Source organism: Biomphalaria glabrata, chromosome 2, assembly GCF_947242115.1.
Source record: "Biomphalaria glabrata chromosome 2, xgBioGlab47.1, whole genome shotgun sequence".
NCBI classification, from domain to species: Eukaryota; Metazoa; Mollusca; class Gastropoda; family Planorbidae; genus Biomphalaria; species Biomphalaria glabrata.
The window spans coordinates 39805851-39877939 of record NC_074712.1 but is presented as its reverse complement, the minus strand read 5'-3'; the positions used below and the strand labels follow the sequence as shown (position 1 = coordinate 39877939).

Sequence of the window (72089 nt, the reverse complement as noted above, 5' to 3'; positions counted from 1 at the left end):
AGAATGAACTCTATAAAAGCCAATTTTTAACTCTAGATTAGTGTAGATTTAGATCTATGTCTACCTCAAGATCTACTTTATACTTTATACACATGAACATATAAAATTAAGTCTATTCATCTCAAATTTTAATCAAATATATGTAGGCCTACAAGCAAATGTTTTAATTTGAAAAAATGGATTTAAGCCTATTAGCTATTTTGATTTCATAGCTTCATTCACACTATTTGTACATTGACACATCCGTTTTACTTATTACATTATTATTTCGTTTAATTGTTTACAAAACACTCTCAGTGACTATATCGAAAGTAATGCGCAAATAAAGACCCGCGGGTCGCGGGTAACATATGTCTAGTTAATCTATATTATAAAGTAGAATGTGTGGTGTATGTATGTATGTATGTATGTATGTATGTATGTATGTATGTTACTTATAGACATCAAAACCGCTTGACCAATCTTGATAAAACTAGGCAGAAATGTTCCTTGGGTACCAACTTAGACCGTAGTGTATGTATTGCAGCCCTAAAACAAACTTAAGACCCTGAAAAAAAAAAAATTGTCCGACTCTATCAAAACTATAGTATTTTATGGATCTAGGCCCAGTCTACAATGTTGACATGAGAAAAGATAGAAAGGATTTAGATCTAGATCTAATTTTAAGAAATACACTTTGTGCAGATAGTTTTTTACTTTGACATATTAAAATACAAAAGAAGATTCATTGATTTCATTATATAATAAAATTAACCTTCAATTTTGTGTTTCAAAAGCATTTTTTACATAAATTAGTTCCTTATATCTGTGACTACAGATTTCCTGACGAACATTCTTTCATTAGACAATACAGTAATGAATCGCGTACTTAATATTAATTCGTTTAATTGTTTACTTTATAATCCCATCCCTAGATCTAAAACTCTAATTCAACTCTAAGATGATAAAACTTCTCTTCGCACAGATAATTTTATACTTTAACACATAAACATATTAATTAAAGTCCATTCATTTCATATTTTGATCAAATAAACATTCAAATTCGGTTTTCTAAAGCTAAATTCGTTTACGAAAGCTGCGAAGCCGAATTGAGATAGGCCTAGATCTATATTGATTCATAAATCGCGTACTAAAAATTATTTCGTTTAATTGTTCACTTTATAATCCCATTCATTGAACAAAGCTATCGCTCTTTTCGTTTTTAATAGATAAGAATGTATCGACTTCGGGTAAACCCATTTTCGCAAAACTAATTTTATTTTCGTAGCGAAAGAGAAATAACGTGAAAGGATCATTAGCTACGTTTAACATACATCTAAATCCAATCCACTAGATTATCCAAAAGCATTTTTTACATAAATTAGTTCCTGATATCTGTGACTACAGATTTCCTGGCGAACATTATTTCATTAGACATTACCAAATGGTTACACATTAACACATCTCTCTACCGAGTCTATTCCTAGGCCTAGGTCTAAAACTTTTATTGAACTCTAAGATGATAAAACTTCTTTTTGCCAAGATAGTTTTATGCTTTAACACATAAACATACTAATTATTGTCCATTCATTTCATATTTTAATCAAATTAACATTCAAATTTGTTTTTCTAAAGCATTTTTAATATATTCGTTCGCTGTTCGCTAAAGCTGCGTAGCCGTGTTGAGATAGGCCTATATTCATTCATGAAAAAAAGTTCACGCATGCGCAGCACAGAATGAACTCAATAGTCTATTAAAGCCAATTTTTAACTCTAGATTAGTGTAAATTTAGATCTATGTCTACCTCAAGATCTACTTTATACTTTATACACATGAACATACAAAATTTAGTCTATTCATCTCAAATTTTAATCAAATATATGTAGGCCTACAAGCAAATGTTTTAATTTTAAAAAAAAAATGGATTTAAGCCTATTAGCTATTCTGATTTGATAGCTTCATTCACACTATTTTTACATTGACACATTCGCTTTACTTATTACATTATTATTTCGTTTAATTGTTTACAAAACACTCTCAGTGACTATATCGACAGTAATGCGCAAATAAAGACCCGCGGGTCTCGGGTAAAATATGTCTAGTCTATCTATATTATAAAGTAGAATGTGAGGTGTATGTATGTATGTTACTTATAGACATCAAAACCGCTTGACCAATCTTGATAAAACTAGGCAGGAATGTTCCTTGGGTACTAACTTAGACCGTAGTGTATGTATTGTAGCCCTAAAACAAACTTAAGACCCTCAAAAAAAAAAAAAAAGGTGTCCGAATCTATTAAAGCTATAGTATTTATGGATCTAGGCCATGGTTAACAATGTTGACATGAGAAAAGATCGAAAGGATTTAGACCTAGATCTAATTTTAAGAAACACATTTTGCGCAGATAGTTTTTTACTTTGACACATGAAAATACAAAAGAAGATCCATTGATTTCATTATATAATAAAATTAACCTTCAATTTTGTGTTTCAAAAGCATTTTTTACATAAATTAGTTTCTGATATCTGTGACTAAAGATTTCCTGGCGAACATTCTTTCATTAGACAATACCAATTGGTTACACATTATCACATCTCTCTACTGAGTCTATTCCTAGGCCTAGGTCTAAAACTCTTTGTAATAAGAAATAAAGGAACACTGAAGAGTAACCTAAAACAAGGCTTTATTAAACTAGAACGACACATGAACTGACGAAAGAGACTTGGACAGTAGCACACTAAATCAATGTTGTGAACACATTCTCACGACGTTACACAAACATAAACAAATAGTAACTATTTCACCACATTCACCCCGCCTAGAATTAAAATAGCAAGTATAGTAATTAAGTAGGCCAATAGCATAAATAAAAAGAGAATGCCAGTGCATGTAATACAATAGATCAATAAACAGTGTCGAAATATTAATTTCTCTTGTAAACATTAATAAATGGTGATACAAAGAAACCTAAAAACCAGTATCTGTTGTATGACTTATAAACAATTACTAGTTTCTGTTTTAAGTATTAACAAATAGTGTAGTAAGTAGACATGTACGTAAGTAAGTGAAAAGTAAACTCTAGTATCAGTAGCAAGAGATAAAGAATGCCAGTTTATGTAGAACATAAGTAGTGCAATAGAGGAACAACTCTAGACTCTATAGTTTGGCCTGGTTCTTCTCTCTCTCTCAAGTTGTAACGGGGTTGACTATCCTGTTCTACAGTTTGGGAGTCACTAGTGAGTTCCTGAGCGTCAAGTGGGGTATTTTCAAGAGGAAGCGCTCGGAGGTCCTCAGAGCCTACCAGGGGTTCTTTCCTTTCTTGTATCACCGTAGGGGTGTTGGCTGGTACTTCCGTGTTTTGAGTTTCTGGAGGATATTCATTATCCTCACTCTGAGGGAAGAACGAAGGTTCACTTGTTGTTGTGGATGGGGAGGGGGTGGGAGCCAAGCGTCTTAGAGAGACCGTCTCCTCTTTACCGCTGGGCAACCGTACGACGGCATATTGGGAGTTACACATCAGCAATTCGACTTCCTCCGAGAGAGGATCATATTTTGAAGATCGGTTCTCTCTTCTCAGCAACACTCGACCTGGGCTAGATAGCCAAGTGGGGATAGATATCCCGAAGGAGGATTTCCGGTTGAACCGGAAAACTCTTTCATGTGGAGTTTCGTTTGTTGCCGTAGATAGTAATGATCTAATCGAGTATAGGGCCTGGTTCAAGACAAGCTCCCATCTTGAGATCGGGAGATCGAGGTCTTTCAGTGCTAAAGTAACAGCGTTCCATAGAGTTTTGTTTAGTCGTTCGATTTGTCCGTTGCCTGAAGGATTAAAAGCTGTTGTTCTACTTGTAGCTATTCCCCTCTCGTGCAGAAAGGATTGCACCTCCCTCGACATAAAGGACGTACCTCTGTCAGAATGGACGTACTCTAGCATCCCAACTAAGGAAAACAGCTGATTTAAACACTTTATGACAGTATCGGGACATGGGTAGGCAAATGGGAAGCGTGAGTACTCATCCACCATTGTTAATAAGTATTTGTTGTGAGTAGCAGATGGGAGTGGCCCCTTAAAATCAATGCTTACTCTCTGAAATGTTTGGGTAGCCTTGATGAGGGTGCCTGAAAACTGTTTGAAGAATCTAGGCTTCAGTTCAGCGCAAGTTTTACATTGGTTTACCACTTTGCGGACGTCCTCGCAGGAAAAAGGTAAGTTCTTAGTCCGAACGAAATGGAGGAGTCTCGTGACCCCTGGGTGACAGAGGTTGTTGTGTAACAGTTTGAGGTCTTCTCCAGTCATTGCTGACGCAAAGTGGTTCCTTGAAAAGGTATCCGCCGCAGCGTTTTGTTTCCCGGGTCGATATACGACGTCATATTGGAAACAACTAAGCTCCAGTCGCCATCTTTGAATCTTTTCGTTTTTGATCTTGCCCTTGTTCTGCTGGTCAAACATAAAAGACACTGAGCGTTGATCTGTAACCAATGTGAAGGGTCTACTGATAAGGTAATGTTGCCATTTTCTCAGTGCTTCTACGATAGCGTATGCTTCCTTTTCCACTGCTGAGTGTCTGCGTTCACTATTAGTGAGTGTTCTTGAAAAGAAGGCGACAGGACGGCCGTCTTGATTAAGAGTGGCGGCAATCGCGATGTCAGAGGCATCTGTTTCGACTGTTAGTGGTCGATTGTAGTCTATCGTCGACACAGCAGCGTTTTCAAGTTCGTGTTTTAGCTGTTTAAAAGCTTGTTGTACTTGTTCAGGGGGAGGAAAGGCTTTGTTGTTCACCAATAAATGGATCTTGTTGGAGAAATTAGGGATCCATTGAGAATAATAGGACAGTAGTCCAATCACCCGCTTTTGTGATTTCATGTCTTGTGGTGGAGGTAGGTTTCTCAATGCTTGAAATCTTTCGGGGTCTGGTCTTAATTGCCCTTGTGAGATTTCGTAGCCTAGGAGGCATACTTTATTAGTCGCAATAGCACTTTTATCATTGTTGAAGGTGATACCGTACTTTTTAGCGGCATTGAGAAATCTCTGTAGATTCTGGTCGTGGCTAATGGAGTCAAGTCCGCAGATGGTAACGTTATCCACGTAAGTGAACGTGTCCTGTAGCCCTGCCTCCTCAATTATTGTGTTGATCGTCCTTTGAAATGCGGCGACTCCGTTTGTCACTCCAAAAGGAATGCGGCAAAACTGATAAAGCTTTCCGCCAGCCTCGAACGCCGTGTACTGCTTTTCATCATCCCTGATAGGTATCTGGTGGTAAGCGCTTTTGAGGTCAAATGTACTGTAAATTGAGTATTTAGATATTTCCTGCACCAGTTCATCAACTTTTGGCACGGGATACGCGTCGAGGTAAGTGAATCGATTGATGGTTTGGCTATAGTCGATAACCATTCTCTTTTTGTGCCTTTCATTCGTTGTTACAATTATCTGGGCTCGCCACGGGGACGTGGAAGGCTCAATAATTTTGTCAGATATAAGTCTCTTGATTTCAGTTTGAATGAATTTGGAGTCAGGCATAGAATATTTTCTAGATTTAGTGGCTATGGGATGGCAGTTAGGAGCCAGGTTAGCGAAGAGGCGAGGGGCTTCAACTCATGCAGCTTTCAGCGTACAGACCTGGAGAGTGCTTCGTTTTCCTTCAAATGGGATCATCAGTTTTTCGTGCTGGCTGATGAAATCTAGCCCTAAGATTACATCAGATACTAGTCCATCTAGTAGTGAGAGCTTAACACTTTCATATTGTTCATCTTTGTACTTTATTTTAGCGAAAATATGGCCGTGAGTAGTGCGAGAAAGATGTGTAGAGGCCATGTAGATTCTGTTTCTGGACGTTTCTAATTTCCATTTGTACCTTTTAGCAATTGAAGAAGATATATAGCTTTCACTGCTCCCCGTATCTACGAGAGCCTTCAATGGTACTCCATTGACGAGTATTGAAATAGTAGATTTAGTAAGACCGGACGCTGGTGTCGATGCCCAGGAAGATCCAACGGTTGTAGTCCGAGACGTCTCATCATCTGCTTTCACTATGGCTGAGGTTATAGATTTGAGTGTCTGTCTGGTCGATCTACAGACTTTCTGGAAATGGCCCCTCTTACCGCACAGGTTGCATGTAGCGTCACGGGCCGGACATCTAAAGCGTTGATGTGGGCTGTTTCCACAAAAGAAACATCTTTTACTAGTCGCCGCACTCACCTCGTGTCCTACTTTTGTCGTTGGAGAAAGGCTCTCCTCGTCGGCGCTAGCTCCACAGGGAGTTTCAGAGTGGATGTTATACGCCATGGCATGGTTATGGGCATATTCAAGTTGTCTTGCCTCTTCATAGGCGCACTGTAGAGTTAGAGTAGGTTTCTCTAAGAGTCGCAGCCTTATGCTGTTTGAAGCCAGTCCAGTAATGAAGGCGTCTCTTACGAAGATATCTCTGTGTTCTTCAGCGGTGACAGCTTTGAAGTCACAGTCTTTGGCCATACTTTTAAGCTTAAGTAGGAAGGAGTCAACGGTTTGTCCGCTCTCTTGACGACAAAGAGTTATCATGTGCCGTGCAAAAATTTCGCTTTTAGGCTTCACGTAGACATTTTGTAGAACTTTGATTGATTCATCGAACGTGGTACACTCACTTATGTACTGAAATACGCTCGAAGAAACGTAGTTTTCCAGTAATTTCTTTTTGTCAATCTCGCAGTGAGAGACTGAGGAGATGAAATTTTCAAATGTTCTGAGCCAGTGCAGCCACTTCTCGGCAGCCGATGGCGAGCTAGGCTCTATGTCCAGCTCTTTTGGCCTAAATAGACGTTCCATTTGTATTACTACTTTTACTTACTGACTGAGAATAGTGTTGAACGAAAATCCAAAAAAGATACGTGAGGCACATAGATCCATGGAATTGAAAATTTCTAGTTTAATAAATTGTAATAAGAAATAAAGGAACACTGAAGAGTAACCTAAAACAAGGCTTTATTAAACTAGAACGACACATGAACTGACGAAAGAGACTTGGACAGTAGCACACTAAATCAATGTTGTGAACACATTCTCACGACGTTACACAAACATAAACAAATAGTAACTATTTCACCACACTCTTATTGAACTCTAAGATGATAAAATTTCTTTTCGCAAAGATAGTTTTGTGCTTTAACACATAAACATACTAATTATTGTCCATTCATTTGATATTTTAATCAATTTAACATTCAAATTTGTTTTTCTAAAGCATTTTTAATACATGTGTTCGCTGTTCGCTAAAGTTGCGTAGCCGTGTTGAGATAGGCCTATATTCATTCATGAAAAAAGGTCACGCATGCGCAACACAGAATGAACTCTATAAAAGCCAATTTTTAGCGGCTCCCGAAAGGGGAAAAGACGCTATTAGATTTGTGCGAAATGTCTGTCCGTCTGTCCGTCTGTCCGCCCGTCCTGTTTAGATCTCGTAAACTAGAAGAGATATTGAAAATCCGACTTCACAATATTTTAGACCATTCAAAGTTCTGATGCAACGGCTACTTTTTTTTCCTGAAAGCGAAAATTCTAATTTTTAAAATCAATTATGCAAGCAGTTTTTTATAAGAAAAAGCTAATTAGTATGCATTATATTTTAGACCTAATTTAAGACGAATAGTAATCTTATAAACATCATTTTCGTGAACATTTTTTTTCTATATAGCGGAAATTTATTTATTTATTTTGAGGATTCGAATATGAGATTGAGCCTTTTCAAAACAATTAACTTATTTAGTTCGAACCGAGTGTCCCGGGTTCGAATCCTGGTGAAGACTGGGATTTTCAACTTCTGAGTCTACCCAGCTCTAATGGGTACCTGACATTAGTTGGGGAAAAGCAAAGGCGGTTTGTCGTTGTGCTGGCACCCTCGTTAACCGTAGGCCACAAAAACAGAGGAACTTTACATCATCTGCCCTATAGACCACAAACTAGTTAGGCCAGGTTCACATCTAACTTTACATTCACTTTCACGTATCCACAAGATCTGTTAACCTTCTTTCTCCATTCTTTTCTCTCATTTGTCTTTTATATAATTTCATTCGGATGTTCTTTCTAAAAATATTGAAGCCTACCTGGGTGGACCACTGGTCGTGCGGTTTGCTCGTTGGACTGTCGTTTGGATTTATCGACGATCGAAGGTTCAAACCCTGCCTGCTCCCATCCCTCGTCGTCCTGCGGGAGGTTTGGACTAGGAAGTAAACTATCTTCAACTCTGAAGGATTATCCGAATTATGTAAAACATTTTACTTCGGGGGCCGATTTTGAGTTTGTGTTTCCACACAAACTGTCTTTTGTAACCTTGTTAACTCTAGATTAGTGAAGATTTAGATCTATGTGTACCTCAAGATCTACTTTATACGTTAACACATGAACATACAAAATTAAGTCTATTCATCTCAAATTTTAATCAAATATATTTAGGCCTAAAATAAAATATTTTAATTTGAAAAAAATGGATTTAAGCCTATTAGCTATTTTGATTTGATAGCTTCATTCGCACTATTTTTAAATTGACACATTCGCTTTACTTATTACATTATTATTTCGTTTAATTGTTTACAAAACACTCTCAGTGACTATATCGACAGTAATGCGCAAATAAAGACCCGCGGGTCGCGGGTAACATGTCTAGTTACAAATATATTATGCAGTTATAAATACCATGTCCATTTACAATTATTTCTGTTTACAAAGCTTATATCTACTCACTTTGTCTGTCTGGTACAAGACTTTGAACACGTTCTTTTTCCCTCCCATACCCATTCTTGGATCAATTTGAAACTTTGCACATTTATTCATTTGCGTAGCCGTAGACAATACATGAATCAATAACAAAAAGTGTGCTTATCAATATATTACTTGTAAGTTGTTAATGATTTTGTTGGATACCAATATATTAATTCAATCTTTCAGTATTCACAGATATGGTTAAATACGTCGGATTTTGTATCCCTTAAATAATTGTACGGTACACGTTATTTCTCACTCACCTATATATATTCTCTGGTCAGATTGAAACTTTATTGTATTTATTGTGCCTAATAAAACATGAATCACTTTTAAAGTCAACTAATTCATTATTATTATTATTTTATTATTATTGATAATAATTGTGTTTGATTTCTTCTCCTTGTTTTATATTTCTTAAAAGGATTTAAAAAAAAAATTTAGCTTGTTCCTATTGCTCCTCTTCTTATCTTATATAATACAGACGCTACTCCAAAAAAGAAGATGATTACGTCCTACGCGTAATGCATGCGGTCATGCATGTTGACCAATGACTTAAATTCTGCCAAGTCACTGTTTTTTTTTTTTTGGTTGGCTCAGACAACCCATTCCATGCTCTAATAGCACTAGGGAAGAAGGAGTATTTGTACAAATTCGTCTTTATCTTTGTGTCTTTCTGAGTATTTTATTAGATTTTGTTTTTGTATTTGAAGATTATGGTTTAGTGTTTTATGTATAATTGGTACTTTTTACTAGAGGTGTTACTCTAGTCAAATGTGAATATTCGTTTGTTATGAATCTCACTGCTCTATTTTGTGTCTGTTCCAGTTTCTTAATATTTTTTTGAGTTGAGGGGTCCCAGACAGAGGATGAATATTCTATTATTTGCCTAACCAGGGTTAAATAACATTTTAGTGTTATGTTCTTATTTGATTTATAGAAATTTCTTTTAATAAACCTTAATGCTTTGTTTGATTTATTGATTTATTGATAGTTTCATCAATATGGATATTCCATGAATAACCTCTCTCTCTCTCTCTCTCTCTCTCTCTCTCTCTCTCTCTCTCTCTCTCTCTCTCTCTCTCTCTCTCTCTTTTTTTGTTACATGAGTCATCGTTGTTGTTTTTTTTTTCTTTGTCACATATATAATATATATACTATATTTGGGATCACTAATTGAATTTTAAAAACTATGTAACCAAGAGAGACAATCCTACAATTTTAATATGTTCTTTCAAGGGTAATGTCCCTTGAGTTTCTCCCATCTGGAACAAATGCTCACTAGTGCGATGAGATTCATCTTGTTGATCGTTCCTCCGGACACGGCTTTGTTGGCTGCTGACACCATTGCTGGACGCCGAGATCGTGTACGTTATTTCGTCTCACGTCCGCGGAACGGCCATCCCATAATTTATGTAAGAGATCGCCTCATCACTTGTACAAGCGTGGATAGTGTTAGCAGCACAAGAGAAATGACTGATTGACTTCACATGTTTACTCGGTATGGTTGACTCAAGCTAATGATGTCTAGAGACACATCCGCAACTTGATGGTGTATCTGTTGTGGGAAGAAAGAGTTAAAGCTGTAACATGATATATTCGCGCTTGGTTCTTAGCATGAATATATAACATTATTATAGTATAACACTCTGTATACTCTACATGTTGATTGATGGAAAATAAATATAACTATCCAGAAACTGTGTGTCGGTGTTGGAAATAAATAAATAAGTAAAATATAAACTATAATACCGTAATAATAAAAATAAAACAAAGTTCATATTGAATGTAATCACATCTTTGATAGATATATGTAATACATTTTGAATAGGAAAGGAAGTCCAAATTTAAAATGTCCCCGGGTCCCTACTTTTAAAGGGGGGGGCTCCAAATGAGTGTCCGAAATGTGTTTTTAAATTAAATATTACGTCATTATCTCATGTCATGATGTCGAATGTCAAAAATTCAGAGGCCCCTAAAGAGGTGAAGCCCCCCCCCCCGGGCCCCCAAATCCCTAAATACGCAATTGATCTAGTCTAACAATAATACATTTATGTTTGTATTATTTGCTTTTGTTTATTCATTGTTTTCTTTAGCGCAACTTTCATGGTTATAGTATGCTCAGTTCGTTATGGTCAAATCACTAAATCACTTGCTAGAGGACCAGATATATTGTTGCTCAGTTCGTTATGGTCAAATCACTAAATCACTTCCTAGAGGACCAGATATATTGTTGCTCAAATCGTTATGGTCATATCACTTCCTAGAGGACCAGATATATTGTTGCCCAGTTTCTTATGGTCCAATCACTTGCTAGAGGACCAGATATACTGTTGCTCAGTTCGTTATGGTTCAATCACTTGCTAGAGGACCAGATATACTGTTGCTCAGTTCGTTATGGTCCAATCACTTGCTAGAGGACCAAATATATTGTTGCTCAGTTCGTTTTGGTCCAATCACTTGCTAGAGGACCAGATATATTGTTGCTCAGTTCGTTTTGGTCCAATCGCTTGCTAGAGGACCAGATATATTGTTGCTCAGTTCGTTTTGGTCCAATCACTTGATGGAGGACCAGATATATTGTTGCTCAGTTCGTTATGGTCCAATCACTTGATAGAGGACCAGATATACTGTTGCTCAGTTCGTTATGGTCCAATCACTTGATAGAGGACCAGATATACTGTTGCTCAGTTTGCTCAGTTCGTTATGGTTCAATCACTTGATAGAGGACCAGATATACTGTTGCTCAGTTCGTTATGGTCCAATCACTTGATAGAGGACCAGATATATTGTTGCACAGTTCGTTATGGTCCAATCACTTGATAGAGGACCAGATATATTGTTGCACAGTTCGTTATGGTCCAATCACTTGATAGAGGACCAGATATATTGTTGCACAGTTCGTTATGGTTCAATCACTTAATAGAGGACCAGTTATACTGTTGCACAGTTCGTTATGGTCCAATCACTTGATAGAGGACCAGATATATTGTTGCTCAGTTCGTTATGGTCCAATCACTTGCTAGAGGACCAGATATATTGTTGCACAGTTCGTTATGGTCCAATCACTTGCTAGAGGACCAGATATACTGTTGCTCAGTTCGTTATGGTTCAATCACTTGCTAGAGGACCAGATATATTTTGCTCAGTTCTTTATGGTTAAATCACTTGCTAGTGGACCAGATATACTGTTGCTCAGTTCTTTATGGTTCAATCACTTGCTAGTGGACCAGATATACTGTTGCTCAGTTCGTTATGGTTCAATCACTTGATAGAGGACCAGATATATTGTTGCACAGTTCGTTATGGTCCAATCACTTGATAGAGGACCAGATATATTGTTGCACAGTTCGTTATGGTCCAATCACTTGCTAGAGGACCAGATATATTGTTGCTCAGTTCGTTATGGTTCAATCACTTGATGGAGGACCAGATATACTGTTGCTCAGTTCGTTATGGTTCAATCACTTGCTAGTGGACCAGATATACTGTTGCTCAGTTCGTTATGGTCCAATCACTTGATAGAGGACCAGATATACTGTTGCTCAGTTCGTTATGGTTCAATCACTTGATGGAGGACCAGATATACTGTTGCTCAGTTCGTTATGGTTCAATCACTTGCTAGAGGACCAGATATATTGTTGCTCAGTTCGTTATGGTCCAATCACTTGCTAGAGGATCAGATATACTGTTGCTCAGTTCGTTATGGTCCAATCACTTGCTAGAGGACCAGATATACTGTTGCTCAGTTCGTTATGGTTCAATCACTTGCTAGAGGACCAGATATATTGTTGCTCAGTTCGTTATGGTCCAATCACTTGCTAGAGGACCAGATATATTGTTGCTCAGTTCGTTATGGTTCAATCACTTGATGGAGGACCAGATATACTGTTGCTCAGTTCGTTATGGTTCAATCACTTGCTAGAGGACCAGATATATTGTTGCTCAGTTCTTTATGGTTCAATCACTTGCTAGTGGACCAGATATACTGTTGCTCAGTTCTTTATGGTTCAATCACTTGCTAGTGGACCAGATATACTGTTGCTCAGTTCGTTATGGTTCAATCACTTGATAGAGGACCAGATATATTGTTGCTCAGTTCGTTATGGTCCAATCACTTGATAGAGGACCAGATATACTGTTGCTCAGTTCGTTATGGTCCAATCACTTGATAGAGGACTAGATATATTGTTGCTCAGTTCGTTATGGTTCAATCACTTGATGGAGGACCAGATATACTGTTGCTCAGTTCGTTTTGGTCCAATCACTTGCTAGAGGACCAGATATATTGTTGCACAGTTCGTTATGGTCCAATCACTTGCTAGAGGACCAGATATACTGTTGCACAGTTCGTTATGGTTCAATCACTTGATAGAGGACCAGATATACTGTTGCTCAGTTCGTTATGGTTCAATCACTTGCTAGAGGACCAGATATACTGTTGCTCAGTTCGTTATGGTCCAATCACTTGATAGAGGACCAGATATATTGTTGCTCAGTTCGTTATGGTTCAATCACTTGATGGAGGACCAGATATACTGTTGCTCAGTTCGTTATGGTCCAATCACTTGCTAGAGGACCAGATATACTGTTGCTCAGTTCGTTATGGTTCAATCACTTGCTAGAGGACCAGATATATTGTTGCTCAGTTCTTTATGGTTCAATCACTTGCTAGTGGACCAGATATACTGTTGCTCAGTTCGTTATGGTCCAATCACTTGATAGAGGACCAGATATACTGTTGCTCAGTTCGTTATGGTTCAATCACTTGATGGAGGACCAGATATACTGTTGCTCAGTTCGTTATGGTTCAATCACTTGCTAGAGGACCAGATATATTGTTGCTCAGTTCGTTATGGTCCAATCACTTGCTAGAGGACCAGATATACTGTTGCTCAGTTTGTTATGGTTCAATCACTTGCTAGAGGACCAGATATATTTTTGCTCAGTTCGTTATGGTCCAATCACTTGCTAGAGGACCAGATATACTGTTGCTCAGTTCGTTATGGTTCAATCACTTGCTAGAGGACCAGATATACTGTTGCTCAGTTCGTTATGGTTCAATCACTTGCTAGAGGACCAGATATACTATTGCTCAGTTCTTTATGGTTCAATCACTTGCTAGAGGACCAGATATATTGTTGCTCAGTTCGTTATGGTCCAATCACTTGATAGAGGACCAGATATACTGTTGCTCAGTTCGTTATGGTTCAATCACTTGCTAGAGGACCAGATATACTGTTGCACAGTTCGTTATGGTTCAATCACTTGATAGAGGACCAGATATACTGTTGCTCAGTTCGTTATGGTTCAATCACTTGCTAGAGGACCAGATATACTGTTGCTCAGTTCATTATGGTTCAATCACTTGCTAGAGGACCAGATATACTGTTGCTCAGTTCGTTATGGTTCAATCACTTGCTAGAGGACCAGATATACTATTGCTCAGTTCTTTATGGTTCAATCACTTGCTAGAGGACCAGATATATTGTTGCCCAATTCGTTATGGTTCAATAACTTGCTAGAGGACCAGATATACTGTTGCTCGGTTCGTTATGGTCTATATATATGGATCTTTATGTCTCGGATGCGCCCCATGTACCTACTTACAAATGGGATAAGAAATGGCCTTTATCATGTTATTTCTGAGTATTTTATTCGGTTGTTCTTGCCTACTACAAATAGATTCCAGATTGGAGTGAGACAGCCAAAGGGAGAGAACAAGGGAAGTAGAGAAGGTAAAGTTGTATAGGCTGTATATCTATGTAGTTCCTTAACCTTAAGTCCTAAAGTTCGTTATAGTTCTATAGGTCTACAATTTTTAAATGTGAATAGATTATCGCATGGTTGGGTCTCAACCTCCACCCTCCCCACAAAATGAAATCGGGGGGGGGGGTGCGGAATGTAGTGAATGATTTTTTGCTTTGATTTTGTTTATTTTAGATGAGATTTTAATATTAAATCATCACCTACGCCAGCACTGCCAATGCGGTTTTGAGTTTTAAAAAAAAAAACCTACCATGGGGTTTTGAGGTTCTATAAAACAAAAAAAAAAACAACACTAAATTCCAAGAGAAAGATTTTGATTTTAAACCCCCCTCCAAAATTTTAGTTACGATAAACCCCCCTCTTAAATATAAGACTAAAGCATACATCAGTCACCAGAATCTATGAGCGTAGCCAAGAGAGATTTTTTGTTTAAAACCCCCCATCCAGCGTTGTTTTAACCTAAAAAATACCTCATCAATATGAAAAAAAGCAAATTACACACTCAAAATTTTATGAGCGTAGCCAAAAGTTGTTTTGAGTTCAACCCCCTCCTCCTTTACATTTAAAACCCCTTCAGATGATTATGAGTTTAGTTTGGAGGTTGAAAACCCCTCTCTTCACTATTATTCTACTACAGTCACCAAATTCTATGAGCGTAGATAAGGGGTTTTGAATTTGTGCCAGTGACAGGTTTTTGTGGAGGCAGCTTGTCGCCCAATGCGCCGAACGGCAGGAGGATCTAAGTCCTAAGTAAGAATAGCAGATATAAGGTTTTTGAACTAAAATATTTCATAGCAGGATAATACCTCATAATATGCATTTTTTGTCTTTAAATACCAGAAAGAGTGCTTGGCTAGCAAGAGTGGGGGGTCTACTATTTTCCCACTAGAAACTATTATAATACAATAAACGTCTACCGAAAGAATGAAGGGTCAGAATGTAATAAAGATCTATGTATACACACGCACGCATATATATGGGAGTGGGGGGGGGGAGAAAAAATCCCCCCATTCCTGGCTACGCCCATGGATTATCGTTTACTTGTTATAAAGTTAATCCGATCTAGATCACAAACCTATATTTGTGGGTCTGTGGTCTACAATAATCTAGAGCTACTTAATTAAAAAACAAAAAAGACGAATAAAAAGATATTTTAAAGCTGTATACTTCCGGTCAAAAATCCGGACGAAATTTAAAACTCGGATTGTTTAGCTAGATCTATTTAGGGCTTTGTTATTGTTGTTTAGTATTGTTTACCATTTAGAATCTAGATCTATATACTATATAGATCTATAATATAGACTAGATATAAAGCCTTTTTGTTGCCTTGTAATCTAGATCTATATTCTCCACTATGGACCATAATATTGATTTGCGTTTAAATAAAGATGTGTTAATGCTATTAGAAAACGCTCGGTTAGAAACGTATGAAAAATGGCCTAACGACAAAACTTGGTATTGCACACCTGAAAAGGTTAGACTCGGCTTAGTCACCCTAAAATATAGATCCAGATTTACATCTTTCTTAGAACTAAATAGACCTTAAGATATAGACTCTGGATCTAGATGTCTAAATGATTATTATATACAAATCTAGATCTATATCTAGAGACTCCCTAGGCCTAGAAATGCCTAGATCTAACTAGATCTAGACAGATCTAGGATCTAGATTAAAAAAAAAAGATTCCAAGGGCCTAATCTTAAATCTAGGACTAGATCTAGTGACTAGTCTAGTCTCTATCTAGATTCTAGATCTACTCAAGTTCAAGATTCTAGATCAGAGTCTAGACTAGAATAAGATTCTGGTCACACTAGATCACTAGATTGACTAGAATTATTAATTAAGAATATTAGAGTAAAGGATGGTTGTCGGCCACCCGGGTTTCGTCTCGCATATCGGACACCTCGATGTATTATTATTAAATCTTCTTTATTTGAATGTTTACTACCCAACTTCCGCATAAATATTGCGCATGGACTATTTTGTCACACTTCCGACACGTACAGCTCCCTTTTATATTGAGAGAAAGTAATTTTATCTGGGGTCAAAGTAGACTACTGTAAAACTTAGCTTTTTTTCTCCCAAGGGGAAGAACGAGATAGGGTCTGGAGCTAAGACGATTTTTAAGCCCCTAGATGCATTACCCAATTAAAACCCAGATATAATGCTTCTAAATAGGCACTAGAAACAGATAAATTGTACAACCCAGACTCTCCTTTCCCACTTAACATGTAAATAGGGGGTGGCCAACAAGTTTTACCTTTCTGAATAAGAAAACATATCGTCATATGACGCTAGTCATCAAAGGGAAATAACTTGACACAGTACTTATGGGGAAATAAACAAATTGTTATTGTTTTTTTTTTAAACATTTACAAGAATAATTTTGTTGTTTGTTAAAATAATATAGTACAAAATGTATATGTTATGTATGTGTTCTTGTGTGTGTTTGTTACATGTTTCACAAAAAAAAAATTCGTAACATATTTATAAAAAAAAAGTTAATGTGGTGTATGCAAAACGTATAACCATTTATTTTAAACCATTTAATATGCAACAAATATGTACAAATGTTATAGCACTTAGGTGCACATAGGTATACAATAATAAATTGGCATCAATGGGCAGCTGAAAAAAAAGTCACAATAGCAATATCATTGTAGACCTCGAGCCTACAATTATTGACCGACCAGGTGCGCTAAATGGCCGTTGTGTGAAACATCAACATTCTAAGAGATTGTCAAAATCAAAAGAGAGTATACTACATGAAGTCTCTCTCTCCCCCCCCCCCCTTTTTCCACGTCTCTTAAGCATACCATTACACGCTCTAAAAAAAAAAAAAAAGCAGGTGAGAGAGAGAGCAGGAGACTAGCAATTATCTGACTGGTACCATAAAGGCTAAGGTGAGACAGGCACGCACTGCGCTAGTGGAGCTGTGCTACGGGAAAAAAAAAGTGCCCCGTAGGTAGACTAGAGAGAATACTCCTCCTCTTCTCCCCCCCCCCCCCCCCCAACAGAGGCGATCTTTTCCCCTAGCGCGACCAGCCAAGCTAGGCCCAAAGTAGTGGCCGTGGTGTGACGTCAGTTACAAGCCGAGAATGAAAGCGTGGAGCGTGGGAAAAGTGATAATATGGCTTGTGTCGTTGCGCTAATGTACAGAATAATCAAATTAAGGATGAAATGTCTTAATAATAACATGTTTAATATATAGAAGACATCTATTTCCTTTGAAGTGTCCGATAAATCTCCAAACCGGCCAACAACTTTTACAGAGACAAAAATCATGACGAAAACTTTTACGCATCAGAAAACCCAACCTACCCCTCTTCGCGTCAGATCTAATTTTAACTATGCGTAGTGATACATTACAAAATAGCTATTTTTATAGACAAAAGGATGACGAATTCATTGACACCATCAGTTTATTCATAGGTTAGACCATTACGGAGTTATGAATTTTGAAACTTAAAAATGGCCGGAGAATGGCTTAGCGTGTCCGACAACCATCCTTTACTCTATAAATTTATAATTCAATATATAATCTAGATCTAGATTCTAGAGATATATAATTATAATATAATATTTATTAATATATTAGAATCTATATTTATATTAAATACTATAATAAGATCTGAATATTTTAAAGATAAAGTAATCTAAATCTATGACTCTAGCCCACAAGCCATTATTATACTTTAACTTTATATTTTATAAATTAGGTCTAGAATAGATCTAGAATTTAGTTAGTCTGGTCAGAAGTCTGAGATGAGAAGATATTCTAATAGAAAATTATATAATTAATAAGATTTAACAGATCAGATAGATCTAGAATAATTCTAGATATTTGTAGCTAGATCTAGGGAGGGGAAAAAAAGGCAGATAGTTTAGAGATTGCTTTTTTTGTGTTTCTTCACACAGGTTGCTCTTGAAAATAGATTATAAAATATTAAATACTTTATTAATGAAAGGGGTTATTTTAAAGAAGTGTTATTGACTACTTAAGTCAATCGCCTTTAGATCATCTATACAATGCTTAATAAGGATTTTTTTTTAAGTTATTACATTTTTTTAAATTTATTATGAAAAATACCCTTTTTTATTTTTACCAATACAGAGGCAAGAAAAATCTTCAAACATTAACTTTTTTCCCTGTTAGAATATCATGCCTGGCCATAATTCTAACAAGTTTTATCACAACATCTATTGCAGTTTAATATTCTGCAAATATTATATAGTTTTTTTTTTATAATAAACAAGCTCACAGGAGTCTAAACGTGTATTGAAAAAAAAAATGTTTGTTTGGATCACAATTTAAAAATATTTTATTTTCTGCCATCACTATACGCGCCATTTTGGCCACACCACTCTGACATTTCTTGTAGCTCAGCACCTGATAATTTGTTAATTTCCTTTAATAACTAAACTAGTAAAGATAAAATCACAGCGTTTTGAGCTAAAAAATTTACTACTAACACTAGATCTATTAAATTTCTTATTTTACGAAACTCAGCTTCGAACTTTTGATTGGGGGGGGGGGGTCTTACCTAGCCTAGCTAGTGACAAAATCTCCTCTCAATCATTTCATTAGGCTCAATGTTTATTTTTTTTAGGTAAAAATCCCTTCATAACTTTTTAACTGTTAAACATACAGTCATAATTAATAAAGCTATTTAATAAAGTACTTTAATGATGTACTAACAAAAAATTGTTTTTCATATCCCAAATATGATTTAAAAAACTAGAGATTTAAACAAAGAGGATTTGGATCTAGTAGGCTCGCACTTAGAAATTCCATTGACTAGTGTGATTTGCATAACTGCTTAATTTGTTAATAAATGTTGATTTTAAATCTCTTTAGATGCTGCACTATTATAACTAGACATATAAAAAGTTTTTTTATTCATAATAAAACAAGTCCCTTAAAATCGATTTTTTTTTTTTCAATTCAATATTTATAAGTAGAAAACATCTTTGGATAAATTATCATTATTAGCTAGATTGAAATATGAATTATGCCAATATATAGATCTTTTCTTTAAATGAGAACTTAAAAATGGTCTATTAGGGCAGTTAAAGTTTTGCAGGCCTTGACACACCATGTATTACATTAAAGCTCTTATATTTATTTCAGCTTGCCAAAAGTGGCTTCTTCTTCAATCCAAGTTCTGATTCTCCTGACAATGTTTGTTGTGCATTCTGTCGTAAAGAATTGGATTGCTGGGATCCTGACGATGAACCATTGTAAGAACTATTTAGGCTTTGGATTTATAAAAAAATCTGTGCAGCATAAAATATATATATATAAATGTCAGATTTTCTGACTTGTAAGATACCATTTGTTTATTTTAAGCCTAGATATACCAGTATATTATAATTTATATGAATAACAAAAGTTCATGAACGAAGCTGGATTTTCAGAATCCTTCCCTCTTCCCTCACACAACCGTTTGACTTTATGACATGTATTCAAGTTATAATTTTATGTGACAAAGAAATTTCTTTTTGAAGGCAAATTTTGTTAACATTTCTTGCTCTACTAATACTAAACAACCGTTGCTAAATCACATTATTTGAATTTTTTGTTTTAATTATTGCATGAAAGTCGATGATTGAAAAAAATAAAACTATTTTAGTGATGCTTTTTTATTTTTTTGATTTTTCCAGGGCTGAACATAAAAAACATTCGCCAAAGTGCCTATTTCTTACATTGAGTTGTCCAGTTGAGAACCTTACAGCTGTGGAGTTTCTAAAGCTTGTTAAAGATGTTACAGTTTTCAGGGCTGTAAGTCACTTGTCCAAGCTCACTGTTTCAACAGTTTTCAATTGACTTTTAAAACTGTTTTGCTATTTATTTCTAGACATACAAAATATCCTCAGCCCACCAATTTTCTGAGTTTGGAAATAGAATTAACTTCACCATATCTGATTCACTGTTGTATCCATGTGCTGTTATTTCATACATGTTGAATTCAATAATTCTTAGACAGTAACAATAGCTACATTGGTTTATATAGCACAAGTTTAAGTTTTTCTCTTCTTTCCTTTATTGAAAATCTGTTACTGCAAGGTTATGGATAATTCTAATACAATGTTAGAACAATTTTGTGTGACCTAATGCTCCCCCCTCCTGGATATTAGCCACCAAATTTGTGGTGTTCAGGAATCTTTCAATGCATTGCTATCAATTTCTTGCATTGCTTGGTATTTTATGTCTTGTATAAGTGTGCCTATAGAGGGACTAAGTCGAGCCAACTAACTCCTCTTCTTTTCCAATACTTTCTCAGAGACATGCACACAACAGATAATATGCACTGTGTTTTACAAATACTAAACTTTTCATAACTATTAATAATGGAAATTATTTTAAGAGTAAGCTGTTATTTCCATTGTTTAAGTTTGTTAAACTCTAATAATTCGAAGTCATATTCTGTTCCCTATCATTTTTTACTAAGTGGAGTACTGTGTATTTTACAAGATTTATTAAAAAAAAAATGTTTATTTTGATTTAAATTTAAAAGACAAAGATTAATCATTATTATTTTTTTAATGTAACTAATATTCTTGCCTGAATACATATATATTGCTTTTAAATAAATTATTATCACAAGTAAAAAATATTTCACTTGTATTTCTAAACATTTGGCCAACCTTAATGCTTGTAGTGATATTATTAATATTATTAGCAATAGCTTTTAAATGTCGCTTGCACTTACAGGATGCATTCAAAGTTTTAAAATGAAATTGTGTATTTCATCAAAGATGTTGTTTTTTTTATTAATTAACACATTTCTTTCATTGAGTCAGAATGTTAAAACACAACTGACTAAGCGTGGGTAGCAAGGTAAATTACCAGGAATTGAGGAAGTAAGCACCTATAAAGAATACCAATCTGTCATACATTTTTACATTTTCAGAGAATTCATTATTAAAAGAGTTATTTCATCATCATGTATCAAGTGTTGATGTTATTGTTTTTTCCACATGAGACCACTATATTCCTCACTCTTGACTTTATCTCCGTCTTAGATGTTGTACCGTATGTTAGGTGTGACAAAATTTCTTTGTCACTTAGATACTATACATTACCATTGCAGAACTATGTAGATATTTGTTGGGGAAAAAAATAGCAATAATAGAATTTTTTTATTTATTTATTTACAGAGTTATTTTTTTGACAAGGCCATATCTACGTTTGAAAGTCAGGCAGCTGATACACGACAAGAAATAATTAAACATATAAGCAAGTGATAGGAAGTTCTTGTCTTTTCTTCAACTTTTGTTTGCTGAGATTGGATGCTTGTGACTGTGCACTTTTTCTGGAACTTAAAATTTCAAAATTTGTTTGTACCACTTTTCAAATGTATTTATTCTGACTCAACATTGTATATTAACTCTTTGTCAACTGCAAATTTTTATTTGAGACATTATTGTTTGGACTTCAATGGACAAATATCAAAATTAAATAAACATAGTTTGTAAATATTCCATTGCTATAGGAGCTATGCATAAATTTAAGAGGTATTTAGTTATTTCAGAATGATGTTCATGCTATGTATTTCTCTTTAAATTAAATAACTCGATTGTTTTAGATTCTTTGTTAATTTGTACAAAATTTGTTTCCAACAAAACAGAAAAGACCAATATAGAAAACTTTAAACATCAGAGCAGATGAAAAATACTGTTTTTAAAATTTCTAGTGATTGATTTGAAATTTCAAGCCTTGAGAAATAGAACTTCACTCTAATTTGCACCTAATGTGAGTGGATGCAGACCTCACTTTTTTGTTAAGCAACATTCATTACAGATCACTTCTAGGAAAGAATAGATTATTACAACCCCAGGAGTATTTTTAAATATCGTTTAACCAACTTGATGACTTGTACTGTTAATTTCTAATTGATTTTTAAGGCCTTCAGTTTAACAGATGTGTAACACAAACTCACTTTTTACATATTTTGTTGTTTACCTTTTGAAATCTTAACTCAAAATTTGGAACATGAACTGAAAGGAAAGTTGAAAACAGACATAATACTGTTATGTTAAGTTATCAAAGATTTCTAACCCTTAGGTCTAAATTCATTTTTTTAGTAATATAATAATACTAGACATATGTTACCCGCGACCCGCGGGTCTTTATTTGCGCATTACTTTCGATATAGTCACTGAGAGTGTTTTGTAAACAATTATACGAAATAATAATGTAATAAGTAAAGCGAATGTGTCAATGTAAAAATTGTGTGAATGGAGCTATCAAATCAAAATAGCTAATAGACTTAAATCCATTTTTTTTCAAATTAAAACATTTGCTTGTAGGCCTACATATATTTGATTAAAATTTGAGATGAATAGACTAAATTTTGTATGTTCATGTGTATAAAGTATAAAGTAGATCTTGAGGTAGACGTAGATCTAAATCTACACTAATCTATAGTTCTGTCCTGCGCATGCGTGACCTTTTTTTCATGAATGAATATAGGCCTATCTCAACACGGCTACGCAGCTTTAGCGAACAGCGAACGAATGTATTAAAAATGCTTTAGAAAAACAAATTTGAATGTTAATTTGATTAAAATATCAAATGAATGGACAATAATTAGTATGTTTATGTGTTAAAGCATAAAACTATCTTTGCGAAAAGAAGTTTTATCATCTTAGAGTTCAGTAAGAGTTTTAGACCTAGGCCTAGGAATAGACTCAGACCTCAGAAGAGAGATGTGTTAATGTGTAACCATTTGGTAATGTCTAATGAAAGAATGTTCGCCAGGAAATCTGTAGATATCAGGAACTAATTTATGTAAAAAATGCTTTTGAATAATCTAGTGGATTGGATTTATATGTATGTTAAACTTAGCTAATGATCCTTTCACGTTATTTCTCTTTCGCTACGAAAATAAAATTAGGTTTGCGAAAATGGGTTTACCCGAAGTCGATACATTCTTATCTATTAAAAACGTGTTAATGTGTAACCATTTGGTAATGTCTAATGAAAGAATGTTCGCCAGGAAATCTGTAGATATCAGGAACTAATTTATGTAAAAAATGCTTTTGAATAATCTAGTGGATTGGATTTATATGTATGTTAAACTTAGCTAATGATCCTTTCACGTTATTTCTCTTTCGCTACGAAAATAAAATTAGGTTTGCGAAAATGGGTTTACCCGAAGTCGATACATTCTTATCTATTAAAAACGAAAAGAGCGATAGCTTTGTTAAATGAATGGGATTATAAAGTGAACAATTAAACGAAATTATATTTAGTACGCGATTCATGAATGAATATAGATCTAGGCCTATCTCAACTCGGCTTCGCATCTGTCGTAAACGAATGTAGCTTTAGAAAACCAAATTTGAATGTTTATTTGATCAAAATATGAAATGAATGGACTTTAATTAATATGTATATGTGTTAAAGTATAAAACTATCCGTGCGAAGAGAAGTTTTATCATCTTAGAGTTGAATTAGAGTTTTAGATCTAGGGATGGGATTATAAAGTAAACAATTAAACGAATTAATATTTAGTACGCGATTCATTACGGAATTGTCTAATGAAAGAATGTTCGTCAGGAAATCTGTAATCACAGATATAAGTTTGTTTTAGGGCTACAATACATACACTACGGTCTAAGTTGGTACCCAAGGAACATTCCTGCCTAGTTTTATCAAGATTGGTCAAGCGGTTTTGATGTCTATAAGTAACATACATACCCCTCACATTCTACTTTATAATATAATATAATGTAGTTTTCTTTTTTTTATTTTAAATCTTTTAATGTGTGATGTGTCTCTGTTGTGATGTTGGGAAGATGTTAGTAATTGGTTGTGAATGATGCAATATAGGTGGTACTGTCATCATTGGTGCTAGTTAGACAACTCCAGAACGTGATCCTGGAAGGTTGTGTTATTGTAGTGAGTTAAGAGTTTGTTAAAAAATATTATTACTAAAGTCTAGTACATATATATTTTAAAAAGTTATATTTAGTATTGTTCACAAAGAAGTTACTCAAGTAATTTCAAGTTTAATTATTTAAGATATAAAACGCCTACAGCATTTTAGTTGTCTACCAGCAGTTTGCTGCTACAAGTCAATGACCGACAATAACACTCTCCCTGATAACCCATTCTACTCCAGGTCTACTTGGACTTTAGTTCACTGAGCAGACTTAAGCATGAAAGTTACAACAATTGAAAACAAAAAAAAAAAAGTTAAATCTTTTATAAAGAAGCAAATAATTGAAAAAGAAGGCACAATTTTTACAGTACACATACAAGCTCTAATGATTTGTTTTATTAAAAATAGTTTCTATGTCTTAAAATAGTCACTCCATGGTTTAACACATGGGAGAAATAGATGACTAACATTATCTGCCCAAGAGATGGCAAGGTCTGAAAGGGAAACTTTACTTACATGGGAGACAATCATTATTCAAATAAAATTTTGAACATTTTTCTGATGCTCTGTTTCATAGAAAATAGTCCAAGCCTGACATTCACCAATCTTTCAACACACTGCTGCTTTGGTATTGGTGGAAATGTTATATTAAATCATGTATAGGCTTGAGAGGGTGAGGTACAAAGACAGGCTGACATCTTTTCCTAGTACCACTAGATGATATGCTCTTGTTTCGGTTACTACAAATTTTATTAGTGTCTGTCTCACAAATTAGAACCCACCTAGGCTACTCTCTTTCGTTGTGACTTGACCCATTCTCTGAACAGACAACACCAGACCTCTGACCAACACTTTTTCGCTGTTGACTTTGAGAATGTATCCAACACAGAGAAAATACCAGTACACAAACAAAACATTTAAATGCCAAAGGAAATAACTGAAGTGTACCATTATTATTTAGTTATCTTCATTGTTGAGTTGTCTTTCTTATAAAATTAATCCAATTCCAATGTAGTTTTTGCAGGCAATATGCTGCATTTGTTTACTTAAGTTGTACTTTTAACTTTTTCCAAACTTGTCACAAGTTTCACTTCACGAGCATTCCATGCTCAGTTTAGAATAATAAAATATTAACAGAGTTTTTGATGTGAAAGTTTACATTTAATTACAGTTCAATAATTGAAAAGAAAACACTGAAAATGTATTACATTTTTTAGCAATTTATTTCTTTATATTTGATGTAAAAATAATTTCATTATCATAATAAAATATCAATGGAATGTTACAGATATGGAATGGTATAATACACTGAAGGCTTAAACAGTAATTCTAACAATGTTCACTTACAAGTTTCTCTACTTCACAATTAAGAGGATAATTAACAAAATAATCATCCAATCAATAACAAAATTATAGATCAGGTTCTTCATTGTCTTCTGAAGGTAACAATTGTACTTAGAAGATATTTATTTTACATTATATGCAAATACAAAGCTAAGATCCTTTTTGAATATAAATTTGCAAAATATTAATGCAGTAACTTAGTAATGATGAAACTTGTCACACAAAGAGGCACTTTTAAAAAGACCCATGTAACCCACTAACTAATCTATGATTGCAAAGTTCATCTTTAAAAATGTCAATACATAATTTCTCATATGTATTTAGTTAGATGTTAGAGCCACCCACATGAGTTTATGAAAACCTTTTTACAAAAATCTGGAACACTATGGGCTGTACAGATTTAGCAGCATGATTTGATGCCCACATTACAAGTTTTTTTTTTTTTTTTAAATAGTTCTTTGATTGATTTACATATTAAATTTATATACAGAGAATGTCTATAAAAGTTGACAACTGTCTAACATACAGTCAGTAGAAGAAAAAAAAACTGTACAAAGCTGCAAATGATTCTTTTTTAGATGTCAGATTCATCTCTGGATCTGTCCATGATATTTCGAACATCTCTGAGGCTAAAGGGAAAAAAAAAAAAGAAGATTTAAATAAATAAAACAAATGACTAAAAAGTTCAAGAAAATTTAACACAAAAATGTGGGAAATAAATCTTGTTGAGTTTGTAGAAAAGTTGAATAGAAGACTTGAGACAACAGGGCAATAAGTACAAATTCACATATGATTTAGATTCAAGTCAACTCAAATAAACTAATGTGAGACTGTTATTAGCCTTAACCGACTTTTGGGATTGGGGTCAACTCGATCCAATACAACTATGGAATAGTTCAAACTTCCTTTTTTAAAATTTTGTTTTAAACATGATTTATCAGCATACAATAAGCCTACTTGATTTAAAAATTCAGAAACATGCTTACAAATATAAATAGCTGTTAGAGTAGCTGTAGAGTGAGTTCTGATAGACCTCTACCATGGATTGAGATGTATAAGAGATTTGACAGCGCAATAAACAAACTGAACTTTTCATATTATTATAAAAATATTTTCTATGTATTCATATATATATATATATACAACTCTTCACTTTTGGAAGATAATAAATAGCATTTAACTATTTTAATACAGTACAAAATCGGATTTTTAATCAAGCACATTTAATATTTAGGATATGATCATGCATGAATGCAACATTTTTAAAATCTGCTTTAAGTTTGATGAAGGCATTTTTTAAATTAAAATTTTAAAAGCAGCTTCAGTTTTTTTTAAATTTTAAATAAAAAAAATAAATTATAAAATTAAATACTTTTTCTTTTTAAAACAAAGCTGACATTATGTGAAATTGTATCAATTAGTTTGGATAAGTCATGCAATTTAATTTGTAATAGACTAACGGAAAAAAAATCTGTTCGATTAGAAACATGTTTACCAATTGTTTTTGTTTAGCACAATGTCATGCTTTTAGCTTTCTCAATGCGCTATAATCATATTACTTTCTCAATGCGCTATGATCATATCACTTTCTCAACGGGCTATGATCCTATCACTTTCTCAATGCGGTATGATCCTATCACTTTCTCAATGCGCTATAATCATATTACTTTCTCAATGCGCTATGATCATATCACTTTCTCAACGGGCTATGATCCTATCACTTTCTCAATGCGGTATGATCCTATCACTTTCTCAATGCGCTATGATCCTATCACTTTCTCAATGCGCTATAATCATATTACTTTCTCAATGCGCTATGATCATATCACTTTCTCAACGGGCTATGATCCTATCACTTTCTCAATGCGCAGACCTGCCTACCAAAAAAAGTCCAAATGCGTAACACTTACGGTCAAAATGCGTATTTTGGCACCAGAATGCGTAACACTTACGTGATCCTCTATTTTGTCATATATATATATATATATATATATAGATAGATATATATATAATATATATATAATATTAGATGTGATGATTAGATCTACAATCTAAATCTAGATCAATAGAGATGATATCTAGACTAGATCTGGATCTATGTCTATATAATGAATATAATCTACTCTAGATCTAGATCTGGGCTCAAAAGTGTTACCGATGCCGTGGATCCGCTAGATCCAAACTTTCGTAGGCCTACCTTCATACTTGATCTATTCTATACTAAGACTAAGAATCTAGTCTAGATCTAGACTAGATGGTAGTAGATGTTATCGATCTAGATCTAGTCAATCTAAATTCTAAATCATACTAGATCTATAACTTGTTTGTAGGGTAATGTAGAGAATCATAACGTAATGACTAGCTAGACTCGAGCTACATCTATTCCTGTATAACAAGTTATCTAGATTCTAGATCTAGAATCCAGATCTAGATCTAGACTAGATATCTACAGTCTACAGTGTCACTCAATGTGTTTTGAATCGATAGCTCTTCGATTTTTTTTTCTATACAAATGAATACGAGAAATTTCTACTCATGAACTTAGCCTACAAAAAAAAAGTCACGTTGGTGTATCAGCTGACGGTACCAACCTGGTACCAGCCCGCCACTCCCTCACTCACGCGTTCTTCATTTCTAGACATCTAATTGCTATTAAGTACCAATCAACGTATAGATCTGGGCACATTGTGTTCACCCCACCTTTTCTGTTTCGCCCCTCTTCCCACAGGTGGGCTTAGCGTGACCTCCGTGACCGCTTGTTAGCTAGTCTAGAGAGGAGAAAAAAAAAAGCATACGAAATGCGTAACGCGACGGGTTAAATGCGTATTTGCGTACTGGCGGTCATTTTTGGGAGATTTTGCGTAACGAATACGCATTTTGCGTAACGGTAGGCAGGTCTGTCAATGCGGTATGATCCTATCACTTTCTCAATGCGCTATGATCCTATCACTTTCTCAATGCGCTATGATCATACCATTTGGGATACAGGAGAGGGAGAGAAAGAAATGGATATCTTGGTGAAGGTTACAGTGGAAGTATAAAGGAACTTATTCAACTTATACCACCACATGTCAAATACAATTTCTTTCCATTGATCTATACCAAACAAAATAATTAATTACCAATAATTAATAAACTTATTGGTTTATTTTGTTATTGATTCTTGTTTTTGTCAGGTACATGAAATAATGTGTACAACAATTGTACCAGACAGACAAGAGTTGATATAAGCTTTGAAAAACAAATAAAAACAACTTTATAAAAAGCTTTAGCTCCTAAAACAAAATGGTAAAAGCAGCTTACTTCTCATCAGGAATCTTTTCCACACCATCAAATCTTGGCACACCTCTTGGTCTACGTGTTTCATCTAGTGGTATCCTGGCTGCACCACCTGGTGGAGGTGGACCTCTATGACCATTAGGTGGGGGTCTTAGACGATCATTAGGACTGAAATGGTAAAATACATTTTATTAAATTGTTTCAACAAATTTCTGAAAGCAGCACAATAAGCCTAGATAATGTTCTTAACTCTCTTGTATGCTAACAACAGAAAATTAGGAATCTTTCAAAATGGAAATAGATCAATTAGTTCATGCTAATAAGCAATATGAATGATATTTATTTTATAAAAAAAAAACTTTTACCCTGGTCCCCCTCTTTCTTCATAATCAGGTGGTGGCCCACGTCTACCCTCTGGTGGTGGTCCACGTCTACCCTCTGGTGGAGGTCCACGTCTTCCTTCTGGTGGTGGACCACGCCTACCCTCAGGAGGTGGCCCTCGTCTGCCATCAGGTGGAGGTCCACGCCTGCCATCAGGAGGAGGTCCTCTTCTTCCATCTGGTGGAGGTCCACGGCGGCCATCTGGAGGTGGCCCTCTTCTCTGACCATCTGGGGGTGGTCCCCTTCTCTGACCTTCAGGGTGATAAGGCTTATTTGAATCAAGTGGGCTCTTGTCATAAGCATGGTTATCTCTGCCATCTCTAGGTCGTACTCTGCGGGCATCTTTGCTAGACTAGACCAGAAGGACATTTGATAAAAAAATTCATAAAAGAAAATAATTTCTTACTTAAAAATTGAAAGTATCAAGAAGTTCAATGCATCTTACCTGTGAATAAGCTTCAGATCTTGGTTTTACATTCTTGTGTGGAGTAGTGCCAGATTTGAGATTTTCCCTTTATGGAGAAATTCAAATATTTTAATTGAAGATAACCAAAAACAACATTAACCAAAGAACATAGTTAAAGTACCAATTTGATCTAAATATTACCATATAACAATGTTATTGAAAGGCTTACTTCAACTCAATCTCCAAAGCCAGCTCACTTTTATGAATACACTGTGCACCCCAGTCACCAAGTGGACGAAACTGTTTAAAAACAATAAGCTTTAACATATACACTTAAAAAACAAATTTAAAATAGAATCCTTATGAAAGATCAAATTTGTATATATTTTAGATTTAAAAAAAAAAAAAAAAAAAAAAAAAAAAAAGAGTTTTTTTAGTCTGTGATTTTTATTAGTACAATAAATGTATAATACAGTGACTTAAAGAAAGCATAAATAAACTAGTATGGCATGGCCGAGTGCAGCTTATTAGGTAAGTTACTCAAAAATAAACTATGACATGAATAAGGCTGGCAGATCCAGGGGAAGGGTGGTAAAGGTGGTAGCTTCAAATCCTTTGGGGGGGGGGGGGGGGGAGAGAGAGAAAAGGCATATTTCTGGGCAGAACTTGCACAATTTGTGAATGTAATTTGTTAATAATTTTTTGAACATATATATTACGATACTTGAATGAGCATTTCTTTTTACCATGACAGTAACACTAGCTTATGGGCAGTATTTCCCAAACTGTGTTCCGCAGAACCCTAGTGTTCTGCAAGATCTGAAAAGGCGTTCCCCTAACTACTGGAATAATTAACTTTGACATGAATTAACCCTCTAAAAAAAATAAACAAAGCAATCTGCTAAATACTCAGAATGTGCAAAGTGTTCTGTTAAGGAAAAAGTATGGGAAACAATGTGGCAGGGATGGGAGCATACATTAATCAACCCACTAATTTTACCCAGAGAAAAAAAAAAAAGACTGTGGGTGCTATTTTTGTAAATAAATGTAGCTAAAAACCATTTTTAGATTGTGTCGTGTTCCCCTTTTTTTATATCTAGGGTGGAGTATATTTTTTTATGTATGTGTATAAATTTATATATAATATGTATGTATTTGTGTGTGTATGCATTTTTATGTAGGGTTATGGTTTACTGGGCTTAGGCTACTAAAGAGTTTTAAAAAAATGGCCCCACAAACTCAAAAGCTCTGGATTAGCTCCTGATGGGTAATAAAATACAATTTTCAAAGAATAGGAACATATTTTTGCACACATCTCTGTCTCTCTTTAGAAAGCTTCATCATCATCATCATCAAACTCCATTAGAGTGAGGGCTTGAGAGGCTCAAATCCTCTCTTGCAAAAGCCCTGGACAGAAACCCTGCTGTCTTGCGTAGTGCATGAATGTCGCCATACAGGTCGAGAATTTTGGGTTTCCCAGACCTGTCGAGACGGAGATCAGCAAGTCTAGGGCAGTCAAACAGAATACGAGGCACGGTTTCCTCTTCTTCCCTGCAGCGAGGGCACCGTGAATCGAAATTTGGCCATAGCCGCGAGAAATATGAGCCAACAGGACAGTGGCCTGTCCTGCACTGTGCTATAATAGCTTGCTCAGGCCTGGACAGCCTCCACCACGGGGAAGTGCGGTCAGGGCGCCTCATGCGCTCCCAGACTCCACAGGCTTTTTGGGACTTGTCCCAGCACTCAAACCACTTTTCCATTTCTGTTTTTTGTATTATAGCCAGGGCTTGATGAAAGCTTACAGCCTTTAGAAAGCATAGAACAGTCTACTTAAAAGTTTACTTGGGAGAAAATGAATTTGAGCATTTTATTGCTATTTTACAATATATGATGTAAAACAAAAAGCAATAACATTATGACAGTATAGGCCTACACCAAGAGAAGAATTGTAGCTTCATTAAATGACTGGCTTATAGTGTTGCATGAGAGTAATAAAATAATTTCCATCCTGATAAATGTTTAATATAAGTTATCTTACAAGACCTAAATAACTAAAATTGAGACTAGTTGACTTACATATAACTGTGATCTGTATCTATTACTTCTACGTTTAGCCAGCAGCATCATGTATGAAGCTCCAGCCATGCATAGTAAAAATAAAATGAAAAAGAAAGGTCCAAGGAATTGAGCACCCCAGTCCCACAGGTAGACATGGCGCATACGAAGAGCTACCAGAAGTATCCCAATGAAGATACTGAAAAAAGCACAAACAAACAAGAAGATGCCTGCTCTGTATGGAAGTCTCCCTGGACCTAGGCTAACCTGCAAAGGAAAATTACATTTTACTTTGGAATCACAATAGATGTGTGTTGATATTCAAATTGTTACAGTATAGTATATAAGTAAAATTAACAAAAAATAATCATTATGAAATACCATTGTGACTCATGTCATGCTTTCTGTGAAGCAAAGGCATCTACAAATTCACATAGATATAGGTCAATGCTGTCTAGTATTTTTGACTCCTCAAGAACAGCAAGATAACATGGCAGTGGCATAATATTTAATTTTAAAAAATAATTTAGGACATTCATTTGGACCATCCCCTCAATAGGGGGTCAGGGGGACTTTCAAATCTGGACATCTCTCCACCACCCTAACTACGTCATTGGTGCCAGGTTGGAGAAGAAAGTCCAGAGTTTATATATGTACCACAAGTTCTCAGGAGTCTCAGGTTACTTTTCTAATCCACTTGACTAGTAAATAACTTGCTAATTAAAAATAGATTTAGTCTAGAGACTCTTTTAAACTGTATTTAAAATACAGACTTATGAAGAGCTGGATCTATTAAATTATTATTCCAAAATTAGTAAAATCTAATTAGATATATGATTTAATATGATTTATATCTTTAGTCTAGATACAGTCTAGACTAGTAGTCTTTACTTTATTGTCTTTATTATATTATCATTTCATGATCATGAATCAATGCCAGCACACCATAAATTATAAATAAATAATAAAATTATTAACCCATTAAAATGATTAACAATATTATATCAATACCTATAACTGAATGTAATTCAACTTATAAGAAAGAACTTATGAGAGTATTTACAGTAAGTTGAGAAAGGTCTCGAGTGACTTACTGAATTTAGGTCATTACGAATACCGCTTTGGACCCACGCGTGATATGTGTCGATTGTTGCCTTATCCAAATCGACCTCCTTCATTTTGGGCTACTAATTCAACAACACAAAGAAAACTGCTATTGTCTTCAATCCTAAAGTTTAACTCATTTTATCAGTGGGTCTTTATGTTCAGCAAGCAACGAAAACAAATTATACGGCCACCATTTCCTGGTTCCAGTCGTTCCCTCACCTGTACGACTGCGCATGTGCATTTTGTCAACTTCCGTTTCTTTTCTTACCTTTTGAAACTATCACTAACCTACATTTGTAAAAGTCAACTAATAGGGCGCGATACTTGGACAAGGCGATTCTAGAACTTTTAATTAAGATTTAAGAGGGCAACTTTTAATGAGCTAATTATAGATAAACGGGATCGGATTTAGATTTAAGAGGCCCTAAGCTATTTTAGTTAAAAGGGCCCCTTATCCAGATATCAAATGCTAGAATTAAATATGAATTTAGGATACTAGGACCTATAAGAGGGTTTAACTTAAATACAATTAAAAAGTATATAGATTGTCTAATAATAAATCTTTACAAGAAACTAGACATATGTTACCCGCGACCCGCGGGTCTTTATTTGCGCATTACTTTCGATATAGTCACTGAGAGTGTTTTGTAAACAATTATACGAAATAATAATGTAATAAGTAAAGCGAATGTGTCAATGTAAAAATTGTGTGAATGGAGCTATCAAATCAAAATAGCTAATAGACTTAAATCCATTTTTTTTCAAATTAAAACATTTGCTTGTAGGCCTACATATATTTGATTAAAATTTGAGATGAATAGACTAAATTTTGTATGTTCATGTGTATAAAGTATAAAGTAGATCTTGAGGTAGACGTAGATCTAAATCTACACTAATCTATAGTTCTGTCCTGCGCATGCGTGACCTTTTTTTCATGAATGAATATAGGCCTATCTCAACACGGCTACGCAGCTTTAGCGAACAGCGAACGAATGTATTAAAAATGCTTTAGAAAAACAAATTTGAATGTTAATTTGATTAAAATATCAAATGAATGGACAATAATTAGTATGTTTATGTGTTAAAGCATAAAACTATCTTTGCGAAAAGAAGTTTTATCATCTTAGAGTTCAGTAAGAGTTTTAGACCTAGGCCTAGGAATAGACTCAGACCTCAGAAGAGAGATGTGTTAATGTGTAACCATTTGGTAATGTCTAATGAAAGAATGTTCGCCAGGAAATCTGTAGATATCAGGAACTAATTTATGTAAAAAATGCTTTTGAATAATCTAGTGGATTGGATTTATATGTATGTTAAACTTAGCTAATGATCCTTTCACGTTATTTCTCTTTCGCTACGAAAATAAAATTAGGTTTGCGAAAATGGGTTTACCCGAAGTCGATACATTCTTATCTATTAAAAACGTGTTAATGTGTAACCATTTGGTAATGTCTAATGAAAGAATGTTCGCCAGGAAATCTGTAGATATCAGGAACTAATTTATGTAAAAAATGCTTTTGAATAATCTAGTGGATTGGATTTATATGTATGTTAAACTTAGCTAATGATCCTTTCACGTTATTTCTCTTTCGCTACGAAAATAAAATTAGGTTTGCGAAAATGGGTTTACCCGAAGTCGATACATTCTTATCTATTAAAAACGAAAAGAGCGATAGCTTTGTTAAATGAATGGGATTGTAAAGTGAACAATTAAACGAAATTATATTTAGTACGCGATTCATGAATGAATATAGATCTAGGCCTATCTCAACTCGGCTTCGCATCTGTCGTAAACGAATGTAGCTTTAGAAAACCAAATTTGAATGTTTATTTGATCAAAATATGAAATGAATGGACTTTAATTAATATGTATATGTGTTAAAGTATAAAACTATCCGTGCGAAGAGAAGTTTTATCATCTTAGAGTTGAATTAGAGTTTTAGATCTAGGGATGGGATTATAAAGTAAACAATTAAACGAATTAATATTTAGTACGCGATTCATTACGGAATTGTCTAATGAAAGAATGTTCGTCAGGAAATCTGTAATCACAGATATAAGTTTGTTTTAGGGCTACAATACATACACTACGGTCTAAGTTGGTACCCAAGGAACATTCCTGCCTAGTTTTATCAAGATTGGTCAAGCGGTTTTGATGTCTATAAGTAACATACATACATACATACCCCTCACATTCTACTTTATAATATAGATGGTATATTTAAAAAACATCTCTGTACCTAGTTGACTGCAGTCAATCAATGCGCTGCACTACCAACAAGAGTCAGAGAATGGCCAGCACATGTTTGTAACATGTTGTAGGCCTATATGTTTCGGATGTTCATTCAGAGTTGAACATCATCCATTATCTAGTCCAAACCTCCCGCAGGACCACGGGGGATGGCAGCGGGCAGGACATTAACCCTGGATAATCGAGACAACCTAATGACAGTCCAGCACGCATATTACACGACCAGGCAGCCATATATATATAGCCTAATGCTTTTTGTGACGTTACGCACGGTTAAATAGCTCTATGCCAAATTAATTGAGACTTTCAAACTTGTCCAAGAACATTGTTCTAGTCCTGTCATTTATCATGTATCTGTTCTTCATGATTTCGAAGTATCTATGCCTAGGTGTCGCGCCAATCACAAAATCTATCGCTGATATTAGTGCTTAAAAAAATTTGAAAAGAGTTCAAACATGAAATACGAGCACGGCGAATGCGTCAGAATTTTTAAGTTGCTTAAGCCATGGAACTATACTAACTATACTAATGGAACAACAGCTCCTAGTTTTTACTAGGGGAGTGCCGTCGCGCATCATTTTCACGCATGGTGCAATATGGAGAAATTCAGGAGGATGCAAAAGAAGAAATTTACTCCTCCAGTCACATGGACTGACCTTCAATGAGAGTAAAACTTTCCTACGCTTTATTTTATTAGATCTCTAAAAACTTCATCCATTTTCTCACAATGTTTTGTGATTTATAAAATTTTCCTGAATAAAAGATCGTCACAAAAGTTATTTTTTTAAGGCCACCCCATTAAAATAGCTGTTTTCAGTACTTTCATATTTGGGTATTTTACACAAAATCTGGATTTTTTTATGTACATGAAATCATTATCATCTGTCCCGCGTAACTAAATCCTCCACTTTTCCCGGTCACCAATGTTCTTAACAAGAGAGAGAGGCTGGTCCATTATTTGCGTAGTCCAGCCAGCTTTTCTTCTGACAAACCTTTTTTCGTTTATTCTCTTAAAGGATATTTTTTTTAAAGTTAGTCTTACAAAATACAATTCCAAACCAACTCATGCAGTTATCGTCTTTTCACAGTATTGAGGAGTCATCCTTTTTGCCAGCCAGAGTGTTAATTGGCAAAAGTAAAAAATTCATTATTTTAATTTTTTTAGTAAATATTCACAACTATATCTTTTATATAATAATATATATTTTTTAATAATAATATCTTTTATATATACATGCTTTAATAGATCTAATAAATGATTAACGCGGCCCTACCAATATGGGTATATTAATACTTAAATCTGGGTATTTTAAATTTCGAATGCGCATTTTTTAAAAACCGAACTTATCTATAGATCTCTTATATCTAGAATAATCTAGATCTACAACACCCTGACTTAGACTTAGACTATGGTTCTAGATCTATTTAAAGATATTTTTTAAAAAATAACTCAATAGATCTAATAAAGTCATGATTTCCACTCTATTTTCTCTACATCTAGACCACACATGAGATCAATATGAATGTTTATAGATCTAGTGACTCTCTAGTCTACGTCTATCTAGAACTCTAGATTCTAGATCTATCGATCATCTAGATCTATAGACTATAGACTCATTAGACTGTATTATACTTATACTGTAACTGTATTAATTAGTGTATAGTGACGGTAATTATAGTCACTATAATCAATAGTGTATTGCCTGTAGATCTAGTACCTGTACTAATATTAGTAGATGTAGATCTATAATAATAATTTAATACTTTTTAATAGTAGAAAGTAGATTTATAATCTATCAATTCTATCTAATCTAGATCTAAATCTAGACTTCACTTTCACATCACATGATTATTGATACAGACAGTGAATGAAACGAATGCAGTGATTATATTATATAGTTTATACTGATTATACTTATAGCTCTACCAGTTGATTATCATCATCATCATAGATAATAATCTAGACTAGTATTCTAGATCTATAAATAATCATAGTCACCGTGATAGTGCCCTTTTTAGTCAATGTAGTCAAGTCAAGATAGTGAAACATAAACTCGAAGGTTTAATACAATACAGTATAAGTAGAGTCTATGAGTTAGTATAAGATCTAATTATTTTGTTTCTTTGTATGTCAATGTCTCTATTAAAATAATTAATATCATCAGCCATATCATTTTAAATATTAAAATAGTAGAGTAGACATAGATTTCTATATTATAAATAGATAGATTAGATCTATAAAATATAATTTTACAAACTTTAGAAATGATTGATTTTATTTTTAATTGATCAGCCTTCTAGACTAGATAGAATCTAGCATCTCTAGCTAGACTCTAACTTGTAGTTTGTAGATCTTGGAATTGGATCGAAATTCACCTTCCTAAATTGTCTCTAAAGTCTGTAGCTGATTTGAGAGGCCCAACGAGGCAAGAGTCTATTCTATTACTATTAGTACTCTGTCTCTTGATCTATCAAGTAGGCCTACTTAGCTTGTGCATTAGCCTTAGCCATCTAGTGTAGTCAAATCTTGACAACTAGTCTTCTAGATTTTAGATCTAAGCTTCTAGAATAATTAGATCTAGATCCAGTTTAGATTTAGAATATAAAAGTATTTTACTAGCTAAAATACTAAATCTACTGATCTAAATTCTAGATAGATATACAATATATAGATCCAGTTTAGATTTGGAATATAAAAATATTTACTAGCTAAAATTCTAAATCTACTGATCTATACTTAATATTTTAGATATTATATGACATCTACAAAAATTATTATTATTAAGATATAGTTATAGGATCTAGACTAGTTATTTATGTACATAAAATATATAAATAAAAGATAAAATTTATGCAGGCCTAGATCCCATAAATTTATAATTGATCCAGATCTATCAGTAAAAGTTACCTTCGATGGGAAGTTTTACCCAATCTAATCTATACAAGACAATTTATAATCCATGCCTCGCCTACCCTACACCCCATACATTAAATTCTTAATTAAATTCTTCCCTAGTGCTATTAGAGCATGGAATGGGTTGCCTGAGCTAGCCAGGAAAACCAGTGACTTGGCTGAATTTAAGTCATTGGTTAATATGCATGACTAAATGCATGACGCGTAGGACGTAATCATCTTCTTTTTTGAAGTAACATCTGTATTATATAAGATAAGATAATAGTTCCCATGCCATGCCCAGACCCATGAGTTCATGAAATAATAAATGATGTGGTGTCAAGTTGGATCTATCCCCTGAAATTCAGCACTTTAATATAAAACTCACACATCTAGTTAATTATTTGCTATGACACTCTGATCAACTTGGACTTGTGTGATACATATATGTTTCTTATCAGATTTAATGAATGAAGTTTTGGTGCATTTTAAGGCTACAAAAGTATCATCAGGTGCATTCTAACCATTGGTATTTTTCCTGGCAACATTTCTATTCTAGTCTGTGATAAATTATAAATTTAAAAAAATGTTAGTAATGTTTCAGTTATTAACAAGTAGAACCATGCCAACCAGTTCTGATGATGTACCAGAATGGCTCAAGGATCATACTTATACTATTTCTACTCTCTGGGCAGACATTAATAATATTGGAATCCATTCAACATTTATTGTAAGTACTACTATACAATTTTTATTTTAGTTATCTAAAAGATGTTTTATGAAGTGTGATTTTCATGGTCAAGCAACATCCAAATATCGGGGATGGAATTTAACATTTTTCTCTAGTTTTTTTTTTTAATAACACTCTTAAGCAAATTCATCTTTCATGAATGCCTAATATACTTGGCTGTTGCGCAGGCCATTCCTTTACAATAAACTGTTAGATGAAATTAGGCAAAATTATGTCTGATAATTTGTATGTTTGATACAACAATGTATTCAATTTAATAATATTATTTTTTAATTTTAATGTTTTCAAAAGAAATTAGCCATTATGCCTAATTGTATAATTACAGTTATGTTTGGAAATGCAAGAAAAAGGCATGCATTCCTGACAAGTCAATAATTGGTTGCACCTCTTAAAGGTAAGGTACTGCAATTTTTCCCTATGCACTTTTCTCATAAGCTGAAGTACTTGTATTTTTGAAAAACTAGTTTTCCATGAAAATGTAAATCATAATATATGTTATAGTTGCTATTAGATGAGTGCAATGTCCATCAAATTAACTGAATATCTGCCTTCACCTTTAGTAATAATTCATAACTATTAAGGTCAGGGCCATGTCTACACATTAACACAGTAGCTCCTTTTAGGTACAGACTATTTTAAGAATGGCAAAATTATATAAGTATACTTAATAACATATATACGTTTAGCATGGTCAACACATATGTCACACATATTTTTATTTTTTTAAAATCCTTTTATTTATTTTTATAACTAGATAACTTTCTGTTATGAGAAAAGATGAGATTCTTGGACTCCTGCATAGCACCACCAGAAAGGAAAATCCCATCATGTTGCAAAATAAAAGTCTTGGACCAATTTTAATTTAAGATATATATATTATACTGTAAGCTCTATACATATTTATGTATATCCTGTCATTCAGCCAACAGGTTTGGATTTAGTATTTCTTTAAATCTGTTTGATATTGTACTTGAAAACTATTAATCTGAGCCACATTAAAACAATAGGGAGTGCAGTGAATGAGTGGTAAAGCACTTGGCTTCTGAACTGAGGGTTCCTGGGTTCGATTAAGACTGGGATTTTCAATTTCAGAATTCAAAAGGCTAGGGATACATGGCAATAGTAAGGAATAAGTAAAGGCAGTTTGGGGATCCATGGCTGAATGGTTAAGTCATGGGTTTGAATCTCTGTGAAGACTCAGATTAAATTTTTTTTTTAGATTTTTGGGTGCCCCTGAGTCCACCTAACTCTAATGGGTAGCTGACTTTCGTTTTGGAAAGTAAAGATGATTGGTTGTTGTGCTGGCCACATGATGCACTGGCCAAAGAATCAAATGACCTTAACATCATCTGCCCTATAGATTGTGACGTCTGAAATGGGATTTTTTTTCAAAAGGTGGTTGGTTGTTGTGCTGGGTACATGACACCCTCGCTAACCATGGGGCACAGAAACTGATAAACTTTATATCATCTGCCCCATAGATTGCAAGATATGTAAGGGAAATTTTACTTTTTTAAAATTAAAATTAGAATCTATCAAAAGTAAACATAAAACATGGTGCATTCTCTTTAAAACTAAAACCTGGTGCGAAGGTTTAAAATGTTGGCAAAAAAAAGCAATATCATATATTCTTAATTCCCTTTGCAAAACTTACTGAGAAGAATATGCATGTTGTTCCCTCATAAGTTTCTTGACAGAGGAAATCTTGTTTATATTAGATTTGAATTAAGCAAATTAAGAAAAATATTATAATCATTATTTCAAATGGTTGTATCTAAACCTTTTATGAATTATTTTTCAGTTATAAGTATATTGAGATTAATGGATAATCATGAAATTGTTATATAATTGCTGCTATCATTCCATTGACTAAAGAACTATTATTTTTTATTTTTTTTTAAATTAATTTCAAAATGATTTTTTTCAAGCATAGAGTTCACATAGATCTTGAGTGAATTTTTTTTTTTTATTTGACTAATGCTTCAATTTTATTGTATTATATTAGTTGTTAATTTTTATTACCCAGAATATTTAAAAAATGAGTACACTATTTTCATGTAATAATGTAACTTGGTATTCACACAATGCTCAAAATACACTATAATCTTTAGGCCATACAGATTTGTATAAATTAACTTGTTTAAATACATTGTAAATGTATATTGTTTGGATAAGAATAAAGTTTTTCTGTAGACAATTATTTTTCAAGATTTGTTGATGCTCCTGCTTAATCAATTATATATACAGGTCATTAGTTTTAACACGTCTGATAATAAATGACAGTACAAGTTAGTGAATGAAAATTTGTCATTATTTCAGCTGCTTTAGTCCTACATCAATGTGAGGTACCAGTACTTTGATTGTGTCATATAACAATTTAAAGCAACATTTTGAAATGAATAGTCTGTAGAATTGACAGTAAATACATTTAAGTGATGGGCTGTGATCTGCGTGAATAGGGAGCTGATCATGTATTGAATTTGTGTTTTTGATCTTTACTTCAAGTAAATGTTAATGAGCAATTAATTTTTAATGAATAAATAATTTAAAAATAAATACAAAAGAACCATAAACATCTACTTTAGTTTAATAATTTTTTTTCATCAGAACAGAATTTCCAACTTTGCATTCTTAAAATAAAATATAATTTATTTAGAGTAGAGTCAGAACACAAAATCATAGTTTTAAAATATTAAGTAAATTAAGCTAAGCTGTGATCTCTTATAAACATTTGTATATAGACTATACACAATTTAATTATTATTTTTCATCAAATTGCAGGAACTAGTAAAACCATAGTCAATGAAATAGTAATACTAGTAAATGAGATAAAAGTAAACTAAATATCATCAATGCTATTGAAGCCACACTTGTTTTCTTTTTATCTTGTTTGGTGGACTGCAATTAAAGTTGCTATTAATTTTACTGATCGTCTTAGCTGAAGTGCCAGTGTCGTCTCTTTGAAACCTAAGCTTATTTTCTTGGTAACTGGAAGTCCAGATATTTGGAGTTTCATTTTAAGCACCTATACTTTCCGAAATGGCATTCCGATAGGCTAAACCATTTGCCTAACATGTCATATGCACGTAAAGAGGTACCACAGAAATGCTTAGGCGCCAACTTACTTTAACTGACATAGAATAAGAGAGCACCTGGTTGCATACAGCTTCAGAACGAGACAGCTGGAGGTCACTTACAAAGGTGTGGTATACACCAATGAAAATTAATTGCCGAGGGTAGATGGCAAAAAAAAAAAAAAACATTCTACCACAGGTGGACAATGGTTATGCCTGTGCTCAATGTGGCATAATATGTAGGTCACAGCTGGGGCTGAGTAGCCTCTGGAAACATAGCATTCCTCATAAGTCTTAGGAATCAAAGACAAGCCTATCATTTTTGTAGCATAGTTTGTAGCTTCTGTAAATGCATGAAATGCCGACACAAGTCCTCTGTGAGTTTGATGGATTATAAACACCTTACTTCTTTGCCTTATATTAAATGGTCCTTCTCTCTGTTCCTCTAGGTACTTGCATTTATCTAAATATCATTGATATATCGTAACATGTCATCAAAATAAAAGCTAGAATCTCTGCAACTCGTGTACAAGTCAGAAGTCATCAATAACACTTGCCATTTAAAAAATAACAATTTAGATTAGTCAAATTAGTGACTGATTATTCGATTCATTTAGGCCTATAAATTTTTTATTTGAATATATAATGATCCTTTACACTTTGTGACTTTACTAGTATACTTTGGAGTAGACTTGTTGAGCTAAAGTAGGAAGTACACATTGAGTTTTACTGTGATCTACTAGATCTAGATCCAGATCTATATATATTATTATATTATATAGAAGTAGAGAGAGTATCTCATCAATAGTATCTGTCATATCGTGATCAGTAGGCGGCTGCAGGTTTATAGATCTATTCCATGACAAAAACCCTGGCTAGATTTAGATCTACTGGTCTAGACATCTAGATCTAACTAGAATTAAACTAGAAAACTGAATTAGAGAAGTAGCTTTCTGGATCTAGAACCATAATCTATATTATTAATATTAGATCTAGTTGCGTCGAACGCTTAATTTTTGGTTGTTGTTTTTAATAAATGCACATAAAATACATTGTATTTTGGCAATCAAAATACCCAGTTGGTAGTCAAGTAATTCTAATAATTAATTAATGAATGACTATCAGTATTTGTTTTAGATCTATCATATTCATATGACTATGACTTATTATTTATACTTATTTTGTATCATTCGTCCAAGAAAATCTAGCTCTAGATCTATTTCATTTTAGATTAGGCTATAGTTGTTTTTTTTTTTGTCATTTTATTTAGGCTACAATATTACCGAGATGAACTTTTTCTTTGTTTCCCACGAGACGTGTATGCCTATAGCCTAGTCCTTTCTATAATAATAATAATAAAAAAAAACGATTAGAAATGCGTAGCTTGGAGTGTCAAAACTGTATTAGACCTCCTATTTTTATTTCGTGCAATTTAGTATATCGTAACAAATACGCATTTAGAGGAACGGTAGACAGGTCTTCATCCAGATTTAGTGTAAATAAACCAAACACAGAAACACTGAAAGATTGTATTTTCGGAATTTAGATTCTATTTTTTTGAAAAAATGTGGCATTTTATAGGGTGGTCGAAAAAAATAACTTTTGTGACGATCTCTTATTCGGGAAAATTTTATCTATTATATCAGATAGTCAGAAAATGGATGAAGTTTTTACACATCTAATCAAATAGAGCGTATGAAAGTTTTACACCCATTGCAAGGGACTGACGGAGTAAATCTCTTCTTTGGCATCATCATGGATTTCTCCACATTGCACCATGCGCAAAAATGATGCGCGACGGCACTTCGACTCTCTTTGGCTTTGTAAAAAACTCGAAGCTGGTGTTCCATTAGTATAGTTCCATGCTTAAGCTAGCAAGTCTTGAAAAGAATAGTGCACTCCAAGCCTCTCTCGAATCACGTGTTAAGCAAATGAAAAGTTTTTGTTCTATTTGAGACATGAAATTTTTATTTTATATTATATATTTTTGATGCATCTATCGTCTGAAAATTGCTGCACTTCTGTGCGTGTGAGCAACTCGGTAGCTTCCTAACACAGACGCCATACTTTTTTTTCAGAATAAACACGTTGGCGTGTTATCATGGGCCAAACAAAACAAGATCTGTCTACTTTTCCTAAAGTTTCTACGTTCAAAGACCAGACTTCTTCCACTTCCCCCATTTCATTAACGCACCTACTTTGGCACGGTACCATTTGTGTTGTCAGGACCGGTCTTAGGCATAGGCAAACTAGATTGCCGCCAAGGGCCTCCGATTGGTGGGGCTCTGGCACTGGACTCAAAGAATTATTTTTTTATATAAGAAAAAATTGCGAAACATGAATTAAATCTCAAACAAAACTCTATTATATGTCTCTATATTATATCTACTAGCCTAGCTCCAAGTCTCTATTATGATTCAATGTTTATCCACGAAGGTTTAGATCACCTTGTTAGACTATATATGTTAGTAGACCATTGTTTAGATCACCTTGTTAGACTATATATGTTAGTAGACCATTGTTTAGATCACCTTGTTAGACTATATCTGTTAGTAGACCATTGTTTAGATCACCTTGTTAGACTATATCTGTTAGAAGACCATTGTTTAGATCACCTTGTTAGACTATATCTGTTAGAAGACCATTGTTTAGATCTACTTGTTAGACTATATCTGTTAGAAGACCATTGTTTAGATCACCTTGTTAGACTATATCTGTTAGAAGACCATTGTTTAGATCTACTTGTTAGACTATATCTGTTAGAAGACCATTGTTTAGATCTGGTTGTTAGACTATATCTGTTAGAAGACCATTGTTTAGATCTCCTTGTTAGACTATCTGTTAGAAGACCATTGTTTAGATCTGGTTGTTATATAGACTATATCTGTTAGAAGCCCTATAAACAAAGCCCCATCGAAACCATTCCGGCGCGGTGTGGGGTAATAAGGTTTCATTGGGTAGATTGACCTACTTACAATCGCCCCTATAAAAACGTTAACGGATCGGTGTGGGATTTTAGTTATTGGGCCGTTAACGTCTTTCCGCTTTCGTGCCGGTGTGGGATTTCCCCAATCACGCCAGAACCAACATGATGAAATCTTTATTATAACATAAAAAACAATATTACGATGTTTTAAAATGTAGTATTAATCGTCTTAAAGCTAAATGTTGCTTTGAATCCTTTTTGTAAGTAATATTAAGATTTAAAAAAAAATTAATTAGGGTTCTATTGGGGAAATCCCTAACTGGAATAGTGAAGTTTTACCCGTATGGGCCCAATGCAGACTTTTCGTAATCAAATAGTGTATGTGTGTGTGTGTCTGGTTTTTTAATGTGCACACTAAAAAAATATATCTATATCTAGTAATATTTAATCACACATAGAATCTAAAGTTAAAGGAGAACATATTTGTTTTTTTGTTTGTTTTTTTTTATATTTAGATTTTTTAAAAAAAGTTTTATACATTTTAACATTTTTTTCGACCAATGAAAAAGAAGCATTTATTTCTTTTAAGCTCGCGATATTCGGCACAAACTGGATTATTCAGTCTTCACTCTAGAGCGTACACACGTGGATCAAATTAGAGTTAGCTAGATCTAGATCTAAATCTGTTAAGTTATTAGTTATACTACAAGTTATAGAGCTATAGTCACTCTAGTCTAGGTCTAGTCAATCTAGACTTTCATTAATATAATTAATATAAATTCAATTGGAATAGTCGTAACTTATAAGTTAAAGTCTTAAGCCTATCATAAGTACAGATCATCATCAGATGACGAATCTCTAAGTACTCTAACACTACAAACAGATCTAATCTAGATAGTAGATTAGGTCTAGACTTAGAATAGATTTATAGATATATCTAGATAATCTAGAATGCTAAGAATCTAGATCTAGAGATTCTATAGATCTCTCTAGACTAGTTTTATTATAATATCTAATAGTAGTAATAGGCTACTAGATCTAGTACGATATAATATTATTAATATATATATTATATCTAGACTTGAGACCTATTAAATCTAGATCTAGACGACTTAGACTTAACTTAAGTGATTAACATTCATGCGTTATGACTAGATTTACTGATTTACTATTTAGAATAGATTCTAGATCTAGATTCTAGAATCTACCATGAAATGGCTAATGCATCTGCAGCATAGAATTAGATTTAGTTAAGGACTTACTAGATCTTAAATCTAAATTCTAAATCTACTACCTTTTAACTTTTAGGGCAGAATATTAGATCTAGTCTATATGCCTATCTAGTTACGTAACTGTAAACTAATACTTAGACTTAGGACTTTGGACACTTTGGTATATTAATAATATTAATATAATAATTATTATACTCATAGTACTCATACTCATATATAGATTTTAGTTCTATTCTAATTCAAATATTATGAGGTTAGAAAAAATTGACCTAGATTTATAAGATATACTAAGACTTAGTAAACTTAGATCTAGATCTAATAAAAGATAGTCTAGAATAGTCTAGATTCTAAAATCTAGTTGTTATTAGAAAATTTAGTAGATATAGAATAATATTTAATTAATATATTGTTAATACATGCAGACTAATCTTTAATTTTTTCATACTATAGGCGATAGGTCATTTAGATTAAATAATTCTAGATCTAGTAACTAGTTATAGTCATAGACCTATAGTATAGACTATAATCTTATAATATAGATATTTACTTTGTAGAGACTTATGTACAATATTAGGCCTACACTCCAGATCTTAAAAATTTAGTCTAGAGTTTAGAATGTTTAAATTTATACAAATAAATAAAATCAAACGTTTATATTGGTTTTAAAATCAGATATTGAGATATGTCTAGAAAAATATGTATATATATAGTATATCTATATTAGGGGCCTATATATAATAGACTAACGGCTAACCCTATAGCTGCTATAGACTATAGCCCTATATTGACATTGTTTTTGTTTTTTTTTTAAATGTTCCTTCAGAGTTGAAGATATCTACTTGGTAGTCTAAACCTCAAAGGAGCTTAGGGAAGTGATGGCAGTTGCAGGGTATGAACCAGACGACCATGCAGAGACCAACGAGGTGACCAAACAGTCCATCGTGCATACCACATAACCAGGTCCAGGTAGCGTTACATCTTTATTCATCAATACTCAATATATGTTAGATTTTATTTTTTGTAAATTTTAAAGACTCTAGGCTCTATGTAATAGAATTAAATAGATCTATACAGATCTAGAAATTCTAGATCTATAAACTAGACATAGATCTAGATTATATTTAGATCTAGCTAGAATATCTAGAGGTCTTAATACTAATTATTATATTATACATTTTTCTACAATTTGATCTAGGATTCATTCTATAGGCTTAGCTAAGGCTTAGGCTTTTTAAAATTTCATTGTGTGGATACTGTTAAAGAAAAAATACAGAGTCTCATCATTAGGCTATAGCAACAGTTTTTCTTATACACCATACCATAAACATTTCAGGATTTGTCTTTATTGTAATTTTTTTTTTTTTTTTTTTTTTAGAATGCCAGTTTTCTTTAAGGGCAGCTGACAATAAGAATTGTCTATGTATGCACTACAGATGCTGTTCAATATCTTTTCATGAGGAAGCCTGCTCAAAAAGGTACGAAGAATAAATTTTTCTTTAAGATTACTGATCAGTGACACACACACACACACACACCCAAACCAAATGAAAATTTTAATGAGATCAAATCGATTAAATAAAAAAAATGTAAAATAAATGTTAATCTTGTGAAACAATGTTCGAGAGAAATATCTTCAGCTTTTAGTAATTTCACTGAGATTTAAGTTCATTATTAATTTGCATAAAAAATTATAATGAACATTTATACAATGAAAATAGGGCCTACATAGAATTGTTTTTGACCTAATGTCATTATATAGCAACAATCCTTCTTGTATACCTTACCTTAAACATTTTGTGTTTTGCCTCTATTGTAATATTTTTTTTTTTTTGCATTCTTTAAACATTTTTTATGTTTTTATTTATTTATTTTTTTTTAACAGATCGCCACATTTTCTTTAGGGGAATTTTAAGTTGACATTAATCTTTTAGGTTAATAATAACCTATGCATGCAGCACAGATGCTGTTCATCATCTTTTCATAAGCAAGCCTGCTCAAGAAGGTAAGAATTAAATTTTGCTTTTAGATTACTGATCAGCAATCTGAAAGTAAATTGTTAATGGGATGGAATTTATTAAATGTAAATAAAGAAATGCTATCCTAATTTTGAAATATGCTGGTTGTGTTTTTTTTTTTTTAAGTTTCACTGTGATAATTGTTTATTTTAATTCTAGAATAACTTTTCAGCCAACTTATTTTTAAAATTACCATAGAACTCTAATTACAACAGAATATAGTTGTATTAGTAAGAGCCTGTGATAAAGTTAATATAAATAAATTGGACAAAATATAATATTGAATGAATTGAAGCTTAGCTCGATCTAGTCTGCCATTGCACTTTTAGCATAGTCAAATACCAGTGCCACATTTGCTGACACCAATTCATAACATTTAATTTAAGGAGAAGATTGAACTCCAAATTTTGAAATACCATTAATTTTTGTGTTGCTTAATAGGCTTTAGAAGCAACCTAATTTTTGAGCACCGTTTATCATCAAGGGCTGGAATAATAACCGTTAAATAGTATGTCCACATAGATAAATGTAAGGTCTTCTGATGTTTAATTGATAGATTCTTTTTATTATTAATACAGCTTGAAGGTAGTTTTATTACATGACTATAATATTTATTTGTTTGTTTGTTTGTTCCAGCTGCTGCATGGAAGTCAAAATATGAATTATTGCCACCAGTCTTGAAGTCAGCTTGTAAAGAATGCTAAGAATTGAATGAAAATGCTGTCTTGATATCTTGTTTGTGCTGTTATATTTGTCTTTTGTGTTGGTTAATTATTCCATGAATAAAAAAAAAAAAAGTTAATTGTGTAAGTTTGATTTAAGAATAAATGATCAGAGCATGCAAGTCTTATATAGTACGTTACCAAAAATTGTATTGTTTGATAGTGTTCAAACCCAAAAATGTAATTTAACTTGTCCATTACTTTATAAATATGTTGACATTATAGCTAGATGTATATAGAAATCATGCACTGATTCAATTATTATAATTTCCAAACAATTATGTCAAATAATTCTATTGCTAGATCTAAATCATCAGTGTGAAAGTAGACCTATGTAAAAGGTTAAAAATCTCATACTAAACCATTGAGCTGCATTTGAACAAAAAGGGCATTATAAACAAAAAATCACTAATGAATTTGTTTTAAACTACAGTATTGAAAAACATTAAAGATTATTCCTAATTAAGCCATAATAAAATTTAATGACTGAACCATCGGAGACAGTATTTGCATGATAATACCTAGTTGAGCCCTAATAAATATTTCAGTTACTAAACCATTAGGGCCAGCATCGGACCGATAATGGCACAATAAGGGTTATCCCTAATTGAACCCTAATTAATATTTCAATTACTAAACCATTAGGGCCAGCATTGGACCGATAATGGCACAATAAGGGATATCCCTAATTGAACCCTAATAAATATTTCAGTTACTAAACCATTAGGGCCAGCATCGGACCGATATTGGCACAATAAGGGTTATCCCTAATTGAACCCTAATTAATATTTCAATTACTCAACCATTAGGGCCAGCATTGGACCAATAATGGCACAATAAGGGTTATCCCTAATTGAACCCTAATAAATATTTCAGTTACTAAACCATTCAGGCCAGCATCGGACCGATATTGGCACAATAAGGGTTATCCCCAATTAAACCCCAATGAAAATCTCAGTTACTAAACCATTGGGGCTAGTATGGGCTTGATTAGGGCGCGATTCTGGAAATCCCCAATGAATCCGGAAGTGGGTTTACCCATTCTGGGCCGATATTGGCACGATTAGGGTAGCCCGTATTGGTCCCTTATGGGAACTTAATGACGCCAATGTGCAAACAGTATGCGCGCCCATTAGGGCGCGATTTGGGCTATTTAGGGCTGCAATTAGGGCAAAGGGGGATAACCCTAATTAAAACTGATACTGGGCCGTATAGGGCATGTTTATAAGACCATTGTTTAGATCTACTTGTTAGACTATATCTGTTAGAAGACCATTGTTTAGATCTACTTGTTAGACTATATCTGTTAGAAGACCATTGTTTAGATCTGGTTGTTAGACTATATCTGTTAGAAGACCATTGTTTAGATCTCCTTGTTAGACTATGTTAGTATACCATTGTTTAGACCTATAAACAAAGCCCTATCAAAACCATTCTGGCGCGGTGTGGGGTAATAAGGTTTCATTGGGTAGATTGACCTATTTACACTCGCCCCTATAAAAACGTTACCGGATCGGTGTGGGATTTTAGTTATTGGGCCGTTAACGTCTTTCCGCTTTCGTGCCGGTGTGGGATTTCCCCAATCACGCCAGAACCAACATGATGAAATCTTTATTATAAAATAAAAAACAATATTATGATGTTTTAAAATTTAGTATTAATTGTCTTAAAGCTAAATGTTGCTAAGAATCTAAATCTACTACCTTTAAGGGCAGAATATTAGATCTAGTCTATATGCCTATCTAGTCACGTAACTGTAAACTAATACTTAGACTTAGGACTTTGGTATATTAATATAATAATTATTATACTCATACTCATAGATTTTAGTTCTATTCTAATTCAAATATTTTGAGGTTAGAAAAAATTGACCTAGACTTATAATATAAGATATACTAAGACGTCTAAGACTTAGTAAACTTAGATCTAGATCTATTAAAAGATAGTCTAGAATAGTCTAGATTCTAAATCTAGAATAGATGTTAGTTGTTAATAACAACAATGTTATTAGAAAATTTAGTAGATATAGAATAATATTTAATATATTGTTAATACAGACTAATCTTTAATTTTTTCATACTGTTACGTATTTCTGAATCTTCTGGCTAGATGTATTAGTTTGCACACAAATAAAAACACAGCAAAGAACTTGACGACTAAACTTTCAGTTTCATATAACTTTAATGACTATTAACTCTAACAATTTATTACTGTAACATGTAGCGTAGAAGACTGTACAATATCTGTCAGTTTACAGTTAGCTATACTTCGTTGCAATTCATCTCTTCACTTAGTTGCAATCCATCTCTTCTCAACTTCCATCGAGCCGTATTCCACAGAACAGACCAACGACACACTTCCCAGTGTCGCTCCAGGTCTCCTAAAGCTGAACCAAGTCGCACTCAAGTCTACCGAATCAGAGCCGCACACGTCTTACATCGACTGTATCGACTGTAACGGCTCAAGTCCACTGTAGTTCGCTGTATAGACTTTAACGACAGTAGTCCACTCCAGTTAACTCTACCCTAGTTAACTTGCACCGAGTCGTACACATTTCTCTTCCACAGAGCCGCACACGTCTTACATCGTCTGTATCGACTGTCACGACTCACTCACGACTCCATACGACTCCATACGACTGACTTTAACATTAACTCTCTGGCTTATATAGAGTCCCTAATCGCTTGTCCAAAGTTGCACAAACACGGCTAGTATCCTCTGAAATAACACGTGAGGAAACGTCACATCCTGTCTTTGTTTATACATGTAGATTCCAGAAAACATCGGCTGCAGTGTCATCAAGTTGGGGTCACACGTAGTGACCTCTATCTGTCACTGTTCATTAGTAACTGTCCCCCTACTTAGATCTGTTCGTCCCCTGGAACAACACGTGAGGGTACGTCACATCCTGTCTTTGTTTGTACATTTAGATTCCAGGGAACACTAGCTGCTGTGTCATCTCGCCGGGGTCATACGTTGACCTCTACCTATCACTGTTCATTTGTAACACTGCCCCCTTCTTAGATCTGTTCGTCCCGAACAGATTCTACTTCATCACGATACTGATGAAATCGATCGACGATCAATTAGGAAGCTTTGGTGGTTGCCCCCTTCTCAGAGATGTTCTTTCAATCTGGCAGTTGTCCATCTTCTTTCCATAGAAGAATGGAAGCCAAATCCTCATTTTTTTCAGCAGTTCCTCACAAATGTTTTCATCAATCTTGGTATGGAAACATCGACCTTCAGATGACGACATTGGGCACTCTTGTCGAGAAAATTCATCAGCATTCTAACAAGTTCGTGCTTCACTGGCTGAGTTTTACATTTTCAAGCATCTTTTTCCAGAGCTTCTTCAGAGATGACCAGGTTCATTACAGTACAGCAATATTCACATGCTCTTCTTTTAAACAACAGTAACTGACTTGGGTTTGTACGATGTTGGGTTGATCTTCTTGTACAGTTTTATTTGTACAGTTCTATCTCAGATGGTTACTCACTTCACAGTTCTGGCATCTTACACTAGTTCTGTCCTTCTTGCTTCTGACTTGATTATCGTTCTTCTAAAACCTCTGTTATACTTCATCAAACCTATTCTAATGAGGAATGTTCTTAGATTATTCTTTAGTGGCTTCACACTTTCAACTGATTCGTAAGGCTTTCTTCTTTGGTTTATGGTTTCGGACAGAATCTTTCTAAAAACATGGGCTGTGGAGTTTCATCAGTGCAGGTGGGGGTCTATCAGTGGGAGAAGTGGTGGGCTTGTTTTCTAACAACATGGGCTATGGAGTTTCATAAATGCAGGTGGGGGTCTATCAGTGGGAGAAGGGGTGGGTTTGTATCTTGATCTTGTTGGAGCCATCCACGTTGCACTCTGCATGTGTCGCTTCCTCCGCCTCCTCAATTTGATATTTCTTTGGTTGCGTTGATGTCGTTGTCGTTGTCTTGCTTTCTTGTCGACCAATGCTGATGGCAGCCACTTAGCACATAGGAAGGTATTGCATTCCATAGCTGTAGTCATCAAGACTGTTGATCTAACACGTTGCTTCAGCATTATTCTTCGATGGGTGCTTTGCGAATGAGCTGCAAGTCCACTTGAAGGCAAGTTGTCAAACACATCATCACCTTCATCCGAGTTTGGAGGACTCGATTGTGGGGCAGGTTGATAACATTCAACGTGCAAAGGTCCATCAACTTCAGCATCAGTTTCTATTGTAATTCCTTGACTATCACCAGGGCTTCTCACGCCTACCTTGATAGCTGTACAAGCTTCTGTTAAGTCTAGAGCTTGTTGGTGTATTTCTTGGCATTCACAGTCTTCTTGCATAGCTACGTACGTACAGTTCTTGTCAAACGCATGGGTGCAATAATCAAGCTTCGAGTTCCTCTCGTAGACAATGGCAGATAGACAGAAGTCTTTAAGGCCCACAGCAACAGGCTTGGACGCAGACCCAACGTTGTCTTGATCTGTTTGGCTAGTTGAGGTACTCATATCAGGTATATCTATAGCTAAAGCTTCGGTCAAACTATAGGTCTCTTCTATTGTTTCTTCAGCGGTCTCATTCTGCTTCTCGTTGAAATAGTAACAGCTACCGTCTCTTTTCATTTCTTGTGGGCCACATTCGTTTGGTTTACTATCACAGTCACAGACAGCACAACCATCACCAGCATCTTTATCGTAATTGTCTGTATCGCCACATTCTTGGTTGGACAATTGTTCGTTGTTCATCAGTGGTGTAGCTCTTTCATCTGTCGACTCAATCTGATACTGCTGGGTGTTCAGCAGCTCGTTCATCATGATTCTAGTTTGATCTTTTATCGTATCTGTTTGTTCTTCTGTCTTGTTGGGCGTGGTAGCTATTTGTTCATTCTCATTCATGGCTTTGATCAACTGGTTAAATAAAGAAAATCTGGTGTTGATTTCTGATTCTATCTCCTTAATGCTCTCTTTCACCGAGTTCATTTTGTATTGCAAAGTTCTCAGGAGCTCCATCGTATTAGGTTTGATTTCAAATTGGCAAGTGTCTGGATTCTCATCTTCCTCCAACAGGGCTTGTCTGAGACGTGCTGTTAGCGTTTCCTTTTTTTCCGTTAAGCTGTAGACCTCTTTCTCGAAGCTCTTGTCTAAGTTCTTTCATGTCAAGTTCATTAAGAAGTTTGATGGAACACATGCTAGCCAGAAAGATCCCACTTCTGACACCAATTGTTACGTATTTCTGAATCTTCTGGCTAGATGTATTAGTTTGCACACAAATAAAAACACAGCAAAGAACTTGACGACTAAACTTTCAGTTTCATATAACTTTAATGACTATTAACTCTAACAATTTATTACTGTAACATGTAGCGTAGAAGACTGTACAATATCTGTCAGTTTACAGTTAGCTATACTTCGTTGCAATTCATCTCTTCACTTAGTTGCAATCCATCTCTTCTCAACTTCCATCGAGCCGTATTCCACAGAACAGACCAACGACACACTTCCCAGTGTCGCTCCAGGTCTCCTAAAGCTGAACCAAGTCGCACTCAAGTCTACCGAATCAGAGCCGCACACGTCTTACATCGACTGTATCGACTGTAACGGCATAAGTCCACTGTAGTTCGCTGTATAGACTTTAACGACAGTAGTCCACTCCAGTTAACTCTACCCTAGTTAACTTGCACCGAGTCGTACACATTTCTCTTCCACAGAGCCGCACACGTCTTACATCGTCTGTATCGACTGTCACGACTCACTCACGACTCCATACGACTGACTTTAACATTAACTCTCTGGCTTATATAGAGTCCCTAATCGCTTGTCCAAAGTTGCACAAACACGGCTAGTATCCTCTGAAATAACACGTGAGGAAACGTCACATCCTGTCTTTGTTTATACATGTAGATTCCAGAAAACATCGGCTGCAGTGTCATCAAGTTGGGGTCACACGTAGTGACCTCTATCTGTCACTGTTCATTAGTAACTGTCCCCCTACTTAGATCTGTTCGTCCCCTGGAACAACACGTGAGGGTACGTCACATCCTGTCTTTGTTTGTACATTTAGATTCCAGGGAACACTAGCTGCTGTGTCATCTCGCCGGGGTCATACGTTGACCTCTACCTATCACTGTTCATTTGTAACAATACTATAGGCGATAGGTCATTTAGATTAAATAATTCTAGATCTAGTTACAATCTAGTAACTAGTTATAGTCATAGACCTATAGACTTATGATCTTATAATATAGATATTTACTTTGTAGAGACTAATGTACAATAATAGGCCTACACTCCAGATCTTGATAATCTAGTCTAGAGTTTAGATCGTTTATTTTGGTTTTAAAATCAGATATATATTGAGATATGTCTAGCTAAATATGTATATAGTATATAGCCGCTATAGACTATAGCCCTATAAATGCCCTATATTGACATTATTTTTTTTTTTTAAATGTTCCTTCAGAGTTGCAGATATCTACTTGGTAGTCTAAACCTCAAAGGAGCTTAGGGAAGTGATGGCAGTTGCGGGGTATGAACCAGACGACCATGCAGAGACCATCGTGCATACCACATAACAAGGTCCAGGTAGCGTTAGATCTTTATTCACCAATACTCAATACGTTAGATTTTATTTTTTGTAAATTTTAAAGACTCTAGGCTCTAGGTAATAGAATTAAATAGATCTATACAGATCTAGAAATTCTAGATCTATAAACTAGACATAGATCTAGATTATCATATTTAGATCTAGCTAGAATATCTAGAGGTCTTAATACTAATTATTATATTATACATTTTTCTACAATTTTCAAGAATTGTCTATGTATGCACTACAGATGCTGTTCAATATCTTTTCATGAGGAAGCCTGCTCAAAAAGGTACGAAGAATACATTTTTCTTTAAGATTACTGATCAGTGACCCCCCCCCAACCAACCAAAATAAACATTTTAATGAGATCAAATCAATTAAATTAAAAAAATGTAAAATAAATGTTAATCTTATGAAACAATGGTCGAGACCAATATCTTCAGCTTTTTGTCATTTCACTGAGATCTAAGTTCATTATTAATTTGCATAAAAAATTATAATGAACATTTATACAAGGAAAATATATAGGGCCTACATAGAATTGTTTTTGATCTAATGTCATTATATAGCAACAATCCTTCTTGTATACCTTACCTTAAACATTTTGTGTTTTGCCTCTATTGTAATATTATTTTTGTTTGCATTCTTTAAACATTTTTTAGGTTTTTATTTTTTTATTTTTTTTTTATTTTCAAATCGCCACATTTTTCTTTAGGGGAAGTTGACATTAATCTTTAAGGTTAATATTAACCTATGCATGCAGTACAGATGCTGTTCATCATCTTTTCATAAGCAAGCCTGCTCAAGAAGGTAAGAAGAATTAAATTTGCTTTTAGATTACTGATCAGCAATCTGAAAGAAAATTGTTAATGGGATGGAATTGATTAAATGTAAATAAAGAAATGCTATCCTAATTTTGAAATATGCTGGTTGTGGTTTTTGTTTTTTTTTGTTATGTTTTTTTAAGTTTCACTGTGATCATTGTTTATTTTAATTCTAGAATAACTTTTCAGCCAACTTATTTTTAAAATTACCATCGAACTCTAATTGCAACAGAATATAGTTGTATTAGTAAGAGCCTGTGATAAAGTTAATATAAATAAATTGGCCAAAATATAATATTGAATGAATTGAAGCCTAGCTAGATCTAGTCTGCCATTGCCATTGATAATGTTAATATAAAAAAAATTGACAAAATATAATATTGAATGAATTGAAGCCTAGCTAGATTTAGTCTGCCATTGCACTTTTAGCATAGTCAAATACCAGTGCCACATTTGCTGACACCAATTCATAACATTTAATTTAAGGAGAAGATTGAACTCCAAATTTTGAAATACCATTAATTTTTGTGTTGCTTAATAGGCTATAGAAGCAATCTAATTTTTTAGCACCATTTACCATCAAGGGCTGGAAATATAACCTCTAAATAGTATGTCCACATAGATATTATAAATGTAAGGTCTTCTGATGTTTAATTGTTAGATTTTTTACATGACTATAATATTTTTTTTTTGTTTGTTTGTTCCAGCTGCTGTATGGAAGTCAAAATATGAATTATTGCCACCAGTCTTGAAGTCAGCTTGTAAAGAATGCTAAGAATTGAATGAAAATGCTGTCTTGATATCTTGTTTGTGCTGTTATATTTATCTTTTGTGTTGGTTAATTATTCCATGAATAAAAAATTTAAAAAGTTAATTGTGTAAATTTGATTTAAGAATGAATGATCAGATCATGCAAGTCTTATAAAGTACATTACCAAAAATTGTATTGTATGCTAGTGTTCAAACCCAAAAAATGTAATATGACATGTCCATTACTTTATAAATATGTTGACATTATAGCTAGATGTATATAGAGATCATGCACTGATTCAATTATTCATTATAATTTCCAAACATTATGTCAAATAATTCTATTGCTAGATCTAAATCATCAGTGTGAAAGTAGACCTATGTAAAAGGTTAAAAATCTCATACTAAGCCATCGAGCTGCATCTGAACAAAAAGGGCATTATAAACAAAAAATCACTAATGAATTTGTTTTAAACTACAGTATTGAAGAACATTAAAGATTATCTCTAATAAAGCCATAATAAAATTTAATGACTGAACCATCGGAGACAGTATTTGCATGATAATACCTAATTGAGCCTTGAACATTTCAGTTACTAAACCATTAGGGCCAGCATCGGACCGATAATGGCACAATAAGGGTTATCCCTAATTGAGCCCTAATAAATATTTCAGTTACTAAACCATTCAGACCAGCATATGACCGATAATGGCACAATAAAGGTTATCCCTAATTGAGCCCTAATAAATATTTCAGTTACTAAACCATTCAGGCCAGCATCGGACCGATAATGGCACAATAAGGGTTATCCCTAACCGAACCCCAATGAAAATCTCAGTTACTAAACCAATGGGGCTAGTATGGGCTTGATTAGGGCGCGATTCTGGAAATCCCCAATGAACCCGGAAGTGGGTTTACCCATTCTGGGCCGATATTGGCACGATTAGGGTTGCCCGTATTGGTCCCAAATGGGAACCTAATGACGCCAATGTGCAAACGGTATGCGCGCCCATTAGGGCGCCATTTGGACAATTTAGGGCTGCAATTAGGGTAAAGGGGGATAACCCTAATTAAAACTGATATATATTGTTAGACTACATATGTTAGTAGACCATTGTTTAGATCTACTTGTTAGACTATATATGATAGAAGACCATTGTTTAGATCTGGTTGTTAGACTATATCTGTTAGAAGACCATTGTTTAGATCTGGTTGTTAGACTATATCTGTTAGAAGACCATTGTTTAGATCTACTTGTTAGACTATATCTGTTAGAAGACCATTGTTTAGATCTACTTGTTAGACTGCATATGTTAGTAGACCATTGTTTAGATCTACTTGTTAGACTGCATATGTTAGTAGACCATTGTTTAGATCTACTTGTTAGACTGCATATGTTAGAAGACCATTGTTTCTTCCTTTTGGTGAAATGTCGAAACATTATTTCTAATCTGATGATCATGAATCGCCCAAGATTGGACTTAGATGAAAAAATCAGTTTATGACATCTGTATGAATATGTTTAAGAAGCTTACGGAACGCTAATAAAAAGCTACGTAAATTGGGTTATAAGAATTTAACTTATTGTTTATTTAGATTTATACCTAGATTCCAGAAGGATTTTAATTCATTGGGGATTTTTCTGTCTTATTTTTTTATTTGCCTATTTCATTAGGAGGCCACCCAATTCTCTTCGCTTAGGGCAGTGATGCCCAACCTAATTCGACCCGCGGGCCATTATAACTTCCAACATTCATCTCGCAGGCCACATGAACGAAAAGTTATTTAAATGAAATGAAATTGTTCTAAAACTATTTTGGTAGAAACCTATGGATTTGATACTTAATTAATAGGTTAGTTGACATTTATATATTTATTTTTACGAGCTAGACTATACCTTAATTGCTCTACTTAAATGTGAGCAACACCGGCTCATGTTGTGGTCTCTTTTTGATAAATATTTCCATGGATCCTCCAATATCTAAGCATAGTTTAACAATTTTTTATTCGCGGCTCAAACCTAGAATGCCACCATATTAATTTTTATAATGCCCTTTTTATGTTGTTGATTTATTAAACAGCCACACTTTCTTTATAAAATAAATATGTTGGCTTAGTATCATGTTCAACAAAAAAAAAGGTAAAGATCTGTTAACTTTTCCAGGTAGATTCTACATTCAGAGTCCCATTTTATAAACACACAAATGTTAAAGATCATGATACCAATCCATCAGAGAAAAAGTGAGGGCCCGAACGTAGGTAAAGATACATTTTTTCAACTTTTTTTTTTGTTTGGAAGGTAGATTTCTACACTTAGAGCAGATTTTGCGGCGGGCAGGATAGAACCACGTCGTGGGCCGGATATGGCCCGCGGACCGTAGTTTGGGCATCACTGGCTTAGGGCTTCCAATTACCTAAGTTCGGTCCTGGTTGTGTAATCTGTTGTATCCAGAAAAGCAAATCCCCAATGCAGAAATGATACAATGTTTAACAAGAACCTATGATGAGGACATGGCCAGCTCAAGACAGCAGCGTAAATTTCCAATAACTAAAAATAATCGTACATTCATAAACGTTGCTTTCTTATTATTAAGAACAAACAAATATAATGAATAATAGAACAGCATTGAGTGAAGGAGAGGGAAAGCCCCAACGCAGACGAAAAGTACATTTACATTTTTACACATTGGATTTATTTTTCACTTTATACTGATGTTTCGGAAGGCGGAATAACATAGGTCTCGAGTTATGGGCACCTTTAAATGAGATCATATACATAAAGTAGTGGTTTTAAGTACTAATAACAGACCAATGATAGATGAGAGGAAAGAGGCCAAACGTAGACGAGATCAGAAAAATGAAACACAGGATCGCAGCCTAGCGGAAGAAGCCTATAGGGAAGCAGATCTGAAAGTAAAGAGAAGCTGTCGGCAAGATAAACGGGACTGGATTGAGCAGAAGGGACAAGAGGCACAAGCAGCTGCAAGCAGAAATGACACAAAAACCCTCCATCATATTGTCCGAGATCTCACTGGAGCAAAGAGTGGACATGGGGCACCAATAAAAGACAAGCAAGGCAAAACTTTGTTAACGAAAGAAGAACAGGATGCAAGATGGGTAGAGCACTTTAAAGAGACCCTTAACCAACTGTCGCCAGACATAACTTACATATTCAAGGACCCCTCTCCAGACAATGATCTCAAGGTCAAGACAGACCCAATAACTGCTGAGGAGGTTACCATGGCCATTGCAGTGCTAAAGAATAACAAAGCACCAGGACTAGACATGATATCAGCAGAAATGCTAAAATATTGGGGACAGTGCATTGTTAACAGAATGACTGATCTCTTAAATCTCTGTTGGCGAACTTCAAAAGTCCCAGAGGACTGGCAAAAGGGAGTGATTGTAAAGCTTCCAAAAAAGGGCAACTTGGCAGACTGTAACAACTGGAGGGGCATTACTCTCCTCTCTGTCCCAGGCAAAGTTTTCAGCACTGTTTTGTTGAGACGGCTTCAACAGTCTGTAGATGAAAGGCTCAGAGAAGAACAAGCAGGTTTCCGAAGAGGCAGATCATGTACAGAGCAGATTTTCGTTTTACGAAATATCATAGAACAAAGTTTTGAGTACCAACAACGGCTAACGATCAGTTTCGTGGACTTCAAAAAAGCGTTTGATAGTGTCCACCGAGAATCACTATGGAAAATAGTTAGAGAATACGGTATACCAGAAAAATTCGTCCAGATCCTACGACACCTTTACAGTCAGTCTAGTTGCTGCATTAAAACAGAAGAGGGAACAACAGAGTTTTTTACAATCGAGACAGGTGTGAGACAGGGGTGCATCTTATCTCCCTTCCTTTTCCTCCTAGCCATCGACTACATAATGAGGAGAGCAATGAACCAGACTGCCTTTGGTATTCCATGGCATGAACAACTCCGATTGACGGACTTGGACTTTGCTGATGATGTTGCACTACTCGGGGCTACAAATAAATGCATTCAAGAAATGACGGAGAGCCTAGACAGAGAGGCACCCAAAATTGGCCTCCGCATAAACTTGGATAAGACTAAAATTATGCGAGTGGGATATAAGGCAAAGGGTGTCCCCGTCAGACTTGGCGAGTCAAAGCTTGAAGAGCTGGACAAGTTCACGTACCTTGGCAGCATCATAACAAATGATGGAGATGCTTACCATGATGTAGCGTGCCGAATAGGAAAGGCAGGGAGCATTTTCCAAAGGCTGCAGCCTATTTGGACTAGCCAAGCCATTGGACTCGAGACAAAAATACACCTTCTCAACACAATCGTCATTCCAACTGCTACATATGCATGTGAGACGTGGAAGTCATCTGTCAAAATTGAGAAAAGACTAAATGTGGCTCAACAAAAATGGCTGAAACGGATTTTGGGAGTCAGTTACACAGACCGGATCTCAAACAAGGAAATCCTTTGCCGAACTGGGAGTCGAGCACTTAGTGAGGTTGTGACTGAGCGTCGCATGAGGTTTGCGGGACATGTTCTACGTCAAAATGAATTACGCACACCAAGAGTTGCGATAACATGGAAGCCAAAACGAGGAAAGCGCAAACAGGGACGTCCTCGTATTACCTGGCGACACACCTTCATGGAGGACCTCAGAACAGTGGACACCAGATGGGAAGAGGCTTCAGACATTGCCAGTGACAGATCATTATGGAGACAGCTTGCCGCCCAATGCGCCGAACGGCGCGGGAGGACCTAAGTCTAAGTCTAAACAGACCAATTTATTTAAAGTCATATAAAAACGATATTAAAAGCAATATTGGCTTTCAATAGAAATATACTAGATTTTTAAAAAATTATGTAAATGTTTTTTTTTAATATAGATACCTAGATAGGTATTAATAACTTTATGCCATATTGACTATTTATTTAATAAAAAGTTCTCTTAGTCATTGTCCTACGAAAATGTAATGTTTCAAGTCATTCAAAGTTAATTTTTTAAAAACAATATTTGAAAAATAGTTATTACCACATTTCTAGATTTATCTTTAGGAAGGAAATGTTTATATTCAAAGTATGTATAAATAGTCACTGAACTCATAATTCTGTATCTTCCGAGTGGCACTTTTGTAGAGCTCGTCTTCAAGAACTATAAGAAATAAGTTTGAAACCACGTAAAAGCAATTTTTTAAAAATTATTATTTTTTATTTAAAAATAAATTAAAAGATTATTGAAGATAACCTATTAAATTGATAATATTGTCTGAATGTATTTATAGATTATACATTAATCTCTACATATGTACAAATAGCAAAAGACAATAGAATAGCGCTGGCAGAAAAAAGCGCCAGAAAAAAAAAGCAAGGCCAATGACACTAGCTCCAGCTGGAATAACCTGCCCAGTGTGCAGCCAAACATTCCGGTCTCACATAGGTCTCACCAGCCACATGAGGAGGCACAAAACTCCAGTGCGAAGGCCTGAGATCCCTGGTTGAAAAAAGTGGTCATCATCGAACCACGAACTATGTATAACATATGTACCCAGTGGCGTAGCTAGGGTATTTGATGCCCTGTGCGGCAGTTACTTATAATGCCCTTCAAAAAAAAATAAGTTGTAAAACAGCGAGAAATTTCTAATTTCAAAATTATGTGTATTCATTATTTAACCATTGCTAATTCGCAAAGAAGCGATTTTACAAAAAGATGATACAATTGAATCTCATATGCTTACTCGCTCCAAACTATCAATGATTTTATCGAAATCAGTTTTTTTCCACTTAGACTTAGACTTAGGTCCTCCCACTTCGTTCGGCGCATTGTGCGACAAGCTGTCTCCACAAAGATCTGTCATTGGCAATGTCTGAAGCCTCCTCCCACTTGGTGTCCACTGTTCTGAGGTCCTTCATGAAGGTGTGGCGCCAAGTTATACGAGGACTTCCCTGCCTGCGCTTTCCTCGTATTGGCCTCCATGTCATCGCAACTCTTGGTATGCATAATTCATTTTGTCGTAGAACATGTCCGGCAAACCTCATGCGACGCTCTGTCACAACCTTACTAAGTGTTCGACTCCCAGTTCGGCATAGGATTTCCTTGTTTGAGACCCGATCTGTGTAACTGACTCCCAAAATCCGTCTCAGCCATTTTTGTTGAGCTACATTTGGTCTTTTCTCAATTTTGATAGATGACTTCCATGTCTCACATGCATATGTTGCAGTTGGAATGACGATTGTGACTAAGTTTTGTTTAATAGACGAAATTGATAAATTAGTAAGTCGTAAATTCATCATCGATGATCGTAAGTAATTCATCATCAAAGTAAGTTTGGTAAAACTTCGCTTGTTTGCCACACTTACCATATTAGTAAACAAAAAAAATGCGAATCAAGATGGCAATAATCGGGGACTGACATTAAAAAAACAACAACTCTAAAGCTCAATAGATTCTTGCTTTGGAAGTTCGGAGACTCCTGGAGAAACTGCCACAATTACCTGAAGCCCCCAGACAAAATTCGTATTTGTCTATGCCGCTGGGAGAACCATCGAGATTAATTTCCATCTGACGATTCAACAAAGGCGACTAAAGTTCATATTTATCATGACGTTGTTCTTATGGAGTTATTATTTCATGACCACTACGGTCCAAGGAAGGTATTTCCATCAGTAGCTCTTTCTTGTGTGTTCATACAAAAATCTATCTTCAGCTTTTTTTCGTCTGGCAATGTTTTCTTGTGGCCACTACGTCTTTGAAGCTATGCATGACAATGTACCATACAATTTATCCAGATTTTAGATAATTAGTGTGCTGTGGAAGATCATCGAGAAATATTGTCAGTTTAAACTTTCTGTAAGATTTTTTTGTTTTGTTTGGTTTTCGTGAGTTTTTATATTCAATATATTCGTTTTTATTTTGTTGGGACATGTACGTATTCGGTCTCTCAGGAAGGGATCGAACTAGGATAAGTAACTTCACTCCAGGATTTTTCTATGATTTTGTACTGCCAATTCTTCTTCAACTCGTTCGGGAAGCCCACGGAGTGGCATATTCTGCATTAAGAGAAAACGCACTATGTCCAAGATTCTCTACAGATAATCTCTCCACATTTTCCCCTCTTGCTTATTTAAATATTGAGCCTTGCTGTCATTATTGTGCCTAGTCACAGACAAACTTCCAGTTCCCTCCAAGTAAAAGATGTGTGGCTGAGATGCTAAAACCGCTGGACTACGGCTTGGCCACCTTACAAGGACTCTAGCAGGGTTGTGTTTGCTGAGCAGTTGAAAACCTTCACCCAGATCCCCCTCCCCCTTCTAACTGGTCCACAAAAGAGATTGGACCGTTACTAATTAGTAATGTAATTTTTTAAAAAAAACGTCACTATAAACGTGTCCATGGCATTGAACAATGAAGTAACATCGTGTAAAGCGTACAAAAACAAAGTGTAAAAGTGCGCTGCCTTCAGAGATTTAAACAAATCTGGTAAAATCTGATCCAAGCTGGTCTACAACTTACATTTAATTGAAGAAAGAATGTAGGACATAACAAACTGCCAAAACAAATACATGTGTTTTTTTTATTTATGTAATTACAATTTGTAGTTTTACTGAGGAAATGTGTCCTGTGTTTGATGCCCTCCTCCACTTGATGCCCCGTGCCGCCCTGCACCACCCGTACATTGGTAGCTACGCCACTGTATGTACCTCAAGGATTATTTAGCCCAGTAGACTCTACACTTGTATTTGTGCCACGTCCCTCCGTCCAAAGTTACGGTCGGCAAGTTTTATCAATGCATGAGACAAAGGTTTGTAACTCGCTCTTCATTGAGATGAGACAAGCAACATGATTTACCACAATAAGACTTATGTTTGTTTCAAGACATTTTCATTTGAGTTTAGTATGTCACTTCCATTGTTGTGCTTGCGTTCTGTTTGGTAACAGCGCTATTTACATACCATTGTTAATATTATTCTTAATACTTGATTTCTTCTAGCAAACATTTCCATGTCAAACGCTTCAGCTGCAACATTTAGTTTAGAATAGCCTTTTTTCTGATTTGAATTTACTCCTATAAAATCTACAGCAAGTGCGAACCTGAGATTAAAAATCGCCCACCCGTTTACGGTAAATCCTTCTAGAGTTTCTATCCTTATATTTTCTAGGAAAATAGTATAAGGAATGCGTTTTTGCGATACTCCTAAGGATATCTAGACTCTATATTAGTCGGTCTAAATTCGGGTTACGCTTAAATAATGTTTGCAATGTTTTATCTGTGTTTAAAGCTTAAGAGATCAAATCGTGAAAAACGGACAAGCAGACAAACAGATCACACAAAGCCTTTCATCTTTCAAGGTCAGCTAAATTTTTTTTAAAAAAAGGTAAAAAGGCCATTTTGTTTGTCATAAGTTAGAATTTATTTGATTTTTTAAATAATTTCAGAATCACGTTTGCATAACTTCGACCTTGACATTGACAATAATTGTGCCAACAGGAACAGTTTACAAATGTAGTCGTGCACACAGCATGAGGGAAAACAAAAAGTGTATGCATAGCTTTCTACCTTAGTCAGTATTGTATGAGTCAGGCAGTAGCATTTCAAAAATTAGACAACTATAAATAAATTAGCCAAATAATATTTAAAACTACAATGACTAAAAAAAAAACAAAATACACAGAAAATAACTACATGTTGTTGCTCTGTTCTTTTAATTTAACCTTCAACAATGGTAGAACTAAATGTTTCTATACACATACACATAACAGTATTCAACCGTCATACATACACACACGCCTACACCTACATATACTCCATAAAAACGTTTGGTTAACAAGTCAACTCTCTTTAAGGGAGAGAATTAGCCCAAAGATTAAATTTCAATCTGGTAAATCTTTAAGTTGTCAATAAACAGAGCTTTTTCTAATCTGAATCAACCAGTGTTTCCCAAACTTTTACTTTAACGGAACACTTCCGATTTTCGGAGAATTTAAGTTAGCGGAACCATTCGCTTGTTATTTAGGATTATTTCCCTTTGTTTCAATTTTAAAATGATAAGAGTAAGCCCGTTTTCTAAATTAAGATGTAAAAAATTATTCTAAGTAGAAAGCTATAATATTATAAACATATATTTAAGGTTTCATGACTTTGATGGTATTGTGTTCTTGAAGAGATTAACTTCTTTGTGTTTGTTGATAAGCTCAACTCTACTATCTGCTGGGGCATCAAAACCGCCTGTTTCTAGATTTATACTTTAATTTTGTTGCAAAGAAACAAACAAAAATCCTGCTTCTCACAAATCGAGTCAGGAAAAATAAGTTAAATAACAATATAACATTGGCCTGTTTGAAATATTAAATTCTTTTCGAACAGATTCGACCAGAAATCATTCAATATTTGCTCTTTGTATCTTTGTTTCAAATTAAGACTCAGAATCTTGGTCAGTTCAAAGTTCACAAGGATGTTGTTATAACTTTTTGTGTCTTCACTAAGAAGATCTAATACAATCATTTTTTCCATATATATTTCAGAATAATTCATGTCTAGGACTACCTATTTTATTGTTCCAATAGTTCATGGAACACCTATTCAAGCCTCGAGGAACAGTTTGAGAAACACTGTAATAGACATAAAAAAAAAAAACAACCACACACCGAAAAATGTAATCCCACGTGCCAAAATAGTCATTCCACTTCAAAATAAAAATAATGGAACAATATTTAAAGATGTTCATCTCTTGGCAACCCCCCCCCCCCTCTAAATAGCTTTTTGTTCTACCCGATGTACTCGATACAGGAAGAGTTGATAAGCTAGGCTTTTTTTTTTTAAAAAGGTATGTCATAATTTTTGTGTGCATCTTTAAGCACTGCAGAATAACATTGTCTGAGCTCCCCCATTTGTATTACAAAATAAATTTCAATACAGTTAACATCGATGTAGTTGGCAACGTTGAATTTCAATTTCCTTGACATTGTTAAGTTTATCGCCAAACTCCCCGATAAATAATATTGGTAAGACTATTGGTAAGACTAAAACATTGCAACAGTATTTACGTTAATGCCATGTTATTTTTTTTATGAAGCCAATTGAATCAAATGAACCGTCATGTTAGATTATGTGTTAGAATTTCGAATAGACTATAATATAGTGTTTCATTTTCAGGCCCAGCCTTGCAGCATTACGAGCAGCTATGGAGACTCGTTCTTGTGTACTAGGAGCTCCAGTCTTTATCTCTTACAATGCAGAATGCTGAAAACTAGTTTTTTTTTAACGCAGCATTCCGTAGATTACATTGTTACACATGAGCATTTGGAAGTGGCGCTATTAAAACAAACGTGGGAGCGGGTTACAGGGAAATCTGCCTTTCATTATACAATTTTTCATGACCAATCTAGAAATGATAATTATAAGATTTAATAGCATAAATAAGTGTTCCACGTCTGTTCTATCTCAATTATCAAAGTTTCTAGGCACGCGTACACACACACACATACAAACAATAACGCAACTAACTTTTAGATCAATAACTATTCCTATATAGAACACAGTGTTTAACCCAGGGTCTATATTATATATCTGTAAGAAGTCCTTTCATTCTAGGACACTGTACAATTCAATAAGACTGTACACTTGGGGTGCTTCCTGACATTCCAAGTATAAAATAGAAAAACAAATGGCATATTATCATAAAAGACTCATTCTTGTTGGACTTACTGGAGCTGCAGGATTTTAATCTGTAAATCTATATTTCTACTAAGCTTTACATAAAAGTTAGTATCAGAAATCAAAATAAAAACATTTTTAGGCCGTATTGGCTGCCATATCTACATCACGATAACTATTAATTACACTCAGAATACGAACGTAAGATCAACTATTAGTTAGCATCTCAAATTTAATTCATTCTTAATTTGATTTTAAACATAATTTTACTTCGGCTCGTATCATTCTATCTGGCCAAGTGACAAATAAACTTGAATGCGAAATGTTTCGTCTAACGTTTTGGTTAACCAATAGTCTAGGGCTTTAGCCTCTGTTGAACGTCTTTAGTCTATTCCTAAATCAACTAGCAACTATCCTGTTCGTTTATGTGCAACAGGAAAACGAAGTAGATTAAAAAAAAACGTTACACTTTTTGTTTCATGACGATAGTATGAGTGAAAGCAATACGTCTACCTGGGAACATTTCATTCGCAGACTAATTTATTCTTTTTTCAATTAGTCTGTCCAGAAAAAGAACTGTCTAAAAACGTACATATTCTGATATTTATGGTGAAATTATCAATATTTGTCTTTGCTCTGCCGACACAGTTTTTAATTCATTATTTTATTTGTAAAGTGTTTATAGTACAAACAAAAGTTAAAATTGGATCTCTATTAGTATAACATTCGAGAATGAAGGCATCTCCAGTTAAAAAAAAAATATACTAAAGTTCAAAGTCCATATATCGATTAGTTACAATAGCATCAATACAGGGGTCTACTTAGGTTTTGATATGTCTAACAACAATGTAGACAACATGTCAAAAGTAAAAAAACTAGACTACACTTATTTACACAAATTCAGCTTCGGAAATCTAAGAAAATCATAAAGTATGAATTTTAAAAAAAGCTGTTATTAAGTATACATGCTACAAGTCAAACTTGATCCAGCTGCCAAAATATCGTAGGCGAAAAGTCAAGCAACAGTAGACTTAATATTAGTACTTTAAATTATTTTGTTCTTTTAACTATCTATTTTTATAACAAACAAAAGTTTATGTTTTTTTCTGTCTAAACTAGAGACCGGGAAGCATTGTCGAAAATAATAACCAAAAAACTCTCTCGCTCTCTCCCTCGTGTTCAGATGACAAAAGTTTTGTTGTGCGCGTTGGATCAGAACATAACGAATGCTTACAAAAAGATAATTTAAAACAATGAATGAAAAAGAAAACAACACAAAGACGTGAGAATAAAAGAATGCAAATAATCTGCATAGGAGTTGCTAGTAGAGGGGGCAGGGGGAGGAAAGTCAGTACATATTGAGGTAACCATTTGGATTGTGGAAATAAAGAAAAAAAAACATTCCAATAAATAAATATGGAAGAGTCTATCTGGTAACAGAAACGGAACACCTCGACTCCATTACATTTGGCCAGATACAAGCGCACAGTTGCAGACCAAATCAGAATGTGTACATATATATCAGTTACATTTGCAAAATTTGCCTGTTTCGTTTTGGTTCAAAGCAGAAGAATTGTTATCTCAGCGACAATGGTTCTATCTAAACGTAACTTATGAGGACACAATGTTTCTAATCAGAGAGTTGGATAGAAAACGTTAAAAAGTTGAAGCAAGAAACAAAAAGTGTTTGGGTTTCTATGGAAACATTTCGAACACGTTTAATTGTTTCGTGTCAATTTTCAATTTGAATAAATAAAGAAATGTTTTTTCATATTTTGTTCATAGACGTCTGTCTACATTCGAAATCAATTTGGTCTCTCTTATTTCTATGGGCCCCTTCGTTCAAATGTACACATTCTCGTCAAAAACATATTTGAATATTTCATTAGATTAAATGTTTCAACAAGTACTTACTTTTCATTGATTACATTATACTTTAGTAATTGACATTTCAAAACGTTTAAAGTGACAAAAACAACTTTGACCTTTTTTTTTAGCCAACCGATTGATGTTCATTAAACAAACAGACACTTGCATGTGAGGTTATTCCACATCTTATCTTATATGTTACAGACGTGACTTCATGTGTTCATGTTTATCTAGTCATGCATGTTAATCAATGACTTAACTCTGCAAAGTCGTTGGTTTTGCTGGCTGATTCAGGCAACCCATTCTTTTCTCTAATGGCACTAAGGAAGAAGGAAAGATACAGCTCTAATTTTAGACTGCATTTAAACAATAAGGACATTTCTAATAATAGATTAATATTGTAAGAAGCATTTTTAAAGTAGGGATCTTTAATCTTCTATTAACGTAGCCATGTTGACTCAGTGATAAAGTCTCTGGTTGCCGATTAAAAGTTCTCGTCAAGAATTCCAGTGAAGTCTGAGATTTTTTCATTCACAGTATTGGAGAGTTCCTGATTTATGCAAATTTTGAATTTATATTTACATGAAATTTTAATAAAGTGTTGTCTCAAAAGACGAAATTTTAAAAACGACATTTTTGAGGGTCGAAGCTAGTGACTAAGATTTCTACTAAATTGAGGACTACTTATAATACTTAGCATATTATCGTCACTCGAAATTCCATTCAACACATTGTTAAAACAAAAAAGGATGCGTCTTTATCTAATTACTGATAATGTAGTGAAAGTAATAAAAGAATCTAACGTTTAAAGTAGTGCCTGCACTACAATTCTATACACTACATTAGACACCCATAATCCTCTCATACCAATTTGTTGACATATACCGGTTCATATTTAGAACTATATACAGCAATACTTTGCCACAGCAACATGGCCAGTTTGTATATTGTATGATTCCGTGAATAAAATGTACAGAAATATAAATATGTTCATTTACTATGCTGCTTTTCCAAAACTATAATATAAACCTGAAAATTGACGGGAAAAAATATATATAAAAAAAAAACAACATGTATTAAACCCGGGAGGGAACTTATCATGATTATTTTTACTTTTGTATGGAGAGACTATTATAATATTTGTCCTGCTCAAAAGTTTTAGCCTTATGACCTCTGACATGTATAGAATAAGATACAAATGGCTGCCGTTGTTCTATATCTTGTAGGCTTCAAGACGTACTTAGTATTTAATGTCTCTGAATTATTTTCTTCTGTTGCATGTTAATGAAAAAATCAGTTTTGTATATACTTAATGCTATAGAACAGATGTTTCATGATTTGACATTTGATCTACACATTTAATCCGATAAGTTGCCAGGGTTGGTATAATCCGATGCGGTGAGCTAACTGTATCACTCGTTTAAATTGGTGCTTAACATTGTAGACTTCTCTTATAAATTACAGATGTTACTTCAAAATGAGAAGATAGTTACGTCATACGCTTATCCAGGTATTAATCTAGTCATGCATGTTAATCAGAGACTTAAACACTGAAAAGTTTATGGTTTTATTGGCTGATTCAGGCAACCCATTCCATAGTGTATTGACACTTGGGAGGAAGAAGCACTTATACGAATTAGTCCTAACATATAGAATAAGAAATGTGCCTTTATCTTTGTTTTTTATTACTGAGTATTTTATAAGGTTGTATTTTTGTATTTGAAAGTAATGGTTCAATACTTTATGTATTATTGCTACTTTAGTCTTCTGCCTGAAGTGTCTTAAATTTAATAAAATTTTTAGTAATGTTGGTACTCTCGTCAAATGTTTATCATGAATCTCACTGCTCTATTTTCCGTCTGTTCTAGTTTCTTAATTTGAGGGGTCCAAAACAGAGGATGCACAATTTAATGAAACACTTTTGACTTCAATATCTATCTACAAATTACTAGAATAAATTAGAGAAAAGTTCACCACAATGAAAACGTTGATGATTATTTATACCTGATGTAGGTCGACCAAATTATTTCAATTTGTTTCTCTGATTTCGTCTTTACGCCTTGATACAATAACAATCAACACATGATTTGTTTTTTGTTTTTTTCAGACTCGAGAGAACAGCTTTGAATGTCATGTCATTCCTACTGGTACTGACTCAAAACATCTATCACTGTCTTTCTCATGTATGGCCAATTGTTTTAGTATTTTTTTATTTGTATATACTTTCTGTAAATATGTAATATTTGAAGTCAAAACTATTGAGCATGTATGTACCAAACTAGTGGACACGTGATAAACTAGTGGACACGTTATAAACTAGTGAGAAAAGAGTGTAGGCTAAAGGTGAACTAGATTCAAGGTTTGTAACAAAACAAACAAAAAATATTTGTAGTCCAGACAGTCATGAATACATTCCAGAAATGTCAAAGAAGAATTGAAAATTGAAAATAAAAAACCCCAGAGTTAATGAATAGGGAGACCTTCTGTTCAGATCTTCAGTCAGTCTAAAGGCAGCGTAGTAAGATCGTTGCAATGGTAGCAGTGGACTTCTATATTTACAATCAGTACACAATATGTAAAGTATTCATGCGGTAACCAACATTCTGATATTGGCATTGTAGGAAACATTTAGATCGCACCATTTT

The 72089-nt window shown here is 34.4% G+C and overlaps 3 protein-coding genes and 2 long non-coding RNA genes across 13 annotated transcripts in view; 3 read left to right on the top strand and 2 right to left on the bottom strand.

Moving 5' to 3' along the window:
- Positions 1-15651: 15651 nt before the first annotated feature.
- LOC106053274 (baculoviral IAP repeat-containing protein 5-like) lies at positions 15652-22579 on the top strand. Its single transcript, XM_056020503.1, has 4 exons — positions 15652-15951; positions 19610-19719; positions 20143-20260; positions 21640-22579. The coding sequence occupies exons 1-4, from the start codon at positions 15832-15834 to the stop codon at positions 21724-21726; spliced, it is 435 nt and encodes a 144-aa protein (XP_055876478.1). The 5' UTR covers positions 15652-15831; the 3' UTR covers positions 21727-22579.
- Positions 22580-25572: 2993 nt separating this feature from the next.
- LOC106053273 (RNA-binding protein 12B-like) lies at positions 25573-33181 on the bottom strand. The gene is made up of 7 exons (XM_056020497.1): positions 32928-33181; positions 31855-32100; positions 30008-30078; positions 29818-29884; positions 29357-29724; positions 29016-29159; positions 25573-26341 (listed from the first exon to the last, which is right to left on the bottom strand). Exons 1-7 carry the CDS (start codon positions 33009-33011, stop codon positions 26287-26289), a joined length of 1035 nt encoding a protein of 344 aa, XP_055876472.1. The 5' UTR covers positions 33012-33181; the 3' UTR covers positions 25573-26286.
- A 947-nt stretch (positions 33182-34128) lies between these two features.
- On the top strand, positions 34129-49575 carry LOC129924598 (uncharacterized). Of its 7 annotated transcripts, none has more exons than XR_008776597.1 (5): positions 34129-34147; positions 46891-47033; positions 47443-47542; positions 47950-48069; positions 48719-49573. It is a non-coding gene; the product is annotated as an uncharacterized LOC129924598 (long non-coding RNA). The 7 variants fall into 7 exon arrangements; XR_008776594.1 differs by lacking the exon at positions 34129-34147 and adding an exon at positions 34694-35105; XR_008776593.1 differs by lacking the exon at positions 34129-34147 and adding an exon at positions 45361-45520.
- Positions 35719-40413, top strand: LOC129924599 (uncharacterized). 2 transcript variants are annotated; one of them, XR_008776599.1, is made up of 4 exons: positions 35719-36860; positions 38689-38814; positions 39161-39229; positions 39590-40413. It is a non-coding gene; the product is annotated as an uncharacterized LOC129924599 (long non-coding RNA). The 2 variants fall into 2 exon arrangements; XR_008776598.1 differs by having other exon boundaries at positions 35719-37285.
- A 21198-nt stretch (positions 49576-70773) lies between the features above and the next one.
- Positions 70774-72089, bottom strand: part of LOC106065162 (short transient receptor potential channel 7-like) — a 354560-nt gene continuing 353244 nt past the window's right edge. For both annotated transcript variants that reach the window (XM_056020485.1, XM_056020486.1), the window contains one exon: positions 70774-72089. This exon is cut by the window's right edge and continues 714 nt beyond it. The gene's annotated coding sequence lies outside the window, so the exon portion shown is untranslated.

Bases quoted from the DNA above. Each gene is read 5' to 3' on its own strand.
- LOC106053273 (XM_056020497.1), bottom strand. From the start codon at position 33,011: ATGAAGGAGGTCGATTTGGATAAGGCAACAATCGACACATATCACGCG. The intron at 32,101-32,927 runs GTAAGTCACTCG...TTTCCTTTGCAG, and splicing joins TTCGTAATGACCTAAATTCA to GTTAGCCTAGGTCCAGGGAG. The intron at 29,160-29,356 runs GTAAAAGTTTTT...TTACCATTTCAG, and splicing joins GAAGAAAGAGGGGGACCAGG to TCCTAATGATCGTCTAAGAC.
- LOC106053274 (XM_056020503.1), top strand. From the start codon at position 15,832: ATGGACCATAATATTGATTTGCGTTTAAATAAAGATGTGTTAATGCTA. The intron at 19,720-20,142 runs GTAAGAACTATT...TGATTTTTCCAG, and splicing joins GATCCTGACGATGAACCATT to GGCTGAACATAAAAAACATT. The intron at 20,261-21,639 runs GTAAGTCACTTG...ATTTATTTACAG, and splicing joins ATGTTACAGTTTTCAGGGCT to AGTTATTTTTTTGACAAGGC.